Source organism: Pagrus major, chromosome 23 (assembly GCF_040436345.1).
Source record: "Pagrus major chromosome 23, Pma_NU_1.0".
Classification (NCBI taxonomy): domain Eukaryota; kingdom Metazoa; phylum Chordata; class Actinopteri; order Spariformes; family Sparidae; genus Pagrus; species Pagrus major.
In genome coordinates this window covers 6706094-6776507 of record NC_133237.1, presented here as the reverse complement: position 1 = coordinate 6776507, position 70414 = coordinate 6706094, and the positions used below count along the sequence as shown (strand labels likewise).

Here is a 70414-nt window from a genome sequence, read left to right as displayed (position 1 = left end):
GACGGACCTGTTGTCTCTGGGGTGAAACACAGATGACCCTGATGACATCACAGTGGACATCATCAGGGTTTTACTTGTTGGCGTTAAGAAAAGCTCCTCTACAGCCATAAAAATCATCATGGAACTGTATTCCCAGCCACAGCAGTACTCTCTCATGGTTAAAGTCATTCTAAAAAATAGAAGAAATAGACTCAAGACTCAACTACAAGGTGTGTGTGTGTGTGTGTGTGTGTGTGTGTGTGTGTGTGTGTGTGTGTGTGATGCCTCTGTTTACCCCCCCTCCCAAACATTTCACCTGCCAGTCAAGCTCCTGAGGCCCACCCTCCTCCTCCTCTCCCCTCCTTCTCTCCCTTGCAGCCCTCCTTCCTGTTGCCATCTAGGCTTGGGGACGTTTTCAGGGTCTTTTATTCCTCTCCTCGCCATCTCTCTCTCCACTCTGTCACACCATCCCACAGTCCCTCCCATTGCCCCTTTAATTGTGTCTTTACAGCTCCTCTCTCCTCCCACTCGCCGCGTAAAATGAATTTCCACTGAGAAGTATTTCCCAGAAAAGTCGCACCTCAGCTGGATGAAGACGCGCGGCTGAGAGCTCGGGTGTTTTTTGCGTGGTTGGAGAGGTGGAGGGTGTGTGCGACTGCGTGGTTGTGTGTGTTTAGGAAATGAGGGGGGCGTGTGTTGAGTTGTGAACACAGCGGTGCAACAGCTGGATCAGCAGACCGCCTGTCCCTCCGCGCAGCGCCGCAGGTGAGTTCAGCTCTAAACTTCACGGAGTCCTGACATGAAACAACAGATTTTAAGCTGGATTTAGGGAACAACACACACACATGTCACTATAATGTCATCAGCCCAGTGGAAACTTTATGGTAGGTGTTTGTAAAATGGTGTTTTCTGACTTTATGCACGATGTTAAGTTGTAATTCAGTGTTGTGTCATCGACTTGTGCAGTTTTAAACAATTGCACGTGTTTCTGCTCTGACATCAAACTAAATGTTTGAATTATTTAAGGATCGACTCAGTCAGATGAAGACTTTACATGTCTGATTTAATATGTTCTTCTTCTTAAAAGGTGATACGATATATGTGATGTGATGTGAAGAAAAAAAGCTATAAAACCTAAAACAAAGTGTCTTCATGCTCTCTACCAATCTATGGAAGACAAGTTCTGTAGATAAAATAAGATGATGATAAAATGAAACACTAAATCCAAAGTTTTTGTATCACCGTCACATCATTTTAGTTTACAGTCTCACAATTTGTACGTTTTAATTCAGTAGCTCTGACTACATATCTCAAAATGTTGATAATCATAATTTCAGCGACTTGTTTTCTATTATTTCCCATGAAGTCAAAATTACTTTATTATATCATAATTTTAAAAACTAAATATTTGTATCTAATAACCCTGACTTGCTGTCATAATTCTGACTAAATCAGTAAAGAATTTTAACTTGAGATTTTATTTTTTTAAATGTATCAGGAAAAACTTTTTTCCTTTTTTTTCCTTTTTCTTCTGGTATAACTGGGCTCCCATTTAAACCAGGATTGTTGGTTACAGGTGCTTTTTGTAAGAAAAGTTGATTTCTGAGTCTCATTCCCAGCTGATGCTTTGGGATGATTGCCAACCCGTCCTACGATCCCAAAGCATCAATTTCTGACGAATTGGAATGAGACCCAGAAATCATCTTTTCTTAAATAAAGCACCTTTAAAGAAAATATAATGAATAAGGATGTTAATAACTTTTCTTTATTTGTATCTTTTTTATTGAGCCTACGTCCTTTCATGTAGGTTTGTGTCTTTTTATTTTTAATCCTATGCTGCAAAACCATCTGCCCTTTGGGGACAAATAAAGTTGAACTTGTCAATTAATCTGCCATTTATTTTCTCGATTAATTGACCGATCAGCTTGTCTGTGAAATATCAGAAAACAATTTTTACTTTTTAATTTAATAGCTCTGACTTACTATCTAAACTACTTCTATACTAAATACTTACCTCATGATGTTGACATAAATGACAATAAATGTCATGGAACAAACGTGACTTGTTTTTCCACATTTATCATCTTATTATCTTTATCATCGTCATAAAATCAAAATATTTTCATCTAAAAATCCTGACTTGCTGTCAGAAATATCAGATTGTGAATTATCCTGAGCATGTTTTCATTAATCTACATTGAACTGCCTTGGCACATATTATCTTGCTGTGTGCGTCTCTCATTGACCTGCACTGAATGCACTAAAGCTTGTTTATTAGACGTGCTGTATGTCATAATGTGTGGTCTGATGTCTGTTCAGGATGTTGCCACAGGGGTCATCACATTAAGTCAGTCTAAGTAGTGGAACGTTCATGATGCCTTCACTGTCTGGGGCTGGATGGACTGTTTACTGTCTCCTTCTGCTCTGGAGGCAAACGTCTGGTAAGAACATTGTTAGGACTTTTGCAGCCCATTTATCTTTAACCATCAAACATGATTATGTGACTGTGTTTGAGGACATTAACAGTAACACATTTGAAACTTTCTCTGCTCAAGCAGCTACAAGTCAAAGGTCTTCATTTTCAAGTGTCAGAGCGAAACTGAAAATTGTTGCGTAGTTTTTTCTGGGAAATTCTCCAGTCCCCTCGGGCAGGGATTTTAGCTCAGTGTGCACATATCAGACTGTCTGTTGTGGGACCCACACAACAACATGGAGAGGAGGAGGGTGAAAGAAATCCATTTTTATTACACTTCATATTCATGCGTCTGCTGTTCCTCCTCAGCTCACAGTGTGGAGATGCGATGCTCTGCGGCTGCTCCAGTAGGGGAGCTGCACCCCGTTCAGGGTCTGCTGGAGAGGTTTGAGGCCGGCCCGGGCTGCGCTGCCAGAGAACGTGGGAACAAGGAAACTCACGTCATCGCAGTGGGGAGAGTGACAAACAGCCCTGAGAACAAGGTGATGAGCTTTCAGTTTCCAAAGATATTTTTCAGAAACAAGGTGAACAATGTCTTTAAGTATGTGACATTTCACAAGAGCCTAAACATTAGCTGCCTAATAAAACATAATAAACATAATAAAACATAAGCAGCTAGTTGTCAGGTAGGTCTTTGTTTCAGAACCTTGGATGAACTTGGACTTGACAATTTGTCAATGTGTGTTTTTTAATGTCTCCTTTCTCTCATAATGTCAAACAAACTAAATAAAAAACTTCAAGGTCGTGTTGTCTAGCTAACCTTGTTAGTGTTATTTAACTAACAATATCATTTACTGATGTGATCAGTTATATTTTTGACTTTTCAGGGCTCCATAGGAGTACAGTTGTCTTTCTTCTGTTATACACACTGACTATACCACATCTCACTCTTCTCCCTTCTGTCTGCAGGTGACGGTGCTGCTGAAGCCTTTGTCTTTGTCCCCCTCACCTCTCAGAGCTCTCCACATGCTGCTCAGCTCTAAGCTCCCAGTCACCTGGTGGCTGGAGGCTGAGAGGCTGCCCCCTAACCTCCCAGTGCTGGTGCAGGTCAGCCACAGTGTGATGTCACATCCTCATATATATAATGCATAAGGCGTTTTTGTTTTCCATTACTTTCATGAAATGAAGTTTACTTCTTTGTCTTTGTTCCTTATCTGCTAGATATCCTCAAACTCCAGCGTGCACTCCCACAGCCTGCATTTGCATGTCCAAATGGTGCATTCGCTGCCTTTTCATCCACGTGCGCTGCACCGCTGGGCTCTGAAGCATCACGGCAGCCTGTCCTCTCTGACACACACAACACAAGGCAATCGAGTCTACATCCCACTGGGAGAGGGTGAGGCACCAAGAAATCAGATATCATAGTGATGATAAATCATATTGTACCATCACGCTATCCTTGGTTGTTTGAAACTTTATTCACAATGTAATCACAATGTGCTGTATATCATTTTAAGTGGTATCAATCTTCTCATCTAACTCTCTACAAGAAAGCAAACAAAACTGTTCAATGATTGCTGTAACCTAAATATTTGTGTGCACTGGTACTCACTGGTGAAGAAAGGCTATTGTGAAACTTTCACTTCCCACTTCAGAAAAAAACTCCCTGTGTTCCCTTTTCTTGCAGATCCCACCCTGCCTGATGTGTGCCAGCTGCAGTCCATGTTCCTCTCTCACAACTACATGACCTCTGACCTGCAGCAACAGGAAGTGCAGGGCTGCGCCGACGCGCCAGCAGGCGGGAACAACCCTGAGGTCCACGTGATCAAGCTCCATTCAGCGGGCTCGGGGCTCTGTGGGTGAGAACATGAAGCCTCGGAAAAATCCTGGCTTGAGCTTACAGGATAAGGCTTGTGTACAGCCATGTAAAGTTAAGTCTTCTTCTCTCTCTCCGTCTTCTTCAGCTCTCTCCAGGTGGAGGTGATTGTCTCTCTTACGCCCCTGGTGGCCAACTCAAAGACCCAGAAGGTTGTGCTGATTCTCAGCAGCTCAGTGCCAGTCAACTGGGCCATAGTTGCTCATGGTGTCCGAGGTCATGTCTCTGTCCATGTAAGGGCCACGTCCCTTTCTGCTTTTCCAGATATCGCCTTAAGAGTTTAGTTTGTAAATTTGTTTGTCATCTGATTTACATTCTAACAACTGCTGGAGAGTTTGTTTATAAATACAGTCCAGTTACCATCTCTACAGAAACCACAAGGTTAGGTCATAAACGGATTATTGTCTCGTCTCTGTAGTCCTCCAACAGTGTCTCCCCACCCTTCCCGCCTGAGCCTGACCTCACCCTGTCCAGCACACTCAGCTCTGACCTGTCCACCATACCTGACCTTCTCATGTGGGCCAGAGAGAGCGGCTACACCAGGGTGACCTCATACACTGAGGCTGACCTGGCCAATCGCTTTGTGATCCAGCTGTCTGGGGGCGGGACAGGTCAGGACCCCTGTGTGTCTCTTGTTTCCATCACTGTGTGAGTGACCTGAGCGTTTCAGCTTTTATTTTATTATCCACCAAGGATATTTTTTCATTTCCTTCATGTACAGGAGAATTACTTGCTTGGAATGAGAATGAGAAATGAAAGCTGGACTATTTCCATCAGTGCATATAGGTTGAATGGAAGGTATTGAAGTGTAGGTGCGAGTATTTAATATCTCGGCGTGTCTCCTCTCTGTCTGTACCACAGACGTGGTTGCTGTGATGAATCCTCTGGTTGTGAGGCCTCTCTGGGCGGAGGAGCGCAGGCTGAGGCAGTGGCTGAACGGTGGAGGCAGAGCAGGAGGAGGCCGAGAGAGTTTCACAGTGCAGTGTGAGGACGGACGCCTCAGCGTGACCGTGGAGCAACACATCCTGCAGGTCTTCATACCTCAGTATTAGATGTAAACAATTCATAAAGAAAGAAGCTAGCTACCCCAACTGAATATCTCCAGTGGTTCCACAAAGGCCATAATGCCTACAGCCGCCTGTACTACTGTAGTGTCAACATCAGAGTTTGTTTATTTAGCTTGTTTTTTTGCATGCATTTTTAAAAAAGTCAATGAAGATCTTTCTCTTCTGATTAAAATTTCTTTCCCAAAACTACGTAGTGCACCTTTAACCTGCAGTTAATTTCATTAGGGATAAAACAATTTACCGTTGCTTTTCCCAATGTTATTGGACCAAATAGATACAAATCTGAGAGTGAAACAAGACATTTTCGAGGGATTGTGATGCTCATACAGCCACTTCTTTCACAATCGAAGCTGATGGGAAAAGTCTTTTGGGCCCCAGTGCATCAAGTGGTTACACGGCCTGGAGCTCTTCTTGGTGCCTTGGGTCCACCACTACACTCAAAATGTCTCAACAATTGTTGGACGGATTACCATGAAATGTGGTGCAGACAATCATGTCCCCCTCAGGATGAATTGTAATAATTGTGTAGCCCTTCAGACTTTTCATGTAACACAATACTTTTATGTTTTATGACCAAGTACCTGCAAAACTAAAATGCTCCAGTAAGATGTTAAACATGGTGAACATCATACCTCACAGAGCCACTAGCATAGCTGCAAACTCTCAGCCTTGCAGTAGTACTTATTGTTCATCCAACTACGTGTTCATCTTTCCAGTTATACAGAAAGATTGTTCAATTTGAAAGTCACGTGGTCTCACATCAGTTCTCTCCTTCAGAGCTTGTCCGTCCCAGTGGCTGCCGTGACTCTACGAGACTCCTCATGCCAGGCTCAGTCCAATGGGAGCCATTTCCTGTTGGTGTTCCCAGTCATTTCCTGTGGGACTGAGGGTCTGCTCCTTAGACAGCCCAGGAGAGTGCAGTACAAAAACATGGTGAGATGAGAAATTTGGACAGAGAGGGATTATATAGAGATATAGAAAATGATTGTACCATCAACTCTTTGCTGTCTATTATTCCACTTCCAGTCTGTGTTACTATTGTACTATCTCATTCTTACACAAACCAACAGAATGACACGGAGAAAAAGTGTGTTTTTATCACGGGTAAAAAGAGAAACACAAAGCACATAATGGATGCTTTAAATTGTGGTAAGTTGAAGTTGTTCCTGTAGCGACTCGTAACCCCGGTCATCATGACCAGAACATTGCCGGGTTAAAGCCTAAAATTATGACGCTGCACAGAGGCAAATTAAGTGAGACAAAATCTCAGTTCAGAGGCAGGAAATTGGAAGGGAGGAGGATGTGATGAGTGATTACAAACAACAGAGGCAGGAGCTGTACGTCTTGAAACACTAAATGAAAAATAGAAAAGATAGAAAAGATCTTATTTTCAGTATGCTTTGTTTTATATGACTGCAAAACCGTTCTTTCTCCCACCTCTCTGTCTCTCCAGGTGTTATTGTGGAGAGACAAGCCTCAGACAGTTCTGACACTCAATGAAACTGAACAGAAGTCCACAAGACCGCTCGGCATACGTGTAAGATATCTTGTGTGTGTTTCTACTTTCATAAATCTGCTCTGTTGTGCATTCAGTAATCTCTTGTTCCCCTCTCAGTTCACCTGTTTGGCTGCAGTCCCCGCCCTCCCCGGCCCTGCTGATGTTGATGATGTTAACATAAACCCTCCTCAGGCTGGGCCGGTCCCCTGGGCACCTGAAGGTCCAGGGCCTGATCCAGGACTGAGCCACCTACCGACACCCAGACACAGATCTGGGCCTGCTCTTGTTTTGAGGCTTTTTGTCACTGAGAACTACGAGCAGAGACGGATCGGCCCCTGTGTAGTAACTGCAGACCACCGTGTCTATGTTGAGGTCAGAGTGCGTGTGTGTCGTATACTTCCTGTGCTTGTTTCCCATCTTGATGAACACCATCAACACCACATTCATACTCTAAACAAACAGCAGGCAGCTAATCACCAGAGTAACTGCTAGCTGCTGCTCACTATAGCTGCTAGTTAGCTCAGTTAGCGGTCTGGACTGGGAGTTTTGGTGTTTACACCACTTACAGTGGCTTTTGAGTGGGACAGGACAGGGCTACCTGGTTAGCATGCTAACTTCAGCAGATATCCCTGCAACAGTATACACTGACATCATAATGCCAGAACTGTTATTCACATTCTGTTGATAATTTATTCTCACAAACTTCATTGTTGTTGTTTTCTTTTATTATTCTAAACTCAAACAAACATGGCTGGCATGACATAGCATGATGTGATATAACATGGTCAAGTAAACTTCTTTTAGGTTTATTGATGGCTGGTAAACAACTGTTTTTGTTTCTGGTGTGTGACCTCTACTTCTTCTACTCTGTTTCTTACAGCCATGAGTAACATAAGCTATATTGCCAACTTCTGACAAAACTTCACAAAACACAGCTAACAGAGTAAAGCCTGACGAACTAACTTCACGGTGCAACATCTTGTCCAAACATTTAACTTCAATGTATCTCCTTCGTCACTGCAGATTTCAGCCAAAGGGCCCTTCATAGATGTCGCGGAGGTGAACTCCTGTGTGGTGTCTCCTCTGTCAGACCCAAAAAAGTCTCGTTTCTGGACTGTCATAAGTGGCGGCTGCTCCGCAGACCCCTCGCTGACCCTCGAACCAAAAGATGAGGAGGAGGAAGAAGAGGCCGAAAGTGACGGCGAACTTGAAGAGGAAAAGGAAGAGATGGAGGAGTTGGAAAAAGTCTCATTCCGACACAGTGTCGACAGAAGAGGTGGAGAAGCACCAGCAAGGAGCAGCACACATATGAGAGCAGAGCAGGAGACACAGCCCTTGAGATTTAGTTTCATCATGCGGCCAGTTTACAATGACTCCATGCAGTTCCTCCACTGCAGCCTTCGCCTGTGCGTCTCCAACTGGACAAGAGGGGAACCCATTAAGGATACAGTAAAGACTTACTGTGAGGACGGGATACGTATTCCTCCACTTGTATCTAGATCACCCAGACATCAGGTACAGAAAGAGTTAACACACTGGAGCCACATCTTTCATCGCCCTAATCAGTCAAAGAGTAAAGCATCCTGTCAGACACAATAACATGGAGCATTAACAGAAAATATAGCTGTTTTCCTATCAGGAGTAAGATGAGATGATTGTGAAACCACTTTCATTTGTGATGCTAAATATAAACCTCATCCCACAGCCAGTTAGCTTAGCTTAGCATAAAGACTGGAAGCAAGGGTTAAACAGCCTGGCTCTGTGCTAAGGGACAACCAGTAGCTCTAAATCTAGTTTGACTTACAGGTTGTACACTGTGGGTATGAGACCGCCATTAACAGACTATTTCAGTCGGCAGTTCTCCTTCCCTGCTGAAACGAGAACAACAACCTCCTAGCTAGCTACCTACACGTTGAAAAAGTTCAAGTTACCCTTATTCAAACCTGTTTGCTAATGGTACGAACCTAAACGAGCTAGCTGTTGTGTATTTCTGTACAAATAAAAATGTATAAATGACATATTGTTGTTTTACCAGTGGTTATGTGCCAGATTATTTCCCATTCTCACGTTTTGCCAGGATAATCCTTCCAAGGTCTTTCATTATTTTTCATGCATGGAGCCGCTTGAAAAAAGTTCCCCTGAAAAGAAATGTTTTACTCGGTTTCAAGAAAATTCTCCCTTTTCCCTCAGGGCTTCCGTAGTTATGTAAAAACTGAAAGTAAGGCTGTATGAAGAAGCTACAGCATGTAGATCACTATTTATTCTGTCTACTGACAGTATTGAATCACAGTCTGTGCTTTTTAACACCCTCATGTTCACCTGCTGGTGTCAGAGCGCTGTAACTGACACATCGGCCTCCTCTTGTGTTCCCCTCTCAGTGTGAGATCAGAAACCTCTCCAGGCCCATGGTGGTCACCCAGCCTCTTAGTTCACTGCTACCCAAACTACTGATGCCCCCTGCTGGCCAAAGAACCAAGAGACTGAGCGTCACCCCGGTGGCAAGTTCACACCCAGAGCAGAGCAGTGAGTCTCATTTAAGTAGTCATTTTCCAATGTTACTGTTAAAGTGTTTAACCTCTCGACACACACTCTGTCTCCAGGCTCTGTGGTGCAGACAGGACCACTGATGGGAGTTGTCTTTGCTGCCTTTGTGATGGGGGTCAGTCTGATGGCGGGGCTGTGGTGCATCTATCATTATACAGGTAATGAGATCAGCTTCCTCCTGTCACTTAAAAGTTATGGTGGAAAAATTAAAAGTTATTATCCATTAATTTATATTTGGCTACTGTAGATCACTAAATATTGTAACACAAGTAGTTTAATATCCAGCCAGTTCACAAAAGCTTTTTGCATTCACTATTTTGAAAGGAAATTTTGGTTTTGAGGGGATTGTAACTGAATTTGATGAAATTTTAATTTGTTCTGTCAGCCTCAGCTAAGTGGCACTTTGCAAATGTGAGCATGCTGAACATAGTAAACCTTTTACATGCTTAACATTACAACAGTACGTGACAGCGCTGCCCACTCTGATTCACTGAAGTCTGGTCTTGAAAACACTTTAGAAAGGAAAGAAAATGTTGACCCTGCAGGTTACTACATTAAACATGAACTATTCTTTAAAGCTGACAGTTTTATCTAATCTAAATGTGTTTTCAAAGCGGCACACCCAGCATCACTTGGAGAAAGTGGTTTAACGGACCAGACTCGTGAGGTCCAAAACATCTGGAGTCCACTTTCACCGTCTGATCAGTCGTCCAGCTCGGTGTAGAGGTAAGTTCTGGTGAGGTCGGACAGTTAAAGAGGAAATCCAACAATTTAACACATTAAAGTCTGTTTGTAGGACTTGGCAAATAATGCTGCATATGTGAAAAGTTCTAGTGGTCTCCAGAGGAAGCTCTGTTAAGTCAGATAAATTGCCTCACATGTCACTTGAGTCATCATTGACTGGGTCTGAAGAAACTAAAATAATCTTTCGGTGCAGAGTTAGAAAAGAGACCTCGGTAACGCACTCGGTAACACCGCTGCTAGCATTTCACACATAAATCTCTGTGAAATGAAACAACACAATGAAACAGCGTCGGCACCATCAGATGTACCACAGGTCCAACAGAATTGCCTTGTGGTTTGTGTTGGCTGATTGCAGAGGAGTTATCAGAAAAACCCAAAGACTCCTGTCTCCTCTCGGGAGGAAAATGTGAACGATGACTAATCAGACCACATATAAATGACACAGATTACATGATTCTTACACATCGGATTGTATTTTACGTTTTCCATTCATGTGTATGGTACATTGAAGTTTGCACATCGTTTGTAGAGGCTTGAAGCTTTAATTCTGCAGCTATACTTGCGTAGTTTATAATTTAATATATGATATATAATATAATTTCAGTTCTATAAAACACAAGTTTTGGGCTGACAAGTACTCATTGGGCTGACGGAAAACACTGACTTTTGGCAGCTAAATATCAGTTTTATATGTATTAACTCGCTTTTTATAATGACACAAAGTACCATCCAAATGATGCAACACAGTCAACACATTGCATCATGTTACATAAACAAGTGCATGTAACGCTGCTGTCATTGCCAGTCAGTCAGCAGTATATCTGTCACGATCCCCTTTGTTCAAATTAAACACATTTTTACAAGCTTTGAGTAAAAGTGTTGCTCCAGCTGGGTGGCACAAAGTGAGCCTAATGTCAGTGTGGTGTATTTAAAATAAACTGTAGTGGTTAAAAGCAGCAGCAGTTCCAGAAAATATATCAGCAGCATTAGAGCACCTGCAGATTTGAACTCTGATATACCAGATATGTCTGAACGGTTTTATTCTTTTATCTCTTTCTCAGGATTTCCTCCCTGCAAATCAGAGAAAGGAGAACTGGGACAAAGGTTTTAACAACTTTGTGTGTGTGTGTGTGTGTGTGTGTGTGTGTGTGTGTGTGTGTGTGTGTGTGTGTGTGTGTGTGTGTGTGTGTGCGCCCGTGTGTGTGCGTGCAGAGCCTGTTTGTGCAGCTCTCCTCGCGAGTATCGCTGTGCAGCAGAAATGCTAGCAGACTGAAACCTCTTGAGTACAGTAGCACCTACTCATCGCTGCATTGTGACAAGTCAGATGTTTGATTCAAAGCGAAACGTTGCCTGTTTGATGCTGCACGCTATCCTACATCAAGTCATTTTATGGTTGGAGTGACTCAAACAGAAACCACATGAGCGTCACTTTCAGAGACAGAGCTCAAGGTCAAAGATGAATTGAGAGGTGACTGTGTGCCCGTTTGAAGAGTTGATGTTTTACAAAGTCATTTTCTCTATTTGTGTTGTGTAACTGTGAATCAGCTGGATGTCAAAACTGCATTTATCTGTCTGTGAATTATTTTGTGTTCATGCAGTAAACAAGGTGTATTAAAAGATCTCAAAGCCATGTTGACTTGCGATGTCACTCTCAAGTCACATGCGACCCAAATAAAACAAAGGACGTTGATGATGTGTTGTCAATAAGTAGGTCATACAGTACTGTAAAATATATTTGTTTAAAGCACTGATGAATGAATTTTTGCATGTTAGTGGCAGTGGAGCAAGATGCTAACACAACACTGATATACATGCACTTTCGCCTGGTAACATGGGTGTGGCTAACTTGTTAGCAAACAGTCAGCTGTTCACAGAGACGGAGCAGCATGGAGTCATGTCAACTATCAAGTAAACAGACTGCACGGTGTAATGGCTGTAAAAGAAAAATGACACATTGATTGGTTCCCTTTAAACCAAAGTAAAAGTCTCATTATTCCACAACTGAAGCACGTCTGCCATTAAGCAACCAAAACAGGAAGTAGAACTGTTTTCCCCGGTCACTATCCCCAGGTAACGGTGGAACAACTGGAAAAAATGTGGAACCTCTACACTGCAAAAGAAAACGAACCCTGGCCAAAAAAAAAAGGTGAAGAGGGAGAGTGATAGAAACCCAAGGTAAAACAAGAGTGAAAGGATTTGCATTCACTCAATGGAGAGCGTTCCTCTGTTGTGTCAAAGTCTGTTCCCTTGCTGATATGTGCTTCCAATTACCAGTGGCCTTTGTGACGGTTCAAAACTGTCTTTTTACTGGATCAGTAAGTAACAATACCTGCCTCCTTCTAATATATCCAGGTGTTTACTCTGCCTTGTCAGAGCACTGAGATGGGTGTTTCAAAGTAACATTCTTTACTTTGTTTTTTGGGGAAATGCTAGGAATAGGAGAATTCAAAGTCCAGTACTCAAAATTTGGCTTAAAAACCAAACATTTCTGCATTAAAAATTTCTTAAAACGACTAGACCTATGTTTGACATTGTCGTCATGTTTCCAACACTGTTCAAACCAAGAGAAATCCAAAAGTTTATTCAAAGTAATGGTGCATGGTTGTCTGTTGCTAAGGGACTTTCACTTCCAGGAAAGAGAGTGAGGAAGGAAGTAGGTGCATGAGACTGCAAAAGTCTGCAGTAATGGTGACTGTTTAATGGTGTGTGCAACAAGGTGAATTTTTTTTCTCTCTTTTGTCACGTGAGCCTTTATCTGCTCCAAACAGCCAGATTTATTTACTGCACAGTGGCATTTGCTAGCTAGCAACAGCAGGCACCGAGGGTGTGTCTGTCTGTTTGAAGTCAATACAAAAACTAAAAGGACTCTTTGTTTTAGAATAACACATATTACATTAGTGAATTATAATTATCGATGCATTAAAGTGTACATCACTTTAAAGTTGCAGCCAGTAACATGTGGGGCTAATTTTAATTCTGTTAGCCTCGGTTTTACCGGTAGCTACCACAAGATCAATAAAGCCTTATCTTGATCCATAATAGTACATAATGTATATAATATATGTATATATTTTATGTGTATGTATATATATTTATGTAATAGATTTTACATTATACATCTGAATCTGCAAGTAACTTTCAACTTAGGTTATAAAATAAATATAGTTCAGTATAAAGTCACATAAAATGCCTAAAAAATGTACTTAAATACATTACTTACATGTACTTAGTTACTTTCCACAGTTAGCTCGATACTTAATATAAGCTGTTTGGTACTGGGCAGGAAGTGCACTGTGGCTTTTTAGAGCTGTTTTGCATAAAGGAAGAACCCAGTGAAATCAGTGAGAGTAAACCAGGACATCAAAGTTATGTCCACAAAACCAAAACAGTTGAAGATAGTTAAATGCTCTGTAGAGCTGAGGGGAAGGGAGTGTATGGTCAACCCCTTGCACATTACACACAGTCTTTCAATCCATTGTTTATTTAAAAGAAATGTTAGTTAATGCAGCTTTAAATCTGACTATTTTGATGTAACATACTGAAAGTGCTATAGAAATGGGACTGAAAGTCCATGTGTCTGGTTGTTTTTTTAACTTTCATTTTTAGAAAGTCATTTCAAAATAGACCTCGTGTACACGCAGTAGTCCTACATCCTGAACGATGAGTCAGGAGCACAGCTGGAGTTTATAATGGGTGACTGCTTCTTTCAGTCACACACACATGCACACAAACTACAATCACAATAGCACAGCTAATGGAGGAAGTAGTTCCTGAAAATAAGACAGTTAGTGTTAATGAAGGAACCTTACACATCCTGGGAAAAATACCCCCATCATCATTTGTGAACGAGTTGTGGTGGTCAGTTTCTGAAAGGAGCCTCATCGTATGGATGATTTTTTGTGTGTGTTTAACACACAATTTCACAAACATTAGAGTTTTTCTAACTTGAAAAAACACAAACCAAGATGATGAAACTATTTTTTATACACAATGAATCAAGTTTTATTGCTATTTAACTTCGCATTTCAATATTTCTCCGACCTTCACAGTTACAAATGATTGAAAGTTATTTACAAATGCCACTTCACTTCGCAGGTTTACCATCACTTTTATTGCTTCACGCACTCAGTTTTGAGTGCACACGTCTCCATAGCCGCACTGCGTCTCTTGGTGGCGCTGTAGGTCCACCCTGCGCTGGAAGCTGCGCTGACAGCAGGGGCAGCTGAAGGGCCTGTAGCTGCTGTGCTTTCGGGTGTGGGTGATGAGGTTGGAGCTTTGGCTGAACCCTTTGCCGCACACCTTGCACACGTGTGGTTTCTCACCTGAGAGCAGACGAGAAGGACAACGTAGGACAGGATGTTTTAAAGGAGCACGGTTTATTTTCTGATGTGCTCGCTCACCTGTGTGTATGAAGGTGTGTTTCTTCATGTCTGACTTCTGGTGGAACCTCTTGCCGCAGTACTGGCAGGGGTAGGGCCGCGTGTCTGAGTGGATGAGGAGGTGTGTGGACAGGGTGGACGAGCGCTTGAACACCTTTCCGCACACCTTGCAGCCAAAGCTCCGCTCCTGGACACAGGTACAGTACATGAGACAACGTGCCCACACACAAAGACATGAAGACAAACAAGTGTTTCTTTCAGAGCTCACAATGAGTCATGTGTTTGTACGAAAATATTGCTCGTGAAAACATTGTCACTGTGTACCGTACCTTCCCTCTGGCATAGCTGCCTATTGCTCTGAAGCCGAAGGGCATGTGTGGCATGTCTGTGGCTGAGGGCGATCTTATCAACGGGAGGGAGAGGCTGTCGTGAACGTGAGGCTGCAGGCCACCTCCTGATATTTGCAAGTCTGAAAGAGACTGAGGGGGACGGGGAAAGAGTGCCAAAGAAAATGGTGAGAAGTTTGATTCCACTGTCCTGCAAATGTGAAGCTGCAGCAAGCGGCCTGTTAGCTTAGCTTAGCATAAAGGCTGGAAACAAGGGAGGGTGCAGCTCGCATGGCTCCCAACGGTTACAAAGTCTGCCTACCATCACTTCTAAAGGTCACTGTTTCTAGGCTGCGGTCAATAACTTCCTGGAGTCACCGCTGGTTTCTGACCAACTACGCAGAGCCAGGTTTGAGGTAATTTAACAATGTGTTAATGGTAACAATGTCCTTGCTGTTTTATTTTTTGTGAAGTAAAAATGATCTTTAAATATGTAGAATCCCTCATTCATTTATAATCTGAGCAAGGGTTTGGTAAGGAAGTCAGTCAATTAAGGGAACTTGGGATCCTTGTACCGTCTTGCATCACAACAATACATTGCAATAGGTGTTTGCTCATGGCCTGTGATCCACCACTAAGTTTCAGTTTAGGCCCCCCCAAGGGAAAACGTTTGGGCACCCCTGCTGTAGTTAAGAGATCGGAGACACTTCAATTCATTTGATATTTTGAGTGGAAACATTCCTGACAAAGGTTTCAGTGTTGATGGGACGCGATTTGTTTGAATAATCCGTAAAGATACACTGCAAATGTAATGATCCCAGACAAATATCTCTCAACTTCTGGTAAATCAGGTTAGCAAATGTATGCAGTGACTCACATGATCACAGTTTTTCTATACACAGTTGCAGATTTTGAGATTAACTGAATTTTTTTTTTTGTACATTTTTAAACAAAAAGCTGTTCTATGGGGGGAACTAGAGCGTATATAATGCAATTTATACGCACTGTTTTGCCTCCATAGTTCTCACAGGCAGAAGTAAAGAAGTGCAGACCACTTATCTTTTTAGATTTTTACCTCTTACAGTTATTCTCCTGCACAGACTGCACTCAGGTTCTCTGTCATGCTTTTATTGTTATTCACTCTGGCTTCCTTTTTTGATTATAATAGCAGATAAATACAGAGATAATGAGGACATGTGTCAGTTCTCACAATCCAGAGGCCTCCTACCTTCTCACAGAGCGGACACTCGCTGACGGGGGATTTTAGATCAGTGTGCGACGTGTGGTTGAGTAACATGAAGACCAGTCTCTCCAGTTCTCTCTCTCGCTCAGATGCCTGGTGTCTGGTCGACGACCAAGATGAGACCGGCAGAGGAGCGTCTCTGTTCTCCACAGGGGCTTTTGTCAGAAGATGAAAGCATGATGAGGATGGGGATGTACAGTTAAGAATGAAAATCATTTCTAGATCATTTTTAGTATTTGCTCAAATTTTGGAGCCTTGAGTTTCCAAAAACGAATCCTGAATATCAACTTTAAGTTTCAACTTCACCTCCCCTTTATGTCTGACTCCAGTGGTGGAATGTAACTAAGTACATCTACTCAAGTATTATACTTAAGTTGTACTTATTTCCGCCTTATGCTACTTTATAGTTTTACTCCACTACATTTGTCTGACAGCTCTAGTTACTTTTCAAGATTTATGCACAAAACATGGTAACAATGCAATATATCAATCATATGTTGGTGTGTAAAATGCACAACAGCATATACAATGCTTCAAATCAGCTCCACCGTAACCTACTTCAGCAGTAAAATGTTTTTTTTCCAGATGAAAACATCAGAAATAATATCCCAATAATAAGATTAATAATAGTGAAACACTCACATGGGTCATTTTTCTTTATTAAGAGTACTTTTGATACTTTAAGTAATACTTCTACCACTGAGTCAAAAATCAGTGGGACCAACAATACTTTGACATGCCATCCAAAGAGTACATACTGTATACTTCATGTAATCTTATAACAAATTCAAAGCCACAAAAAAACAGAAATCATTGCAAAGGAATTATTGAGTACCCGAATGCCAAGGATCCCACGGTGAGCAGGCTTTAGCCAGAAGGTCTTTGACCCCCACTGCCGGGGACAAATGCACAGCATCTTCAGGATACCTCCTGTCCTGTCCAACTGCATGCTCCTTAGGCTGGTCGGTGTCTGTTCGGGGCCAGGAGCGCTTGCTAAAGGAGTCCTTGCATGGACCTGGTGGATGAGTCCTTTTAATCGACTTGACGAGGAACGACCGTGGCATGGCAGAATGGTGACTGAGGGAGCTGGTGGCAGACGGGGTAAAAAATCCAGCCGTATAAACCTGCAGAAGTGTGAAAAGTCAACTCTTTCATGTCACTCACACACTCAGATGTTGCACACCTGTTGGTACATGTTCAGTTACAATGCCAAAGCTTGAGGTTTCCTTAACAAATAGCGCCTGCCACCTGCACACGAGTTTCAGGGCTTTCACTGAGGATAACCCTGCTGTGGTGTTGTCAGACAAAAACTGACGCTGTGATACACTTTTTATACTTACATTAAACTGCATTTGCCCTATTTAGACATTTAGAAGAACGGCAGAATTATATTAAATTCAGGAATCTTATATCGGAGTGCACAAACTTAAACAAATCAATAAAGTGCTACATTTATTATTTTATCACAAGATATTTGGCAAATAATTTCTTAAAAACTGCTCTGGTATAAGCTGATTTTAGCATGATATCAGATCATAAGGTAAACAAGAAAGAGGAAAGCCTGAAAGAAAAAGAAAAAAAAAACAGAAACTCAAAGGAACTACGCTGCAGACGAGTAACTCAATCGTCCAAAAATTGTTTCAGTTTTTTGCCAGTCAATCTTCACAGATTTTGTATGAGCCTCTGTTATAAAGATTATTTATATAGTAACTTCCTAATCCTGTAATTTGATAAATTAATGTCCTTCACAATCTAAATTTTGACAGAAGTTGTAGTGTCTGGGTAGATTTTGTAGAAATTGAATGTGCCATGTTTAGAAAATGTCCAACAAGTATAAAATAAGAATAACTTTGATACTAAAACAGTGAGTTGCCAGTCTTACCTCTGTACTGCGCAGCTGAACGTCGAGAGTTCCTTGTGTCTCAGTTGTAGCCAACGTCCTCTTCTCTCTCTCTCACACCCAATGACTGATGACATGACTCAAAGAGATTTGATTTGATTTTGAAAGGCTGCTGAGGATTGTGGGAATGGAGGTATGTGAGGGAAAAATGCCCCAAACTTTCAATAGAATAACAAACTATTATTTGAAAATAAATACATTTCAAAATTGTTTAACTAATTTCTTGGGTTTTTACCTCCGTTGCTACACTTATTTTGGCAAGCAGAAACACGACAACAGCTCTGTCTTCGCCAAACTTGATCAACTGAACACTTTAGGTTCAGGACCCACTTTGTATAAAGTGTAATTTACCAAGTAGTCAGGGTGAAAGTCAAGACGAAACCTTATTTACTGTGGGGATTAAATGCTTGTGTCATGGCTGGATTTACCCCTTTAGTGAGTGTTCATGTGGGCGGGCTCATAAATAGACTGAGCATCCTTTGGAAAGTTTGAATATCTCATCGCTCTCATGCGAACATGTAGACCTTTACTACTGAGGTGCCAGTCACACTTTACATTCTTTCTTTTTTTACCTGTCTGTTTGAGTGTGTGTGTGTGCGTGTGTGTGTGTGAGTGTGTGTGAGTGTGTGGTATGTGTTATGTGGTACCTAGCCATCCCACACAGTTTCATCAGTAAGAGGAGGGAGATTTTTTTCTTTATCACCAACTTCATCTGAAGTACTGAACTAGTGAACTATTGCCTTAGTAACCTTTATGTCAGGAAGACAATGAAAATAATTGCCTCAATGATATTTTAGTCAGAACGACAGCTTGGAGAGAAGGCAGATCTGGAAATCAGGGTAACACTGTGAAAAGCCATTTATAAGCTCTTAATTAAATTAATAATAAAATATATTATAAAATATATTATTAATATAAAATAATTGATAGACCTTTGTAAAATGACAAATAAATTATTTGTAATTTTGAATCTGTTATATTATGTGTAAACCATTTCGAATACCAAGATATTCTCGGTACGATAACCATCTCCAAAAATATCACAGTTTCATAGTATCGAGGTATATGTTATTACTTAATTATTATTTTTATTGTCAGTTACTATGACCATTGAAGAAATGAAAACAGAGGTAGGTTTGTTTTTGGTTGAACAAACACTTTATTATAATTTAACAAAATATTATGTCCTGACAGACGTGAAACTTGATATTAACTTTAAATATATATTTATATTTTATAGTAACACTTACATCATAGAATGTATTTCAATACCATAAAAAGGCAAATGTTCATGGTATGACAAGTCAAGGTATACCTTGAAACCGTTATATTGCTGCAACCCTAATAACAAGTAATGAATAATTGACAAATATCTAAAATTAACGAGTGCACTATGAAAACATTAAGAGGGCTGTAACTACAATGACTGCACATTAAATTGCTAATGAATAGTCAAATGTTTTAAATATTTTAAGAGTAGACAAAAAGATTGATGTATACTTTGATCATTTAAGAACATAATGTAGTTTGACACTCAAAGTGCCAAATTGTAAAATAAAAAAAGACATGCTGAGTCATTCTGTTGCATGTAGGCTGGTCAATAAAACTTGCAAAGTTCCTTCTTCTTCTTCCGAAGAAGACATGAAGCATCCGCTCCCCTGAGCACATTTACCAGAACATAGCATTAGCAGCAGCTAACTTCATTAGCAAGCATGTCCAACAGAAAACACTGACTCATACTACTACTACGCAACTATGATAACACAACTGAACCTGACATGAAGGGGTTTAGGAAGAACTGGATAATTAACCAAAACAGAGCACAGAAAATACTATAACCACTCATACTGAAGACACAGATGGAGACAGATCAGAAATGAACAAACTTCTCAGCTTCACCTAAACACAATGCAAAAAAGAAATCTGTTGAATAGCCAAAATATTGATATTCTTTATCAAGTCTCTACTCTTCATATAAAACATTAAAATGCCAGAAAAGAAAGCTGAAAGTTCAAAAAGACCTCTAAAATTTTGTAATTCTTTTCTTCAATTTAACTTTAAGCATGTGAAACCTATCCAGTCTGCCAAATGATGGATTTATACAATCTCAAACAGCTACACTTAATATATCATACCACTTGCAGGGTTGTTCATCAACAGGAAAGCATATATGGTTTAAACAAATTTTACGCACAAAGTACAAAAAAATTAGTCCATATGCAGACAACATACTCTTTTACCTAATGCCGTGTTCAGACCAAACAAGACGCAAATTATTCGTGCAACTAAATTACATACAAAGTCAACAACACGTGCAACACAATTGAAGCGATGGTGCCAAGCGACCATTCGCGTGAGTTGAACATATTAAACTCAAGCAAAATTTTCATGTGACGCTGTGTCGTGAAAGCCTATTGGCGTTGACGTTCACACTGACGTGATGACGTTCACGCCACTGATGTCCGGACATTCATGAACAACAATGGAGGAGAGGATTATAATCACTAATTGTGGCTGTTTGTGGACACCCAGAGCTGTACGATAACACATCTACTCGGACCAAGACAGGATAAATAAGGAGCTGCCGTGGAGGGAAGTGAGCGAGAATGTCAGGCTACCTGGTAAGTTTTGGAAATATGTCTCAGCACTGCACAGCATAGCTCTTATCGATCCAAACTCCACTCAGGACAAGCATTTTAAAAGTTGTTTGGTTGTTGTCTGGCCGACAGACCTGATAAAGCATGAGTTCAGGCTTTTTACAAGGCGGCATTATGATGTTGTTATTTTGCCGTCTTTTTGATCTATTAATTGCAGTCAGCTTACAGAGAAATCCCCTCATTTTGGGTTCATACTGATGTGGTTCGTGGTTATTTTTATTCACATTACTCGCGAGTAACGCAATACGGCATAACAAATCCACAAAGTCACAGGGTTCAAATCTGAAATACTACCAATTTTAAACCGTATGGGCCTTGTTGTTGTCGCTCAGAAAAAGTACTAAGCATTTCACATCATATAAATTCTAGATGACATTCAGTTTTCAACTCTCTTTCAATTTCACGCTATTGCTGAAAGTCATGCAGACCTGACACTTAGCCTAATTGGAGGTTACACTTATAATAATCATAGTACATAACAATAAAATTAATATGAAACTGGTCACATCAGTAGCCGTTTTTATACTGGACAGCAACCCGCCAATTTGGCTGTCCTTTTTGTGGCTAGGTCCGTGAATTTAGACAGACAGCGCATATTGGGGGTCTGTTTTGGTCCGCCAATATGACGCCTCGGAGGGTACACTTTTTGTCGCCTCCATTGCTATGTAAATCCAAGGCGTCGATGTGCCGGCAATTGCGTGACATGGGCGGAGGTGTGGATGACATGCACTGTTGTGCGACCCACAGCCGGGAGTTTTAAAAGCAGGAAACAGCTGATCACAGCAGTCAGTTCATCACTTCATCTGCGGACGTCAAGATGAGCAACTGGAAAGCCGCTGAGATCCGGGAGATGCTAACCATCACAGCCGAGAGAATCGTCAATAACCAGATCACTCGTCACTGTTCACGCCCAACTTCGTGCTTCATGTCACGTCACATGTTTATGCCTACTCCAGTGGCGGCTTTTTTGCAAAGGAGGAATATTACACTTCCGTTTCACATAGACAAGGCGGCAGATTGCGGCCTTTACCTGGCTGCAAATGTGCCGCATTTTCTAACTAAAAGGGGCTACTGTTTGAGCTTATGAGTGTGTGACAGTCCGTCACACTATTCTACTGCAAGAAAAACTATAGAAAAAAACTAAAAATAAACCAAACTGAAGAATATAATCCTCTTAGGTAATTTCTAAATAAATACTTTACTTACCCATTTAAAGACACTGAACTGCAGTAGAATAACACTATAGTTAAATAAAATAGCCTTTAATTAAACAAACATTTCTTGACAAGACAATGATAAAACACCTGGCTTCAACAACCACTAAAAAAGTATTATTTTTTACTCATAAATTTAAAAAATGATTTTATAATTCATAAAAAATGTACTTCGTAAGTATCTGTTGTCAGGAAATGAGGTCTGAATCTGACATGAGATTAAAATCAAATCATCAAGAGCCACATATAAACCAAAACCATGGTATTTTTCAGTGTGGCTGTAATTTTGCAAATGTCTCACTTGACTACTGGTGTGAGGAGCATTCTGTAAAATGGAGCTGTGTTCGCCTTGATGTGCATGAAGACAGGCATGTCAGAGCACTGTGGTTGATGTGGTGGGGGGCTCGCAACCTTCTCCCAGGGGCTGACAGGGAGAGCAGACGAGAGGAGTGCAGGGAGCTGAGACGGCTGGTGGGTACGGTGGGTTTCTGCTTCATTTGGTTTCAGGGGTTCGGGGGCTTCTTGTACCCCTGATGGTGGTAAAACAACTGCCTTTCTAGGAACCTGAAACTGGGGGAGGAGGAGGGGATGAAGGGAGTGAAAAGTTCATGTTCCTATTGCTTTGTTTCTGATGTTCTCTTTCCATGTTAGGAGCTCTATATGGTGATTACGTGGGAGAAATGTGTAATATGAGTTTACTGATATATCTAATATATACATTCATATGCTACTTGTAATTGACAATATTTCTTTAAAAAAAAAAAATCCAAGAAAACGCCAAAAAATGTTTCCAAGTGTTGAGGAAACCTGTCAGCCGCCCTCCAAACTTCCATCAACTGCGTTCTCTTCACAGCTTTTTATAACACTTTCACCTACATGTTGAGGTGCAAGGTTTCTGGCTTGTGAAGTGACTACAAGGAACTTTTAAGTGTTTATGAAACAGTCTCGTTATTCCTCTGATGATTATAAATGACCTGTAACAGCAAACGAGACCATCAGAGAAAAGACTGCAGTTTTTACATGGTTATTATTAATGCCTGTGCATGAGTCCGAATCCCAAATTAATCTTACATAGTCACATATAGCTACATTACCTCATCGCGATCCATCCTGCAGTCTCTCTGTCACTCGCTTCCAAAACAAATGCCGCCAGCACGCGCTAGCAGAGATCTTTACAACAGCAGCCGCTAGTGTTGTACCGCTTTTGTCCAAAGGGGCCGCTAGAATCAACAAAAACCGAAAGCTCCTCGTAGTCACTTTAAGTGCAAACTAAAATAACAAATACTAGTGTGTGAATTCTATTAACTTTTGCTATTATACCAGTGATCAAAGTGGTGGTGTCTTACAAGCCTACAGGAAGATACTGTAAGGGGAACTCCACAAATCTTACACATTAAATGAAGACAGTGTAACTTTTGAGAGAAGAAACAAAACATTCTTATTCTTAAAAATTAAAAGTTTCTCTGTGTTACACTTATGGGCTTTGCTGCTACAGTCATACTTGGTTATGATTAGGTGTTGACTAGGTTGCTAAATTTAGCAGATACAGAATCACTGAGTCAACTGACTGACTTGATTAGTCTCCTTTTACTTGTGTTGTAATATTTACAACCACCCTATAATTATCACTTGTGGTCACAACGGCTACTGTTGAGCGAAGGTTGTATATTTGCAACCAAGAGAATACCCCTCACCTCATCCTTCCATAAGCGTTATTATAGACCCCACTGGTTTTCTTACAAGGCATCAGATTGGCTTGCTTTTATCGTTGTCGTATGATGAAAGCCTCAACAGCTTTGTGGTCCAACTGATAGGGTCCTCCTTCCCGTAGAAACAAAAAACTGAATAAATTTGACAGATTTTCATGGTCCTGGTAGACTGATGAACAACAAGAGGGATGGAGATTGGTGGGGCCCATGCCTACGGCTGAGAGCCTGTTCTCGGCTGTCCTCCTGTGTCCACACACCCCTGGGTGCCCTCTCTGCAGCCCACTGCAGAGAGGGCACCAAAGAGTCAGTGGGCTACAAGGAATTTACTGTTTAATCACACCACAAATGAGACAAGAATCAGTTAGCTGGTGTGCTATTTCGGGTAGCTGATACAACACATTGTGAGCTGTAGTTTCCGCTGTAAACACACAACCTCTTTGGCTGTCACAGTTGCAATGTCTCTGGGCTAGTTAGCAGATCAGTGACAGGGCAGCCCAGTGGCAGCCCACCCTGCAGACACCCAGTCTGTCCGATCTGCCTATCCCAAAGACACTATTGCAGCGAAGGGCTCCCCTGGAGAATAAGTGACCCAGAGAGGAGCAGGAGAAGACCAGGAAGGAGGCCGAAGAGGTTGGTGTGTTTACTGGGGAAACTACAGCTCATAAACCATTGTATCAGACCCAAAAGATTTTTAAAAAACACAACCTACAAAGGCAACCAAGCAGAGGCAGAGTAGGGCAGTTCTTGTAAGAAAACCAGTGGGATCCATTATAACACCTCCCCTACAGTGACTGCTAAAAACACCCAAACTGCAAAAGGCCAGGAGGACTGTGTTGTTGTTCTTCTGTGGGAGCTATCCAAAGTCTGAGAAAATAATCCTGATGATGTCATCAGGTGAAACTAAGTGAAATACAGTATGTCATTGCTGGATTAACCCTTTAAATTGAGCTGCAATGTAAGGTAAAATGTGATGAAAAATTTAAACCTTACATATACATGCCGTTACTTGTTAGCTTTATGCTCAGCAGAGCAGGTTTCTGAAGTGACTACAAGGAACTTTTAAGTGTTTATGAAACAGTCTCGTTATTCCTCTGATGATTATAAATGACCTGTAACAGCAAACGAGACCATCAGAGAAAAGACTGCCGTTTTTACATAGTTATTATTAATGCCTGTGCATGAGTCCAAATCCTGAATTAATCTTACATAGTCACATATAACTACATTACCTCATCGCGATCCATCCTGCAGTCTCTCTGTCACTCACTTCCAAAACAAATGCCGCTGGCATGCGCTAGCAGAGATCTTTACAACAGCAGCCGCTGGTGTCGTACCGCTTTTGTCCAAAGTGGCCGCTAGAATCAACAAAAACTGAAAATTTATTTAAAAAATTAAATGAAATAAATGTGACTGCAGTATAAAGATGAGAACACAACAGGGGAGGATACAGATCTCTATGCATCCATACATGTATGCTGGGAAGAGTTTTAATGCTAGATGACACACAGGTCCAAGCCCAGTAATAGAGAACCATATGCATACATGTATACAGCTACCATTACAGTATAGCAGCATACGAGTTATCTACTAAATTGCTGTTTTATTTATTTTAATTCAGACAATTTTAGAGATAACCAATAGTCCTAACAGTAACACATTTTAGATGTTGTTAACATCTCACAGTAATGACACACACACACACGCAACACTGCAAATATGTCATTAGTGGAGAATGAATGGATAAATTAACAGATATCGATATTTTTATTTACTTCTTACTTTAAGCAAACAAAATTAAAAACATTTTCATCAAATCATTTATCTATTTGTCAATCCCACTCATGTACTTTCTCAATATGCCTCTCGTGACAACAATGTAGGTACTTTGTAGTGCATTGGATTACATCATTATATCAAGTGAATTGTCTTCAGTGATCACAGAAACAGAAACATCGCATTATCAGGCAGCCTCGGGGTCAGGCCGCAGTCTCAGCTTTTTGGTGTTTATCTGTGTAGCTGCTGTGGCTGGTGGCTTACTGTGGTTTCAGTCAGGGGAGTTGACACATGAAGTGCTGTGCCACTTTCTCACGGCCAACAACTTCTCTATCTCTCTGTCACCAGTTTGCCCCCACCCACCCATTTTACATTCATTTCCTCAGCGCTTTTCAACTTTCTCTCACTTTGGTTAGCAAAAGATCGAAGGTTATGGACAGTGCAGGACTTTCTTTTACTTGTTAGGCGAGGGAAAGGAAATCAGAAAAAGTCTGAGAATTGCCCTTACAGTACATGATGCATAAACACCAAAACTGTATTTACCAGAGCCATGGGAACTGTGGACTCTACCAGCTCTCAATATCACACTATATCACAGAGTCATAAACTAGAGTAAAGCCACAACACTGTCAACTCGGCCTGTGCCTCCCACTGAACAGGAAACAAGTATTTTGCGGAGGTATTTTTCTTTCTATGTTACGGCTTATCACATCCTCCTACTCTTTTCAATCAATTGCTTTCAGATTGAAAACCTCACAGATTCACATTAGGGTCATTCGAAGAGTTTTCCATCAAAGGAGTTACTGACGACAAGCATGTGTTTGTAGTGGGATGAAGAGCTCTCCCAGAGTGTTTGTGCTTATTTGCATTAATATGTTCCACTCTTGCTAAACAACTGTCACAATGCTATTTAAGGAAAGATGATGATACGTCTGATGGGCAGATGAACAGATGGGCATCCCCACTCCCACACATGCAGCCAGTTCTCTCCGAGATTTGTATCGCTGATGATGCAGGGTTACAGAAAGGTAAGGGGGTGTGAGAACTCTAAAATGACTTGGTACCCAAGACAGCCACTGCCTACATCTGCAAAACTGGTGGTGGTATATGGAGAGAGCCTAAATATATATAACCACATGCCTAAATAGTAAATAAATGTATGATTGTATATATGTTATATAATTGTGATTGCATGTTGTCACCTTGATGTCAACATTAATGCCCTAATTTAGAATGACAATAGCATTGTATCAAAAAGGACTTCAGAGTTTACAGCTATGCTCGCAGCTCTGTGTGATGTGGCACAGTGGCGCTTGAGCTAAATGCTAACGTCAGCATGCTAACATGACAAAATGACAACACAAACGTACCAGTGTTTAACAGATATACATGATGTTTACCATGTTTGTCATAGTTAATTTATTATATTAGCATGCTAACCGTTGCTAATTGTCACCAAACACAAAGTATACCCGAGGCTGATGGGAAAGAGATTAGTTTTATACAGGTATAAAGTGCTGCAGGGATGACGTATTTTTCTAGGATAAGGTTTTGGATCATTGCAGAAAATATGCCCTGTGGCAAACAAACGTTTAAGATACCTACATGTTTTGTAAATCTTTACAGAGGTACACCACTTTTATGATTTCCACACTTTTATGTCACCACCACTAAGCCTCCTACCACACTAAACAAACTTTACTAGAAATTGATCAATATATAAGTTGTAAAGTTTGAATAAGAAAAGTACTACTAGTGTGTAAATGGTGATGGTGATGATAATGTTTAATGTCCTCGATAACCTCTGTAGTCTTATCTAGCAGCCTGTAAGCGACTGCCATTTTTAAGACATGTACATGCTGTATAATTCAAATGTGGTGTATAAAGTGATGTGTTTCATGTCGTAGAACAAAACATAAACATCTCTTAAACTTGTGTTAACTGCATGTCTCATTGTAGGCATTTCAGCAAAAACCCATTGACTTTGAGAACCACAGAACCAGACGTTCTAAAATTCGTACTTATTTCCAGGTTTCATTCCTGCCCCATTCTATTTGATCATAAACTAAAGTACTGGACAAATCAAAATTTGATGCTATGATGGCGCTGGATGGAAAGTCATTACAAATCATCCTGAAGGGGCCGTGCATGTCTGTACCCAGCTGAGTCCATCCAATAATTGTTGAGACATATGTCAGAATAATTTGGGAACCATGAGTTGTTGAGAAATTGCAGTGTATTCTGAATGGAATGAAATCGAATGAATGTATAAAATGCACATTCATCTAGAAACACAGTTGGCCAACACAAGAACTCATTAAATGTAACTGTACATTACATTTAAGGCTACAGCCAGCAGACGGTTAGCTTAGCTTACATAGCATAGACACATTTTGTCTCGTTTGTTTAATATGTGTACTGGGGTATATTGTCTTATCATCTTATTCTTATTTGTGTTCATGTTGTATGTTGGCCGTTTTTTTGAATTTATAAAGTTATTCTAGATCCTTATCCTCATACGAGTTTCTTATGTAACTTCCGCCTCCAAAATCCTTCAACATAGCAGAACCAACTATTAGGTACCGTGCTTCATGACCTTTTTTCGTCTCTTCAGTCAGTGTATCAATCACCTTTCTACTAAATGTTACAGATTGTTTAGCACAAACCAGAGCAACATAATGTGTGTGTAAATGTCTTAAAGTCAAGTTTAAAAATATACGCTGCTATTTGATGTGCTGATGTCTGTGGCCCTTCTTGTGATGTTCTTTCATGTCATGGTCGTGTGATTTCTGTCACATAACACAACCCCACCCAAAAACATCCCTGGGCACGGCTGTGTGAGTGCATCAGTGTGTGTGTGTGTGTGTATTGCAGATGAAGAGGTGTGAAGCCGCACGCCTTTTTCGCAGCAGAACTCTGAAACCGAGGGTGTTGATAGGATATCGGCCCCTAGTTCTGTTGGGCTTGCCACACCACAGGCCTGCAGTCTAATTATATATCAAACGTCCCTGACAGCAATACCAAAAGCTTGATCAGTTTCTGTTGCTGTGAGAATGTGGGACCTTAAACTAACAAAAACGAAATTGGTGACCGGGGGGCATAGATTACATTTATATTTAAGTTGTATATGATGACTTTTTAGTATAAAAAAAATATATATCCTGTTTACTAGTGTTAGGACAGGACGTAATGACGCATCTATTTTAAAGAAATAGTTACACAGTTTTGGAAAGTCATTTACATTTGCTCACTTTCTTGAAGAGAGTATTTTTTCATTAAAGTCATTAATATATAAAACAAAGTCATTAATACATATGAAGACAAGTTAAGAACAGAGCCAGGGGGAGAGCTCACACAAAAACAAGGAGCACAGATAAAAAAAATTGTATATGTATATGTAACTCCCCAAATAATCAATACTAGAGATTTTTACATGTGTGTACCAATTAAACAAACAAGATGTGTCATGTTAATTCTGGTTTGAAGTTCTCGGAGTTGGAGATGAGTTGCTAAAGTGAATCTAAGATGTCATTGTTTGTTTGGTTAGATTCAACTTTGTACAGATGTTTCTGGTCCCCAGATGATGACATGTAATGACTTTGGTTTCCACTGACCTTTCTTAAAGGTGCACTATGTAGTTTTGGTGAAGAAACTTCATTCAGTATAGAAAGATCTTCTCTTTACTGATTTTTTTATGACTAAGCAAACTAAACAAACAAACTCTCTTCGTTTTCCTGACTGAATAAACAAACTGACCTTAAAGGACAACACAATTTATACTGTTTTACTTTGTGTACATGTGGCGGACCCTGCCACCTTTCTAGCTTCAAACAGTGTTCTGGGGACCTTATTTTCCTCTGATAACAGCTTGTTCATTCAGTTATGGAAAAAATAAATATTTCTGAGTTTTTATTATTACCCCATTAATATTGTAAATATTTAAATCCTGAGTTTGAATTTTATCTCCCAAACTACATAGTGCTCCTTTCAGGCACCATGAGCTTTTAATGAAAGGACCTGACAACTATTGGATGGATTGCCATGAAGTTTGGTTCAGACATCATGTTCCCCTCAGGATGAATTGTAATAACACTGATGATCCCTTAACTTTCATGAAGCCCCATCGATAGGTCAACATTTTCATTTTTCCACCTGCTAAAAATGACATTCTCCTCAGTCTCAGATGAAGTAGGTGCTAATCAGCAGATGTTAGCATGCTAACATGCTAAACCAAGATGGTGATTAAGGTAAACAGTATATCTGCTTAACATAGCATTGTCATTGTGGGCATGTAAGCATAATGACATTAGCATTTAGTTAGCGTAGCTGTGCCTTATTACAGTGTCACAGAGCTGTTAGCATGGCTGTAGACTCTCTGTCTTGTTATTTAACATATGGTGAGATGTGCACAGAAATGTTAGGAGGACTGGATGAGTTCTAGTTCATTTAAGCCAAAGTATTATTTACAGTAGCACTACATTCCTCCAGTTTGAAGTCATTAGGGAAGTTGGAACAACAGGCTACATTGGTCCCGTCAGGACACTTGTGAAGGCCATGTGAATAATTTTATACACACACTTAAAGATTCAGCGAGCAACACATCTGTACATAAAGCCCGTAAAACCTGCTCACAACATAAGTGAATGCAGTCAGTACGGCGCTGCACTGTGATTGCTCCTGCTGTTTATCAGATAGTGAAGATTGTACTTGGTTAAAGTACGTGTCAAGTTTCAAATTGACATTGGCCGTGGGAAAGAATATAGCGAACTTGATTTTGTATGTAGCAGTAGATGGTTATGATCTGTTATCAGAGGAATTGTCTCTGTCCTTCACAGTTACACCTTCACACTTGGTCTTGAGATTTTTTTCTGTGGCAGCAGTAACAGTCAATCTCCCTCACACATTTGCCACCGCTGCTGCAACTACCACACCACTATTCTTTCTTTGCTCTTTAAAACCCCATACTCCACACACACACACACACAAACACCCAAACTCACACAGTCACACATACAAACACATTTTCATGCTCGTGCATATAGTGCAGACACAAAGAAAATACACACACCAGCTGTGTCGAGTAGATCACGTTGTGGTTCATTGTCAGTTTGAGACTTTGCTCCAGATTCTTCTTGGCCCAAATACAAAGGAAAGAAAAAGTCAGATGTGACCCTTCCACGCGCGCACACACACACACACACACACACACACACACACATGCAAGATCTTAATCACTTTAATAACTCTCCTCGGTCGTCAGGCCTCTGCGACCTTTAACCTGTCGGGAAACAAACCTGGTTTCTCTACGACAGCACGAATACGCACATCCATTATGAGGTGAGAGTAGCGTGACTGAGAGCAGCAGCTTTAACTGGATAAGGACTAGAGAGTCAAATGCTGCTGTGTAACTCACATTACAGTGACTTCAGCAGCCTCTGCTGGATAATCCTGGTCACAAAGCTCTCATTTTAAACTTCCTTGAAAAAAGGTTGTGGGAAATTTAGAAGCAAAAGCTATGAACAGTTTAATTACACAGGAAAACATTTAATGTCGATTTACAGTATTTTATCAGAGTAACTGATTTCAGTTTCAGTGGTACTTTCCACTTCTACAGCACAATATCTCAGATGGTAATAATGTACTTTTTACTTTCCCTCAGTTGTCTGACCACCGTAGTACTATCTACTTTGATGCGTTTTATGATTTTTATGTACAAATGCTATCATGAGCTAAACAATATGATAAGAAATCACAGCTTCTAAAATCCAGCTGCAGTACTGAAACTCTTAAAGGAGCCCAAAATTATTTTACATTTCTTATACATGTATACAACTCTTCTTTTCTTGTGACCATGATTGTTGTCCAATATTCCTCCGATGTTTCCCTCAGTCCAAAAGGAGTTAAAGGTACGTAATCAAAAGATATGTAGTGGAGGCAGGACATTTTACAGTTTGAAAATAAACTTTATTGTCCAAAATGACATCAGTTCACTGAAACAGTAAACTTCACATCATTATAAATGACTCCAAACATGTTTTTCCTGCATTATGTTCTGTAAAAAACGGTTTTCATCTCCAGTAATACCAATTTATTTGTTATAGGCCAACATCGGTCGATAAAATCAAACAACTGATAGTTTATAAGTATTTTACATTTGATATACATGTGTATATACATTTTTCTAATAATATTTTTTCTCTTGCGGCTGTGATTCTTGTCTAATATTCCTCTGAGTTGGTCCTGAAGGAGTTAACGGGTGCATGTGTGCCCCCACTGGGTCTTGAACGGGCTTCTGGTGTTGAATTAGATTTTTTAGCCACACATCCTACACTGCCATGGCAACCGTTGAAAAGCTGTGTGTCGCCCAGCTGAGGAGGAGTTTGTGGTAAGTTTCAGGAGTTTTTCAGGGCAGAACCAGACAGCGCCGGTATGAAGTTTCTGTGAGGCGGCTGTGAGCTGGATCAGAGGAGGGAAAGAAAAGCAGGAGAACAAGCTGTTTACTCTGGTAGGTGAAAGTTAATCCTGGGCTGTAAAAATAACATCAATTGTTCTGTTCTGATTTGTATTTATTTGGCCAAGAAGTAGACTTAAGAGATGTTGCCTACAGTGGAAACGTTTGTACTATTTTATTTAGTTTACTTTTAATGTGCAACCACTGGTTTAAAGACTTTTAAAGGTCCAGGTTCGGTTTTTTACGGGACTTTAAGACAGGATCTCTGCTGGATACTTCTTATTGTGTGATCTGATCAGGTTGTTACTGGATCAGGCAGTGGTTACCAAAATTAGTGACCCCTTAATATTAAGATCAGGTCATTGTAATATTTTACGATGGCAGAAACTGGTGACAATAATACTATAGATGCTAATATTTGGTTGGTGTGCCAGTATTTTTTCCATCATCGAGTCACAGATTTTAATTTTAACACGTTAGACTCAACTTTGTAAATCACTACATCGGACAATGTGCATTGCCCAATAATTCACAATTATTTTAACAGTCATCCTTGTGAGGCCCAGACGTCGCCATGTTTTCCCTGTCGGAGCTGGCACCTTTGAACCAGCATCAGAGCCGTTCTAAGCTGCTGAAGCCCTGGTGGGAGGTGTTCATGGACTACCTGGTGGTCCTCATGCTGATGGCATCCGTCCTGGCTTGTACTGAGCAGCTGTCCAGGGACAGAGTGGTGTGCATTCCCTTGAATCAACTTGTCACTGCAAATAGTAGTGAGCGGAATCCATCAGCTGGTGAGGATGTGGCACTGACACCATCTTCAAAGCCTCCAACCCATGTGCCACCCAACATCCAGAATCTACAGTCTACAGCCCGGGGTCGACGCACGCATCTGGTCTACCAGCAATATGTTTACATCAGCCAGGTATGTCATACTAGCCTGAGTTATTAGTGTGTTAAGTCCTTTAAAGCAGCTTTAATCAATATGCACTTCCCCTCAGCTTTATGGAGCGTTATAGCGACTTTTATCTGATTATTTTGGTTTGTTTTCCTTCAACTTTACTGTTTTGGTTCACTCTTGCGGTTCTCATAGTGTTATGTAGGCCACAGAAGGCATCTGTTTTCTGCAAGCTCTAAAAATCCGCTGCATGCTACCAACACTAAATGGCAGACAGCCAAAGTTAGCAGCCAACTAGAGGAGCATTTAACAGCTACAGATCCAAATATTTCCCTCAGGGGTTGGTAGAGACCAAAGACAGAGCTAAAAGGAGAGCGGAGATTGGACTTAAATTCATCAGGTGGATAGAAACACGACTCCAAATGAATGCTAATGTTGCTTGCTGCTGGATGAGAAAACAAGCTGTCTGCTAACAAGTTTGCCTATAGGGTGATAATATGTCATATATAATATATTTCTGCTGCTAAAAAAATCAGTTATTGCAGGTTGAAGTGACTATGTGACAATCTGTCTGTCTAGGTGTGCTACCATGAGGCTTTGCCTTTGTGCTCCCGCTTCTTCCCCTACATGGCCTTGCTACAGACTCTAGTGCTGGTAGCCAGCGGCTCCTTCTGGCTCCACTTCCCCCACACCTCTGCCCGCATAGAGCACTTCCTGGCCATCTTGGCGAAGTGTTGCGAGTCACCCTGGACATCTCAGGCCCTGTCCCATGCTGCCCGGCAGGAGAACATCCAAGACAAGGAGGTGATGGAGGAGAGACGACCACCCCAACCTCATCCCTCTGTGAGGTCATATTCACCCCCAGAGACCCGTACAAGACAATCAAGCATAGACTCGGGTGCAGACAGTCCACTTTTGAAGTGGTCAGATAGGGCGTCCACAACTGCCCCTCCATCCCCGTGCCCTTCCACACTCTCCTGTAGCTCCACCCTGTCGTCTATATCCCACGGCTCCCAGGATCACTTTCTGTCTTCCAAGCCAATAATGGTTGACAGTCCCAGGCAGGTCATCAGTCTGGATAAGAGTGACGGAGAACAGGCCAGGGCGCTGTTCGAAAGGGTCAGAAAATTTCGGTCCCACTGTGAAAGCTCAGATGTCATCTACAAGGTGAGAGACCCTCTTGTGTAGACGATGTGCATGTATCATTTACATTGCCTGTTACCTTTATTTATTTCATTGTTCAAACACGTAAATGTTTGTAAATGGAGCACAGAAGGTTGTTTCATCTCACAACACAAGTTAATGTCTTAATGTATTCATTATACCCTTTTTCCATCTATTCAGGTCTACTTGGCTCAAACAATATTCAAACTGCTGATGGTAACCCTGATCATGAGTTACACCATCCCTGTTCTCAGCTCCTTCTCCTTCACCCACACCTGTCACCCTGAGGAGTGGGCCATGGTGGGCTACACTACCTTCCAGTGTATCCACGTGCTCTCCTCCCTTATACGCAAACTACTGGTGGCTTACCTGACCATACTGGGGCTGTACGGCCTGCTGAACTTTTACACCCTCAGTTGGATTTTACACAGGTTAGTGCATTTGTGTACAGTATATAAAGTTACATTTATTTGCTAAATTAATACTGAAAAACCCAAAACAATCGCCAGAACAAATGATTAATAGTCTGTTGAGACTTCAGTAGACCACACAGGCTGTAATTGTTCAAGGAGTCAGAAAAATGCCAATGAGGTGGACCATGCTAGAGGCATGATGATCCGATTAGATTAGTTTTGGATTTGTTTTGGGCTACAGCATATTCTGAGTAATACATTTCTTATTCTGTTTTTCCGTCTGTGCCCTGCTTACTGTAGCTCTCTACGCCAGTATTCCTTCCACTCTCTGAAGGAGTTGTGCTCCCTGGCAGACGTCCCTGACCTGAGAAATGACCTGGCCTTTCTGTTACACATGTTGGACCAGTATGACCCTCTGCTGGCCCAGCGTCTGTCTGTTTTTCTGTCCCCTGTCAGTGAGAGCAGGCTGCTGGAGGAAAACCTGGAGCGGCGCTGGGGGGAGGAGAAGCTGCGTGCCATAACTAGTGTGGATGCAGAAGGCTGCTCCAGACTGCAGCTGGTGGCCCTGCCTCGCCTCCCTCCGGCCCTCTTCACTCTCAGCCAGCTTCAGGTCCTCAAACTGGAGCTCATCACAGAGGCCAGGTTTACTGCACAAGTGGCCAACATGACCTCACTCAGGTATCATGTCTCATGATTTACACATTTTGACCAATGCAAATCAAATAAAAAACTATATGTGACACCTACCACTGAAAACTGAGATGTACAAACACTTGTTTCTTGTTTTTCTACGCATTTAATTAAGTCTTTTATTGTGAATTCCTACGGCAGAGAGCTCCACCTCTATCACTGCACAGCAGCGGTGGATCCCGGTGCTCTCGGAGTCCTCCAAGAGCGTCTGGAGGTCCTCCACCTCACCTTTACTCAGGCCTCAGAGATCCCCAGCTGGGTCTTCTCCCTCCGCAGCCTGCATGAGCTCCACCTCTCTGGCCGCCTGAGTAGTGATGGTGGAGTGGGCCGCAGCTGGGCATTGGGGAGTCTCCGGCACTTACGTCACCTCCGTGTGCTGGTGATTCGAGGCATGTTGCAGCGGATCCCTGGGGAGCTGTGTGAGGTGGCTGGCAGCCTGGTGAGGCTGGAGATCTACAACGAGGGGACCAGGTTGCTCGTCCTGACAGGCTTGAAGCGGATGGTGGACCTGACAGAGCTGCTGCTGCAGGACTGCCAGCTAGAGCGTCTGCCCTCTGCCCTGCTGGCTCTCACCAACCTGCGCACACTTGACCTGCAGCATAACAACTTGAGAACTCTGGAGGAGCTGCTCAGCCTGGCTCATCTGCGACGCCTCTCTTGCCTCAGACTTGCCTTTAACCGTGTTCTGGCACTGCCGGCCAGTGTTGGTGTGCTGCGAGGCCTAGAGCTCCTAGATCTATCCAACAACCAGCTCCAGAGCCTTCCCCCAGCACTCTTTACTCTACGCCGCCTTCGTAGGCTCCTGCTGGCTGGTAACCTGCTGGAAGGGCTGCCTGCAGAGGTGAAGTCACTGCAGCTGCTAACAGAGCTGGACCTCAGTGGGAACAGGATAGAGATCCTTCCACCTGGGCTATTTAACAGCTGTTTGGAGCTGCGCATCCTTAATGTGGCTCACAACTCTCTCAGTTCATTACCCAGAGGCATTGCAGCTTTAAGTCAGTTGAACAGGTTGGACTTGCGCAGCAACAGCCTGGAGGAACTGCCTGCTGAGTTGGGCTGCTGCTCAGGGCTGCATGGAGGTGGCCTCCTGGTGGAAGACTGGTTGTTTCTATCTTTGCCTCCCCATGTAAGGGACTTCCTGAGCCGGTCTTGCCCCACCTCTGGTACATACTCAGAGGGTCATTCCAGGCCCGAGTCCGACAGTTTCCCTTACTTCTCTCCTACACAGTGGAGCTTCTCTTCTGCTCTGGAATCACAGATATAAGACTGATCACAGAACAGTATCCAGACACTGATAGTATTCCCTCCTTTTTGTATACTGTTTTTTATACTTTTTTAAATGGGATTTTAATTTTGCAATGCTTTATTAACTACTCTTTTAAAATGTAGTTCCTGTTACTCCTTTTAAAGTGAAGCTTAAACAACTATTAAAATTGCATTTACGTTTTAGCCCACATACTACACATTTTCCACACAGATTTTTATACGACACTGAAATTAGTGTTAACTAAACTCATGTGGGAAAAAAAATCTTTCTCAAATGTAGTATTTGTTGTAGGGCTGTTTATAAAATATGTAAACTATGAATGATAAAATTAATACTGAAATTAATACTGTTAAAATTAGTAATAGCATGAGTGTGAAACCCATTTCAATACCTCTAAGGAATATTTCTAATCAGTATCAATATCTGTGTCATTCCCACTGAAGAACATGCAGTTCTAGTTTCTAACTGTGACCACTAGAGAACAATAAACATCATTATTTCTTGATTATTTCTGTCTCAGTGTTTGTTTCTGGTCATTCCTGTTTGGTCACTTTCACCAAGTGTTTATATGCTATCCAGTCTAACCTGATGCTAGTATGAGCTTTTCTAGCAGGTTACACTGGTCTCTACACCAGAGAAATTAAAATCAGCTCTTTATTAACACAAGTATTATCAATACCGGTGTTCTTGCTGCTGTTAGTAATGATTAGTGTTTAATTTTGTGCTGCAGTTCCTCATTGTGACCACTGGAAGACAGTGAAGACCCATGATTCTGAATACACTGATGTCAACACTAATACAAAGGAATGTGGTTGAATTATTTATACTTTTTTCTTTTTTTACATAAAAATGCATGCAAATATTTATATATTAGTTAACTGGATTTGTATCAAACTCTTTGGTATAACAGGTTAGGAAGAATTTGAAAAGGAATGAATGAATGAATGAATGAATGAATGAATGAACTGAAAAGAAGAAATCAAAAACCTATGTGTATAAAACTAAAACCAACTATTGCAACGCTAAAATGAAAGGAAGGGAAGTGGCTTCTTGTCATCTGTACAGTAAATACAAGTCACAATTCCATTCAAGTTTCATGTAAATATAGTTGCAAGTTTCCCCAGTAACATCAAAAATTGTGGTTTCTACAGTTCAAAGTATTTTTCCAGGCCAGATGCTTCATCCTGTAAATCAGTATCTGCTCATGCAGTCTCAGCACAGGCCTCAGACTTTATAAAATAATGTTTCACATTAATATAACAACACAAACACAAGACAGGTGCTGATATCCAAAGGCTTTTGCAGGCACAACTGTTCCCAGTTATTTATTGATTTCTTTAAAACTATAATAAGACAGTTATTTATTGTGCGCATTTATTTTATGACATATTTCTATATGGGCTTCCATACATCGAGTCCGTCACTGCCGTATCCCGCTTTTTTAAGCTGCGGTGGACTGCGGCACACTTTTCGTCCAATCGCTGGCTGCCTGGACCCAAATCCACCAATCATGTCAACGCTCTTCGGCGGAGGAGGAACTTCCGGTTAGTCGTATACCTACTGAGGCCTCCCCATGCGGTGTTGATCTGTAGTTGGACGCACAGCTAACACCGGAACGGTAAGAACATAATATTGCTTTCATTGTAGCATCTAGAGAGTTTTCAAAACTTTGTCCAAGAGGTTGCAAATAAGATTATGTTTACTTAAGTCACAGATAAACGCAGTTACTCTGAAATTAAATAGCTTCATTCATTGTTTGCTTTGCGGCGATACTGAGCTAGCTAGCTAGCGCGTTGAAGTAGATTGCTCGGCCAACCCACCCATTTTCCCAATACATGTAAATATCCAGTAAATGCGTAGCATTTTTATATTTTGCGTTAAGCGTTCTTTATAATCATTTACGTTTTATCTTCCCACGTATTTCGTATAGATTAGATGGACAGGTAGCACAATAGTCGGTGCCGTTTAGCTCCTTAGCTTGCCACGTTAGCAACGGTTATGCAACACAATAGCTTTCCAGTGTTGTAAACGGCTCAGAAGATAGCTAACCGGTTGGTTAATCCGGCACTTTCGGCTAAACTTAAAGGCTACGTTTGACCAGGACTGTATGTGATATTGGGTGCGTTTTTCAGAGTACAATTTCGGTTCAGAAGCATCACAAGAATTAAAATGTAGACCTTGTTTAATATACCCGTACTCTCAAATGTAGCTAAGTTAGCTAGCATTTCTCTCTCACTGGCCTCTCATTTTAGAATGGAGTTGTGGGAAACACACAACACAGCTAATGTTCACTGTCCGTCTTAAACAGATTGATGCAAGTATCACGAAAACCAGTTTTGTCTTGTTATGAAAATATGTAGATGTTTATATACGTTTCCACCCATGAAAAACATGTTAAATAAACGTACTTAAAAGCCTGTGGTGTAACCTGGCACAAAGAGTGGCACCAACAGGTGGGTTTAATTAACAGCCCCCCTGTAAACCCAACAAAGGGGTGAAGGTATTTAAAACAGTTTGGTGTTTTCCCTACTTTAGACAGACACAATGGCTGAGAACGATGTTGACAATGAGCTGCTCGATTATGAAGAGGATGAAGAGCCTCAAGGAGCCCCTGAGAGCGCAGCCCCTGCAGGCAAGAAGGAGGTGAAGGGCTCCTACGTCTCCATCCACAGCTCTGGCTTCAGAGATTTTCTGCTTAAACCAGAGCTGCTCCGTGCCATCATCGACTGTGGTTTTGAGCATCCGTCTGAAGGTAAGGGGCATTTGATCATCCCCACTCGTTGTCTGCACTTGTCCGCCTGAGGTTATGTTGTTTTTTATCACCATGCCCTCAACTGTGCACAAGTTCCTAGCTAGTTTGGGCACTTAGTATCGCTGCATCAGTCTAGATGTTATGTGGCTACTCTTAGAAAGATTTCTTACTTGTTGCATCTGTGCATTAACTATGAAATCAGCAGAGAAGAAAATTAAACTTTCAGGTGCACAGACAAGCAAAGGTGAAATCTTTGTAAGTGAAGCTTTATCTACCACCACTATTCCTCAGCTGAGACCTCTGAAGTTGCTGTGAATAATGCCATGCTACCTAGCTGCATTAAGCGGTTTTGCAAGAGCTCGACCTGCTTTACATGTTCTGTAAAGGTTTTAACATACTAGGCTGCCACACGTCAGGGTGCTTTGTTCAATAGCTTGAAATAATTGTGATACAGACCATCATATAAATGCACAAGTCCAAATCCTTTTTTGTGTGTTTCTTTCTGCAGTCCAGCATGAATGCATCCCACAAGCTATCCTGGGCATGGACATCCTGTGCCAGGCCAAATCTGGTATGGGCAAGACGGCGGTGTTTGTGCTGGCCACACTGCAGCAGATTGAACCCATTGATGGACAGGTTAGTACACATGTTGAACACCTAAGGTATATGTGTTAAAGGAAAGAGCATTGTCAAAGATGGTCCTCAACAGAAGCTTTTTTTTACATCCTCAAATCTTGGGTTTGAGGATCGGTTCATTTAGATTTATTGGTCTCCTTCCAGCTAGAAGTTAGTAATTGAAAGCACTGAGCAAAAGGTATGAAAGGCATTAACAATATTAAAATGTTCAACCAGTGTAAAGTGCTGCGTACTAACCCTTTCTCTGTGCTGCGGACAACAAACGTGTGCGCAGATAATAATTATGTCAGAATAGCTGCTATTAATAGTTGCACGTTAATAAATCATTTTTAAAAGTGTTACAAGAACTTTTTCAAGTCTACATGTCTATACTCTGAATTGTGTACTTTTAATAATTTTTCCTACCTTCATAGCTGTTACATACTTACCATACTACTTGTAAATCCTGCATTAGGTAGACCTCAGATGTCTTGTTCCACTGGGGAAAGGGATGTATTAAAAGATTTTGTTCTTGCTGCTTAAAAATGTGCCAGGGAGCTTTAAATTGTGCAAATGCAAAGTGTCTGAGTCTCTGTGTGTCTGCTCCTTAGGTGTCTGTATTAGTCATGTGCCACACGCGAGAGCTGGCCTTCCAGATCAGCAAAGAGTACGAGCGTTTCTCCAAGTACATGCCCACAGTCAAGGCAGCAGTATTCTTCGGTGGCCTGGCCATCAAGAAGGACGAGGAAGTCTTGAAGAAGAACTGCCCTCACATCGTTGTCGGAACACCAGGCCGTATCACCGCTCTCACCCGTAACAAGACCCTCAGTCTGAAGAACGTCAAGCATTTTGTCCTGGATGAGTGTGACAAAATGTTGGAGCAGCTAGGTGTGTTCGGTTGTGGAAATATTGGCTGACATTTCTTCTCAGTTCTCACTGGTTCCTGAATATATCTGATGAGGTCACTCACACCTCCAGACCTAATGTTTAATCAGAGCCGTTATTCATTTCTGTCTTTTTGTGTAACAGACATGAGGCGTGACGTACAGGAAATCTTCAGGATCACACCTCATGAGAAGCAGGTCATGATGTTCAGCGCAACACTGAGTAAAGACATCCGACCAGTCTGCCGCAAATTCATGCAGGATGTAAGTAATCGGTGAACAGAATTCCCTTGAACACTGTTTTATCAGCAGGGAAACTTTTTATGCATTAAAGCTGCTGCACATTTGAATTTCATATGATGTTATTGTAACCAGAAACTCAACAACTGACCCTCTGTCGCTTCCTCTGCAGCCCATGGAAGTATTTGTGGACGACGAGACCAAACTTACACTCCACGGCCTGCAACAGTACTACTCCAAACTGAAGGACAGCGAGAAGAACCGCAAGCTCTTTGACCTGCTTGATGTCTTGGAGTTCAACCAGGTAAAGTGGGTGGCAGGGGTTAGAAAATGGTTTAAAGGATTGTTAGACATTTCGAGAAATGCGCTCATTCACTTTTTGCCAAGGTGTGAGGAGGTCGATGCCACTTTCATGTTGTTTTGGTAAATCTGGCTTTGTTCAGACTGCATGCGAATTAGTTTAAAGTTTCTCAAACCAGATCTTTATGACAGATAGTTAATGTTGTCACAATACTGGGATTACTAACATTAATACAATATGTTAAAAATATCAATATTCGATATGATGAGGCAAAATTGACACAACATTGAGGGTATAACATTTTAAAACATAAATACAACCAGGCTTGTGTACTTTGTGTCAAGCAAAACAGCATCTCAGTTAACTTACTTCTGACCATAGTCTATCAACTGAAACTCATCTGTAAATGTGGCTTGGATGTAGTTTGCGAAAATTGCAGTTCATGTGTTTTTTTACTGCCATACCTCCTAAAATCAATCTGGCTACAGTCTGGACATAAAAAAAAACTGAATTTGGAGTTTGAACAAAGTCTTTGACATCACAGTAATGTTAGCCAGTTAGCTGAGCATAAAAAGGTAACAAAATCCACCTACCAGAACCACTACACTTGCCATTTAACACTTTGTATTTTTTTTAATCTGTACAAAAAGGGTATTGATGCATGGTATTGTGGGGTTTTGTGCCAGACTATTTCTTGGCTCTGAGCAGCTATCAGGCATCCAGTTGAGACAGGAAGTTACATGTTCCAACCAAGACATAGTCTGATGCATACACGCCTATAAGTGAACTGAAGTGTTGTTGTTTTTTGTTTGTTTACATAAATTTGGTAAGTGTATTACTCCTCTTTCCGGTCTTTTTTGCTAAGCTAACTGGGTGCTGCCTACAGTGTGGCTTTGAGCATACAGACATGAAAGTGGCATCAAACTCACAATCTAGCTCTTGGCAAGGAAGTTAATAATCCTATCACCCAAAATGCTAAACTATACCTTTAATGCTGGACAGTCACTGAGAAGTTCCACTCAATTTGATATCCCTAATTCAGGATCTGAATACCATCAGAAATCCAAATAGTGATTTAGGTTGCAGGCCTCAGCAGCTGTGTTTCACTGCCTTTGCTTTGCCTCTAGGTGGTGATCTTTGTCAAGTCAGTCCAGCGCTGCATCGCTCTGTCCCAGCTTCTGGTGGAACAAAATTTCCCTGCAATTTCCATCCACAGGGGAATGGCTCAGGAAGAGAGGTGAGACGTGAACATATACACACACACACACCTTCCTCTTACATACCCACTCTCATAAACATATGCTCTATTGAGCTCTGAATGCTAAGTATGTTTATGGAGCATGAGGCCTCATCAGTTAACTCAACACATCATTGCCTTCAAAGAGGGATACAGTCCAGTAATGCCTACAGCAGCTGTGTTGATAATTCTCCCTCCTCCTCCTCCTTACTCCACAGGCTGTCTCGCTATCAGCAATTCAAGGACTTCCAAAGGCGGATCCTGGTCGCCACTAATCTCTTTGGCCGAGGGATGGACATCGAGCGGGTCAATATCGTCTTCAACTACGACATGCCAGAAGATTCTGACACCTATTTACACAGGGTGAGAACTGGTGGCAGAGATACCTGCACATTTTTTCCCCCGTTATATTTCTTGTTTAAAATGTCTCTCTGCAACATTCTGGAAATAAGGAAAGTGGCGTGCCATAATGGCTGCATGGTTCTGTGAGTTGCTCATTGTATAACGTATTACCAGGGTTTCCTGTAGTTACTTTTAATTGTTTTTAATGTTAGGAAATGCTTGAATTCTCTTAAATACTCTTAATGCTTCATTTTCAACATAATCTGGTGTCTCATCCACACAATCACTCATGTACACCAAAAATCTAATACTGTAAATGAAATGAAACAATCACGTCCTTATATTTATTTCAGAATTTCTAAGAATTAATTATTATAAGTAAAACATACAAAGTTAGTATGAACAGCTGTTGGGGGGAAAAAGTGACGATATACATTGAATTCTGTGGGTACAAAAAATTCTGTAAACTTTTTCCCCACAATTGTGTTTATAATAACATTATAATGTGACATAGGCCTTGAGGGTCTGGACATTTTTGCTTTAGGAACCTTAAAGGTGGTTAGATTTTACCCTGTAATAGATGTAATAACCAGTATTGGATTTTCTTCACATGTTTTTGTGATGTAACTCACTCTGGCCTTCGCTGTGCCCATCAGGTTGCCCGTGCTGGTAGGTTTGGGACCAAAGGCCTGGCTATAACCTTTGTGTCTGATGAGACCGACGCCAAGACTCTGAACGATGTGCAGGACCGTTTTGAGGTCAACGTGGCCGAGCTGCCAGATGAGATTGACATCTCCTCTTACAGTAAGTGTTTCCATTTCCGAATGCCTGCTGTGGTGACCCGTTGGAATGATTGTAATTTGTAGATTAATGGGTTGAAAGCACTTTGATTTAAACAACCTATCACTGTAACATGTTGATGTTTCTGTGATTTGCTGGGTTGTTTTTAATCTGGTAAGATTTTGCCTATTGGACATAGCCCCACAGATACTCGACCGGTGTTACAAACCTTTTAGACATCTTGGCAACTACAGGCAGCAGTTGGTGCTGCCACGTAACTGTGGTGCTCTCATCAAATGGAAACTGCCCCTACATGTTTAACCTGTTGGTGAAAAGTTGGTATGCTCAGCTGTTGCTCATTGCGCTGGTCTTTCACATGCCCGACTCATGTCTCTTCTCTTCTGTCCCTCTTTAGTCGAGCAGTCCAGATGAGTCCTCCAGCCAAGCAGAAGTCTCCTCTTCATGGATCTTGTGTCTTGTATTTGGAAGTAGATGTACTTCACTGTTGTTTTGAAAGCTCTGCTCTGTTCCGTGTTCACCAAACATTTATTTTTATTGTCAGTTTTTGGGGATGGGACGGTATGGTCGGTTTTAATTTGTCTTTTACTATTTTTTGCTTTGTTTTACTTTAATGAAATTAAAACTTTTTATAAAATGCCATTTTTACTGTTGTGGTCTCTTGTAGGGCTATTATTGTCTCTACGCCATTATCATCGATTTCCATCTCAAGCAGAGCTCCACAGAGACGTATAGGGAAGTAGTTCTGAGGAACATGTAAAAGTGATTTTTAGCCCCTTTTTAAATGTTTGAACTAGTTTGTATAGGAAGTTTTGTGTTTTTTTTTCCCCCACTGCAAGAGTTAATCATTACAAAGAAATCAAGTAGACATGTAGTGACCATCAAGTAAAACAATTTTGGCTTATATGGCAGCTCTTTCTTTGAATATCCAACTGAATGCCTCCAATAAAAGAAGTCACAAAGTGGAGTCCTAGTGGTGAATTTACCCATTTTTATTTTAAGTATAGGCACACTGTAATGTGAAATATGTCTGTTGGTACCTTGATTTGTTTGTTTTTTTTATTTTAAATATTTGACACAACTACAATCACAATGTGTCAAATTGTTTGTTCAACAATGAATACTGATCCACAAGCAGTCAGATAACAGTTTGGCACTAATGGGCTTTTAGCCACACGCACAGCATAGTGGTTCCATTGATGGTGCGGTCCGTCTGTCCACTTTGGTCCAAACTGGGGCGCAATTTGGTAACATGCAATTACCATATTGTTTTTGATGAATTGAAATCATGTTAGTGAGGCACTGTGGTGCTACAAATCATAGACTCCAGACATAAAAGAACATGCCTGTTTTGTACAGACCCAAAAATCATGTAATCAAATGTTTGAAATACAAAAATTACTATTTTCAATAAAATAGTGAGTCAGGAATTACATTAAGTCAAAATATCCTATATCCTGCTATATCATAGAAGATGAATCTTGATTAGGTTGACATTTCCTGTAGTTCCACCATCAGGTCAAATTTTTAGTTATCGTCCATTACTCAAGTTAATGACCCCCTTATGTACTTTTTGTTAGGTGCTAATTAGCAAATGTTAGCATACTAACTTGCTGTTATTGTAATTGATCTTGGTATTTGGCTCAAAGTAGTGCCCCCAAAGCTGTCGTTGAGAATAATTTGATGATCAACATGGGTAATTTTATTCACACGATGAAGACTAATTATCATTTTGCTAAATGCTGAACACAAAGTGTAGGAGTGAAAATGTCTTTATTGAAAAATGCAAAATGATGAACCCATTCCAATTCTAACATCAAACATGTGTTAGGCAGCCACTTTCCAAGATAAGTAGTTGTGAGGAACATTGAAAATTTACTGTTCACCTCTTTGTGAAGTTTTTTAAATGTGTAATTCTAAAAAGCATGACTATCTTTACAGATGGTAATAATGTACACTAGCAGGCACATAATCATCATGCTTCCAAATTTGCACTCAATGCTCGTAGAGGATCTGAACCCTGCTAAACTATACATGGACTACTTCAGTATAACTCGGAAAAGGATGGCCCTTATACAGCAGATAGAACTACATAGAAGGTAACGATGCATCTGTACATAGCTGCTCTATAGTGTCCTTTAACAAAACTAGACATACATTACCAAAACCACAGCATCTACATAGGCAAATAGTAATGGCAACATGAAGAACAATTACCAAACACAATTTGTTTTAACCACCAATTTAAAACCCCATCGGCTTAGAGGCAGCAGTCTCTCCACTAAGAAAGTGTACTGATGTAGAAGATGTAGAAAATGTAAATATCTTCCAGTTTCACAGAAAGCCGAAATCATGTCTAAGCCGCCATTACCTTATGGCACAAGAGAAAACAAATCTTTGAAATGATAAAATGGTGCTTCAAATAATTTAGAATCACCTGTTTTAAATGTGTATTCAGCAAAGTTATAAAAATCTGTTTAAACTGACCTTTTAAATTACCTTTGCATGAGATAAAAGGTCATAAATCAAGGCTGGTGTAAGGTGCGTGAACTTTAACCCAAGTCCAAGTCAAATAAGATGCTTGGGTCCTTGAGTCAGTCAAAGATTTTGGCCACGAATACGGTAGAAGAATACAGAATTTCTCTCCCTCAAAATGTCCTTTAAAAATAGGTTTTTATTGTCCTCTGCACGGTCGTCAAGCTCTTCTCTGCCCCTGACAGTGCTGTTGACTGACAGCAGCGCTCACAAACAGACACCACTAAGACACGAAGAAGTATGAGTTATTGTTTCGTTTCAGTGAGCTGGCATGCTGCTCGATTACAGGCCAGATCGGGCACCAGAGCGGTTCCACCCGCCACACACAAATTACATGTTTACCTCAGCACCCGCAGTTTTCAAATTGTATTTTTATAGCAAACGAGAGTGGCTGATTTTCTCTCACTGCCCGTCAGAGTCAGGATTGTAATTTGCACGGAATTAGGTGGTCGACTTCTTGGCGCCAGAATCCCAGGCTTGTTCTTCTGGTGCTTGCTAAATGTCTCAGTTTCTTGTGGAGGCAAGGCAGGGGATGAGTCCAGCTGTGTAAACAACCTTTGACATATTCCCTGCTAATGCGCACAAAGCCTCAACCCATCAGGCTCAACTCTTGTCTTTTTCCAGTACATAACTCCTCTTCTCCTGCAGCCTTCATCATCCATCATTAGATATGGCTTTCTGACTGCCGTGACCTCCGATGCGACCCAGGGGTCGAGCTCCTGATCTGTGGGAGTCCTCCTCTCCCTGTCATGGCTGACAGCTCTCAGCTGTTTTGTCCCTCTCAGATCCCTGTTCAGCCACGGCAATGCTCCAAACATAGCAGCACCGCCTTCCCTGGTGGCAGGCCACTGTGTCATCATGTCTGTCTCAACAATAAATACCAGTGAATAAATACCATAAAAAGACACAAGCCACACTCCTGTAAGAGCATCTGAGATGCTCCTCCATCTTCTTCAGAGTCTTTGCTGTCAGGTCTTCATTTGGTTTATCAATACTAAGTTATTGGAGTGTACAGACATATGATTCCAGCTGGTTTCATATTTTGCTCCAATGCAACGTTGGACCAGCTTTCTATTGTCTAGTCAGACCTGTTGATGTGAATCCACACCATCAACAAAGGCAACACCAGCGTCCCCGACAAAAGTCTCAGAGTTCAGGGGACGTTCGGTGCATGGCAGCAACATGGCGGCTGGTCACATCCATGTTAAAAATTTTGTCACAGTCTGTTGAAGTCTGGCCAGGCCAGAAACAACTTTTTACTACACTAAAGCAGGGGCTGGTCACTTCGCTCTTTCAAAGTTGGAGATTGGCCCATCTGATTAATTCTTTTTCTCCCCATTCCTCCCCAAATAATCTTCCAGAAGAGATGTTGTTGATGTGTGCACCTCGCTTGCGTCTACTCATAGATACACTAAGGACAGCTATTCTATAATGGGGATCACTATGGGGGAGTTAATGTCTTTTTTTGTGAGGGAATGTAGGTTGGGGGGATGGTACCACTAGTCGATGAACTTGTGTGTGTCTCCATAGAGCCATCGCTGTGGAGGCATGGCGGCCTCGTTGAGATGGTTGCACTCGTCGCTGCACTTGCAGGACTGGATGAACATCACAGACCTGTTGAAGCGTTCGCCGTCAGGGCAGGAAAAGGTCACGCTGGCGGTGCGTGTGCGACGGGGTGAGCAGCAACGACCATCCCTACACACACCGCAGTAGTTAGGCCTGTACAGGCGAGTGCTCCTGCAGCCGGCGTAGGACAGGCGGTGCGGCTCAGGGGCCTTATGGGTACGAGAGCACTTCCTTCCTTTCTGTGGAGGGAGAAAGAAGAAAGAAACAGTGAATTTAATATGACTCTACAGCCATGCTAGCAGCTCTGGATCAAAGTTGTGGATCAACTGAGTAACCACCATCACCATCCCAAGGGCCTCTATGATAGCAAGCCCACATTTTCTTTGGTTCAGCTGCAATGCTACACACTACAGAAATGTAGAGCAAACTTAACACTGATATCCAGTGAAAGCTTTGTAGGATCACATTGCCATTTGCCTGGAATCAGAACTGCCATACCGCTCAGCAAAATAAAATAAGTCATACACAAGCTCTGAGACACGAATATCAGAGCTAATCCAGTTAAGTACATAGACAGGGAAAAACAAAATAAAGGTCAGAACAACAGATGAGTGCCAGAGAGAGGAGCATGCCAACAATAGTCAAGGATTGACACTGATACACATTAACACCCACAGCAGCTCTACAAACATTGGGAGAGCGCAGAGAAACAGGTGCATAACAAGCCATCAGCCTCCTGAGTGGCTCACAGCGGGAGGCAGAATGTTTCTGATGAAATATGGAGAGCAATAGAGTGGGCGAACAGAGTGCTCTTTAAATCACAAAGCAAAGAGACAATGAGTGCAGCTGAGTGTCGCAGGTCCAGTGTGGGAGGGAGATGCAAACCCAAACCCACAGACAAACAAGGGAGAGTTTTTCCTTTGTCAAGTCTCTGAAAAGTTTTATGTAAAACTATTATTTGCTGTGTAAGTTGTACACTTTAACTTTCAAGACCTTTTATATGCACAAGAACCTATAAAACCCTAGAGGAAAGGAAAAAAAAGAAAAAGCATAATAGGCCTCCTTTAAATGGAAATTTGGGAACGTGGTGACAAAGTAAAGTGAAGTCTTTTTCTGACGTCATATGTAATTGTGATAAAAGTATTGTATGTGCCGCTCTACTTCTCTGCTCTGAGCAGTTGCCAGACAGTCAACGGAGACTCCAGGAAGTCACTGCTGCCAGCCAAGAAACTGTCTGGTCCATAAACACACTGGTACAATGTCACAGACAAGATATAACAAGTTAATTAATGAGCTTTAGAGTTGATGCTAGGCAGATTTTATTACCTTCAGACAGTGCCAGCCTAGCTGTTTCCCCTTGTTTCCAGTCTTTGTGCTGACATTAGTTTCATATTTGTCCTTTTATTTGACTCTCTGTGACCTCCAAAATGTTGAACTACTGGTTTAAGCTTTAAATCACCTTAATTCACAGTGGGACAACCGTCAACTGAGCATGAAGAAGCGTGAACGTGGTCTAAATCAACTCTGGCGTCATCCTGCGAGGGATGTTCCCCACACAGCAACAGAACCATGAATAGACAGAATTTACCAGAAAGGGCTCCAGGAACAGAGAGATTCAGGGGCGGGGGCTGTAAACATGCCATGATATTAATACCAATCTGGGCCCTTGAAAGCAATCCTTTCCTGAATCTATTTAGCATGGTAGCTGGACTGCATGGTTGAAGGACTGTAATGTATCCCCTTATGAGAATCTTAAAAGCACCAAAGACATTCCTCACCTTGACAGGGATAGACATGGAGCTACAGGGCCGAATGTTGCACAGGCGCGTCTCCTTGATCAGCTTACACCGGGCATTGTCATTGGTAACACGAGAGGAGACGCCCATCCCACAGGTCCGAGAACACTGGGACCAGGAAGTAGTCTGAACCACGCACTGATCTCCCACCTGCCTCCAGGCTAGGAGAGATCAAAGAGAGGTGGTGTGAGGGACAACGACAATGCACGATGCAAAATATGGAGGGTCAGAGAAAGAGAAGCGAGATCAGCAAAAGTGAAGTTTGGGGGGAAAAGGGCCAGTGGGAGAGAGAGGGCGAAGGAAAGGACCAGAGATGCAAAGCACACTAGCCTCATTCACTGAACAGGCAACACTGACGCATAGAGAGGGTGATTACAGAGAGGGGAAAGCTGGGTGACAGAGGTATGTGCTGTGTGAGAGCAGTGTGTGTGTGTGAGCACACAGAGAGAGAGCACCTCTGGTGTGCAAGGAGCCAGTGGAAAACAAGCCTCACATAAATGCTGACACACACACGCAGATGCAGAGGGAAAAGGCTCACAGTGAGGCCGTTTGTGCGTCAGGAGGCTAAAATGGCTAAAACATAAACATGATGCTTTACTGCGTAGAGGAAACAGACGGCACTCTGAGCGAGGCGACACTGCGGCACCCTCTCTTACCCGCCAGGTGCTTGTTTCCACGCGGCTTGTCCCACTTGCGCCCCACATCCACCAGCTCGTTGCCAAGGGTGTCCTTCTCCTTCTTGGGTTTGTAGGGGTACAGCTTCCGGTACGGTTTCGGATAAGGCTTCGGGTAAGGGTAGGATGGGTAGGGAATGAAGGGGTAAGGCGGGTAAGCTGGAGGTTGGGGTCTGCGGTGCACTGGGGGCACGACGGTGCTTCCCTTGTGGCAGTCAATGCTGAGGCAGCACTGGCCTGGCACCTTGACCAGCTGTGGAGCAGGACAGGAAGGGGACGCCAGGGGTACGTGGCTGGGGCAGAGGGGGACGCAGCCCACCGCTCCATCGATGCAGGTGCACTGGTGCTTGCAACCAGCGCGGAAATTCTCGCCGTTTTGATAGATCCGCCCGTTGTATTCGCAGGAGCGGCCCTCTGCCTTCGCTGAGGGGAAGGAAGCAGACAGACAGGTTGAGGAACAAAACCATAGAGTTCAGATATCAAATATTCTTGACCTGAAGAGAGTGACAGGAGGAAAGGACAAACAGGAAGTGGCTCTTATGTAAGCCTATCTTTGATATGCATGGAAGGTAGACAAGAAGAGTGAGGGAGAGAAACACTATCTCCAGATATATGAAGCAAGCTCTATTCTTAGACCTGAGAGGAATTTTTGACTTGTTTACAATGTCCTTCCCCTTTGCTCCCTCAGAGGGACTCCCCACAGAACACCCCGGATACCCCCCTTTATATAGAAACACCCCCAAATAAACACACATATAAAAATACCACTGTGTGTGTGTGTGTGCGTTTCATGGGGCTGTTTGTGTACACACTGAACTACTTATATAAATCCCAGAGTTGGCCAGGTTTCAGTCACAGCTCATGAAGGTGCTCTGTTTTTGAAACGTGGCACGGGCTTCAAACCTGAAGCCCCTATCAAAGAGAGACTCCAGCCGCTTGGCTCGGAAGCCAGAATCCCCACCCTGAAGTTACACATTCCCTTGCTCAACCCCAACCTCTGCCCAATCTAAACCCAAAAACTCCTCCTGCATCTGACCCTCCAACCCTCCAGCCCTACCCCTCCTCTCTCTCAGCCTCCCCACCACCACCTCCTCTGTGATACGTACCCCTGCAGATGCCATGGGTACGGCCCACATCATTGCCATAGTTGCACTCCAGGCCTTTATGGTGGTCACAGGGCCGTCCTTCGTGGCAATCCTGGTTGAGCTGAGCCGCACACACCTTGCAGCATCCGCAGCCGTCTGGGACTGAGCTCACTCCTGGGGGACAGGATGGAGGCCCGGCCGGACAGTCACACACCACCGGACAGCCAGCACTGACCTACAGTGACGGACATAGAGTACACTTTAGTTGGCCTGAATATTAGCAAAACAACTTCATACAGTACAGTTTCCATGCAAGGCACACTGAGCCCACCAGGACAATAGTGTGACTCATGTTACACAGATCACAGAAATTCCTCAAAGTGTGTGAGGCTTAAACATTAGCTGAATACCCAGCACTGTCCCAGGCCCCACAGGGATATCTGTAACCCTCTGTCGCCTTCCGCTTGGCATTCGCCAGGCAAGCGGGGATGAAAGGTACGCTCCCTGACCCAAACCCCCCCACCCCCACCTCCCACCTCCCACTCACCTTCCTGCTCCTACATCTTTTGTTCCCCACACACCAGAGCCAATCCAACAACTCCCAGCAGGCACTGAGATCACAGAGAGCTGCCCATCTGACTGTCCACAGTCAGATCATCTTAAGGGATCCCTTCCTGACTCTGTCACTGTCTAAACCCAGGCCAGGTCCTGGTGTTTCACTTTCACCGGTCCAAGTCACTCTTGTGGGTCTCAGAAAGTTGGACATTACACAATGCAGTGACAATAGCCTTAAATTTTTAGCATTATCACTCGTACTTGAAACATCCCCCAAATACAAGTCCCTTAATATTCCTGTAGGTATTTATAGCGTGCAGTGGGTTCATATTGACCTTAAGTGTATTTTTGTCATCATTTGTATAACTGTTGGATAATATTACTGTAGGGTAATTTTGGACCTACACAGATATAGAAGCGAAGGCACATATAATTTGTAAAAGGGTGAAGAAACCTTTTAAACACTTAAAAATACCCCAATCAAACAAAAGTACAGAAGCCCAAAAATATTTTTCCTTAGTTTTCCAGTGATAATGATGACAACTTTATTTGTTTTCTCAAAGTTATTTGTGTCATTATCATGGAATAACAAGTGTTTTCAAGAGACAATGGGTTCCTTTTCTAATTTTGTTATCTCGAGATAAAGTAATGATTAAAATATTATTAACCAATGGCCGTTAAGGGCTTCTATACACGCGTTTGCTCCATGTTTCATCGGCGTATTCTGACTGAAATGTCTCTAAACTGTGGATATATTTGTAGAAGTAGTGGTGAAATAAGGACTATACTCAGGTACAAATTTGAGCTGTTTGGCTCAAGTATTTCAATTTCATGCTACTTCATTACATTTCAGAGGAAAATATTCTTCGTCATTTATTAAACGGCTCTTATGACAATGTAATGTAAACTAACCAACTGTATATGACAAAGGGACGAATTGGCTCCCATTTGACCAGCAACAAAAGTAAAATGCTACTTACACATTAATGCATCAGTGATCCAATAATAAACTACAGTGTAACACACATACATACACACACTGTGCACTCTCATCCTTAACCAGCCTGATACTAATTTTGCTTAGGACCCCCTGACGCATCCCTCATGGACTTATGGTGGTCCCCGAACCACATGTAGGAAGCCAGAAAATATTACTACAAATTCTCCAAACATTATCAAAAACATTGAGTCATGTTGTGGGGCGTAAGCGTATAGTTTCGACATTATGATCCACGTGTGTGGAGATGAATAGTGGGTAAGATTTCACCAGACCATTACTTTGTCATGTAATACAGCAGGGACATGGATGGTAGATTAGGCTGTAAATGTAACCAGACGACTGCAGCTCAAATCCGCTCGAGCCGTTGTTACAGTAGAGTACAGGCACGTGAGTGTTATATTCCTCAGTGTTTACATGGAGCAGTGACAGAGAGCAGACTTACCAAGCCGACTGTCAACACTTGCAAGACAGCACATAATAGCAGAATCCCCATGCTGTCAGCTGATTCACATCAAAGAGGAGAAAAGGTTTTTAAAAATATATAAAAAATTAAAAATAAATCCTCCACCGGCTTAGAAACAATAGCTTTTGTCCACAGAGGTTAAATCCGACATGCGCACTGCTCCTCAAATGTCTCCCATCACTTGTAAATTTTCATCGATCAAAGTTTGAGCCTTGTTTTTATATCAGCCCCGTGCTTTTTATGGCAGCCACGCCCACCCCGGACCTCCTTCAACCAATTAGGAGGCAGGCGCGCGGCCAAGGTATCCCTACAGGGAGGGGAGGAGGGCGGGGCTTGGAGCTCCAACACGGAGAGCTGAGGTTTGGAGGCGGGGGCGTGGCCAAGCATGAATGCAGTCATTCATAAAAATTCAGAATTACTACATTCCAAAGAGGACCTGGCTTCTGGGTGTTTATTTATTTATGTTCGAGCGAAAATAATATTTTTGATGCTTTAAAGTTCTTTTCACACGCATACCTCTGTCCGGCTGCTGCTTTGTGAAAAGTAAAATAAATATACTCAGCTGCTAGTCTGTGCTACATTAATACTGGGGGCAGCCATGGAAAACAGCGAGGAATTTCCTTCCCCCACTTTATAAAAATACTTTTAGACAAGAGCTGGACAGATAAAGTGCATGTACAAGGAGAGCAGAGTGTTCCTTGGAGCGGGGTACAGCTACATGATTGAGTGATAGTGATGTTGAAAATGATTATGATAATCTCCCGTGCAATTCATCACTCTCTTTTCCTCCCTCCGTATCCTGTCTTTAGCCCCTACATCCCTTTTACCTACTCAGAGGTTCCCAGGCCTGCACACACACACACACACACACACACATGCACAAACAGCTACCCATGCAAACAGACAAGAATTCAGTTCAATTGGTTTAAGGTTTTCATTGAGCGGAGGTGAGGACCGCCTGGATAATCTTCCTGTCACTCCTGCAGACACGCACACAGGAAACCAGCCATCTGCTCTACCTGAGCTGGTGGCTAATGTACACACTGATACTCTATGTGAGAGGCTTAAATACATATTCCACATTTATGGGCCCTCAAACACACCAACGTTGCATCAAAGTGTTCACCAGTGGCACAGGCAGCCGCAGTGGGCTGCTTGCTGAGATTCAGTGAGAGGGATTGTGGGTGGCTAAATTGTTGTTTTCCCTTGCAGGTTCCCTAAAATGTATCATTAGGCAGAGGGATGTCTGCAGTCATTTGTGTCAGCGGGGAAGATATCAACCCTCCCTCATCCTCTATAAACCACCCCTGCACTTAGCCAAATGGTCACTTATAGAGAGGTGTATTTAGTAATGTTGTGCTGCACACACTTGCATACACCTCTTGCAGGCATACTCACATTTGCATAACATCAGCTCACTCCAATAGCACTCAAAAGCACAAAAGCACGTACAGCTCCATTTTGTGCCCTTCATGTGGTATCATTACTAAGCATGTGAAAAATGAACACATAAAGTCACTCTAGAGCTCTCCACACTTTTCTGAAAGTCTTTCTAAAAACCTCAAGGACTCGTCTAAACACCTTGATGAAAAAATATTCTGTCTGTTGCACAATGGAACCGATTTTTTTTAACCTCATATTCATTGCTTTTTCAAACAAATTTAATCTTGTACAACAAGACTAATGTCATGCCAGCAGCTCTGTGAGGCTGTCACAGCAGTGCTTTGAGCTAAATGCTAACTCTAACATGCTAACATGCCCATAATGTTTAGTTAGCAGGTACAATGTTTATCATGCACAATCATAGTTACGCATTTGTTAGCATGATAACATTTGCTTATTAGAACTTATTTTGCACTTATATGGTGCCAGAATAGCCAAAAAAATGTGTTTCCAATAGGGAAAATTAACGCAAACACCCCTTCAAGGCGGAAAAACAACTTTGACAGTCAGCCAAAATGTTTGGTACACCACTTTCCGACTTTGCTGTCATATTCGCAGAAACATAGCAGACAAGAGTAAATGTTTGGTTGATGGTGAGATTTTTTTCATTACATCTCTCACAGCATATCATTTTTTTGCTCTTTATTAGAGGGGGGAATTCTTTTTCACAGCACTGTACCTGTCAGACAGACACTACATATAACAGACAGTATGCATACAACAACGCACCGTAAAAACACACAGTACCGAACAGTAATTACAAGCCACACTAGGGTCAGTTCAGCGAGGCCTTTTAATATAGTATAACGTTGTAACTAAGCGGCAAACTCGGGGCTAGGAAATGAAGCCATTGCGAAAGTACCAACAACTGCATTTCCTTGAATAGCCACTCCAGGCTATTGACAAGTGAGTCAATCCCCATTAGAGTTCATGTTAAAATGCTCAACATTACACCATAAATACAACCTGTTTAAATACAGTTTACAGCCTGGTACAAGAAATGGTCTTAGTCTCTAATTTATCCCTTCATGACCACTGAGAGATGAATATTTATACAACTCACTTGTTTAAATTATATGAAGGCTTCAAGTTACGGATAATTAGGCGCGTGGGCTCTTTGAGTGAGAGCTAGTTGCAAGCTGCCTGCTTGGCTTCACTCAACTTTATCTCTCTGCCATATTTGTGGTGTTGCTGCCTTCTGGAGAATGTTTAATGCAGATATTAGAGAAAATAATATGGCTTTCTGTGCAGTTAATTGGACTAAAAGACCGGAGCAGAGGGACAGACAGCCAGTAGAATCTATGTTGGGCTTCAAAGTGATTAAAGGTGCACTATGCTGTTTGGGGAAGAAATTTCCATTGACTGAATTTTATGCCCAAACAAACCAAATAAACAAACTCTCTTTGTTTTCATGACTTAATAAAACAAATAAGCAAACTGACCTTAAAGGACAACACAATTTCATACTGTTATATTTTGTTTACATGTGGCAGACCCTGCCACCTTTCTAGTTTCAAACAGTGTTCTGGGACCTTATTTTCATCTGAGAACAGCTTGTTTATTCAGTTATGGAAAAAATAAATATTTACCTTATAAATGTTGTAAATACAAAAATACAAACATTTTGAGTTTGAATTTCTTCTTTAAAACTACATAGTGCCCCTTTAATTCTATCAAATGGTTGTTGAGAAATTTAATTCAAACCACAAATGTGAACCTGATGGTTGATTGTCCCAGACGTAAAATCAGTGGCATACATCCTCTGGGAACCTTGAATGTCTGTACCAAATTGCATAGCAATCTATTTAATAGTTATTGAGATATTTCGGAGTGGACCAAAATGGTGGACCAGCTACTTAGATAGGACATACAGTCACAACCTGAAACTGGTTTAAACATTTTCTTTTTTTTGTGCAATAGACTAAATATATTTTATCCAGATGATCAGAACCTTCAGAATAAGTCTTGTTATAAACGACCACTTGGATTTTTTTAAAGCTTGCATGGTGTGTATTCAGAAAAACAGCTGCTGTGACTTTTAACGGTGATACTTGAAGCACAACCTGTGGCCAACACACCCTCATACGTACAGTACAATGCATACAGAATGTTCTCACACACACAGAGGCCTACACAGAGAGCAAAATTATGTATTCACCAAACTTCCATCCTCTTCCCACACAATCCGTCTCTCTCTGTCAGAGCGCGGAGGTGATGTAACAGGGCCGTGTAAACAAACCCAACACGAAGAGAGAAAATGAAGAAAAAAACGCTGGATTCTCTGAAGCTTGTGTGTGTGTGTGTTTGCACACACTCGTACAGGAGGAGAAATATGTTGTTGTTGTATTCATATTTCAGTTCCATTGACTCATCAAAGAATGTGTCTCCTCCACTTTGGTCCTGGTGGCTTCCATCCCAGACATAATAAACAAACATGCAGAGTTTCCAACACACCAAAGTAGAGGCATTCATTAGCTCTTGGGGATACGAGACACTGCTACTGGGAAGTTGCCCCACACCGTGACCTTTACATTCTGAGCTGACAGCGAACGTCAGCTCGTAATGGTTAAAGTGACACAAGTCTGCTTTAAGAGTTCACTGGAAAACCTCCCTGTCACTACTATTAAAAAGTCAAAGGAATGGTCGGAGGAGGGAGAGGGTGATGGGGGAAAAAAGGCGAGCAGCGGCAGGTGAGAAACAGATCAAACCTTCGAAAAACAAGTCAGTGGAAATAAAAGACAGACAGTCAGACTGGGGGTGAGGGTGGGAGAGAGGGAGAGGTGTGAGGCACATGCACGGAGCCATGGAAATATTAGAAAGTAGATAGAACAGGATAGTAGAGTGAGGTCAGTGGAACAAAAGCAGCTCTGATTCTTTGCCCTGAGCTTTGTGTGTGTGTGTGTGTGTGTGTGTGTGTGTGTGTGTGTGTGTGTGTGTGTGTGTGTGTGTGTGTGTGTGTGTGAAAGAGTGTGTTTGTACATGAGGAGGAATGGAGGTGGAGAGGAGAGGCAGAGGGAGACAGGTGTGGAGTGTTTGTTTAGGAGAGCCCCTGCCACACCTGCTGCGACACTCCTCTCACTCTTCATACAGCACGGCCTACAAACACACACATTAATACGGGTGTACACGGGTACACACAGGCTGTACGTGAGGCACTTTTCCTTCCAGGATTGAAGATCTTTATCATTAGACTGAGTTCTCGTCGTGTCAGGAAACTAAAGCTGCATATGGAATTCCAGCAAGTCATTATTAAAATGTCTTTAGCTGCAAAGCTGCATTATGTCAAAGCCTGAAGCTCCCTCCTCTGTCCACTCTAGATAATATCACTCCAGACGACTCTTTTTATATAAACACTTTGTACTGTATCAAAGTGGGAAGTGGCTCGCAAAAAAAGAGGGAAGTTATTATCATTTTTCATAGTCTGACTTGTTTGGAAGAGCATCAGATGGTTTCCTGTCTGTATTTTCATTGACTGTTGAATAACAACAAAAATGCCAAAATAACAATCTTTAAAAAAAAATCTATTTCATTTCAGACTTGCTTTTTTGATATATTGTGTAATATGTTGCATAAATAGTTACCTAAAGTGAACAGCTTTGTTTTGCGGCATGACTCGTAAAGAAGTTCTGTCTTACTATCAAGATTTTATTATTTTGTGGGTGGTGCACATTACAAGCTCCATTTGAGGTCCAGTGTGAAGGATTTTTGGGGGATTTAGGGGCAGAAATGAAATATAATATTTATAATTATGTTTTCATTAATATATAATCACTTGAAACTAAGATTTGTTGTGTTTTTGTGACCTAAGAATGAGTGGGAGCAGGTCCTCCTCTACAGAGGCTGCCATGCTGCCTCAACATGTTTCTACACTGCCTATAGACTGGGCCTTTGGCGTTTGAAGCAGCTGAGAAGGAGAGGGCGAGGCGAGGGGTGTTCAGTTGGTTGCAATCTGCAATTTCACCACTAGATGCCACAAAACTCTGCAACTTGTACAGACAAGTTGAATTATCTTAACTTTTATGTGTATTCAAAAGCCACTAGAAAAATGTGACGCAACAGAGGAGTGCACACCAGGAGCACGGCATCATAGGAACACAATGGTTTTGACGGCAGAGCGTCTCGGTGTGATGAGCCTCTAAAAAAAGGTTCTCAGCAAATGTTAGCATGCAAATATGCTAAAGTAAGTTTGAGAACAACTGTGCTTAACATGAGCATGTTAGCGAGCTGGTGTTAGACACGGTGGTGCCTCCCAGCCCAGTTTTATTTTTCACCCTAATTTTGCTGTTTTTTGTGTACTTTTACCACTGTTGTTGTCATCATCATGGATTTTATTCACTTTTTCTCTATTTGTCTTATTGTTCTCCATGCTTGTGTCTTGTGTCTGAAAATGGCGATCAACTATGTTACATAAAAAGCACAATCAAATTTTTTTCTGAATTTTCTGTGTATGTTCACGTGTGTTTTTGCAGCATGGACAGACACGAGCTGATTGAAAGAAAAAAAAGAAAGACGCAGACTGCACAGCCTGTTCCAAAACAGAAGGGAACGGGGAAAGAAAAACAAGCAAAGGGAGAGGTTAGGAGAGTGCCAGTAAGAAAGGATGAGAAGAGGAGGGGGGACAAGGAATTTAAGTCCCAAAGTTATTTTTAAACCAAGAACAGGAACTCTACTGTTGACTTCCCAAACACTGAAACATAGATCGGTATATGAGTCGAGCTGGGGAAAGGAGACGGGGAGGGAACACACACTCGTACAGCTGCCAGGTGTGTCATCCACATCCAAACACATTCCATATTACAGGCTCACAAATTCGAACTCTCATCAGGACGTGAGGCTGCGTGCTCATCGTAACGTACACACATTACACAGCCCTGTGTTTTAAGATCCTCACATCCTCAATCCATTAAGGACACGTGTGACAGGCTTTCATCTGAACTTCTATTTGTACAATTCCGGTTGTCCCCATATATATATATACAGTGTATATATGTGCTGCATTTGGCTTGTGTGACTATAATCAGGACGTGGTGTACATAAAGAACTGACGGTCAGAACACCCGAATTACAGGCCAGTGGTGAGCGCAGACAGAAAGAGAGGAGTCATTTAAAAAAAGATGGCGACAAAGGGGGACATGTGAGGAGAGTAAAAAATCATGGAGGATACAGTTTCACACTAATTGAAGTAAATACAAGGTCATCTACTGTAATCATCCACTTGGCACAATCTGCTCAACAGGCTCTATGCTGTGTGCTTTTCCACCAGTTATGCCACCAATCTGTTATTATCAAATAAAGACGTCTGGATTTACGGGGAGCGAGCCGGGACAAAACTCACGCACAAAGGCGGGAGGGGGTGGTGGTGTTCTGTGTACGCAAAGAGCACACGCCCAGCCATTCATGCGAGCTTTGTCAGTGTGCTGTTATGAAACCTCAGCCTCATCAATGGCTGTTGTATTCACAACTCGTGCAGCCGGGATGGGAGTGGATATAAACAGCCTCAAGAGGAGGTCGGTCAGGTGCAGGGTTTACAGCGATCCCAGGAAGTCGTTATCTGTCAGGAGACACGCAGTACAGTCTGCTCTGCGTCACAGAGTATCATTTCCTCCTGACCTTTGGCCTGGGTCAGCCCCTTCTGTGATGAGGGAGGTCAGCCTTAGCACGCACTCCAGGCCCTGGCGCTCCTGATGGGGTCAAAGGAAACTGGGTCACCTGTACCTGTTTGTCAGTGTATATATGCATCTTACTGATGCTGCCCACCCCATCAACCACCCAAGGCAAGGTCACACCCTCCCCTCTGGACCTCCCCCCCCTTCCTTCTGCGTCTTCGCCCTCCCCTCACCTCCAAGGTGTCACAGAGAGCACCCTTGTTCTAGCCCTCGCCTCCTTTCCACCGGGACCTCTCAAAAATCCCAGATATCCCTGCAATTTCCGGTGCAATGTTTATTTGGCGGAAAGAGGGCTGGGGGGCGAGCAACGATGAAAAAAGAGCCTCACTCACAAACAGTTTGGGCTGCGTTTGAGGGTAAACATGTGCAGGAGGGGTACGTGAGGCGAGCGGTAAGAAAGACTGAGGCTCGTGTGTTCTGGTCCTGACACACAGATCCCACCTCAGCAGGGACACAGAGTACGGCTCTGTTCAGGCCCCAACCGCCACAGTCTAATAAACATCCACCCCGCCACCTCCTGTCTGTTCCATGGACAGCGCCCTCTGATGGAGAGCTGAGGACATGACACAGAAAAACAACAGACCAGACACACTGAGCCTGAAGTAAACATCTGTCTCAACTCTGTAACAACTTCAGTTGTTTCATGCACCATAGTCAATAAACAGGATGGATGCATTACCATAAACATTTCTACAAAAGTGGTTCCTAACCTTTGTCGACTGTTTCCCACAGTACCCCACCCCTTTGTCCACACCACCCATCACGTTCTGAATGTGTTCATTTAAACTGATTTTTAAACTGAATACTATTAAACAGTTAGTCATTTTAAAGTGGCTACTGTTACACTTATGTTTCCATACAGATGAACTGTCACTGTTGAGGTTTGTTTGGTTACGTTTGCATAAGAAGCTAATGCTAGGCCTAGGCCTGCTAGCCCAGCTAACACAACTTGGCAGAATGGGATGTTTTAACCATATAGCCTACCTTTAGCTAACTTTTTAAAACTGTTTATGTTCAGTTATCTCAGCCATTTAATCATACATTTTAGCCTTTTCACAAATATATCCATTAGCTACTTTTAAGATAGCTACTTCAAACATTTATTAATTACTTTTAGCTATATACTTTTACCATTTATCTGTTACTTTTAGCTATCTAAATGTTTAGCATTAAAGTTTTGTTTTTTTATTTATTTGTTATTTGTGACTTTTAGCTGTCTAACTGAACTAATTATTCATTACTTTTAGTCTTTCCAAAAGGTATCCATCAAAGTTAGGCTACTTTTAAGCAGGCTAACTATTTCTGTTAGCTTTCTATTTTAACCATTTATGTGTTACTTTTAGCGACTAAAAATATGTATCCATTAATTTGTGATATCTAGCCTATTGCAATTGTTTATCTGTTATTTGTACTTTTTATTTATTTATTTGAAGTGTTTAGTTATGAGGCTAGCCTACTTGTAGCTAATTGTTTCAACTGCTCTGCTCACTTGCCAACCATCTGTAACACCACAACATGTGATGTTCAGGTGTCACAGCAGACTAAATATGTCAATTTTGAATTTTAAATTAAATTATTGCTCCCTTTTATATTTTTGTGCTACTGTACAACCTTTCCTCGTACCCCCTGGCAACTGCAGAAGTTCACCTTGTGGTACATTCACCCCAGGCTGGGAATCACTGCTCTATAACATATTGCAAGGTGTTTATGTTATTTGTTCCCCTGTAGGTCTATGAAAAATGTTAGGAGAAAAAGACATGACATAATAATGCAAAGTGTTTGTGTTAGTGTGTCCACCTGTTGATTAATCTAATCAAAAAGAGATTAAGTGAATGTATAAGGGATCAATCAAGATGAAATTAAGAATAACATACAAAGATCCTTTATCCATAATGCTTTTAATATGCTCAAAGAAATCACTCAAGAGCCAGTGAGAACATCACAAGACATAAATCTGAAACTCTAATGTTAGCACACAGCCACAGTCTGTAGACCTGAGCAAGTCAGCGCTCTCCCTTCTTTGGCTGACCGACAGCATTAGACTTCCTTCTTGATGAGAACGGCCGCAGCAGCGGTATAGGTAGCGAAAGGGTTGGGGCGTCTGGGTAGGAGCAGGGTGAGGGTGGGGGGGAGTTTTCAGGGAGCAGGAGGGGCACATGTAGGAGGGAGTTCGACTGACGGATGGGAGGGAGGAAATGGGGCCGTCTGTCTCTCCTGTGGCTTGCCGCTGTCTCTTGCTCCCCCGTTACCCTCCTGCACCTGGATACAAACAGCCGCTGTTGGTTGTTTGTGGTGATGGAGTCCTTGTCACGGCTATCTGCAATACCCAGACTTTGTAACCACTCACAGAGCCTGGCATCCTCCTCTCTCTCAGTGTGTGATGGCACTACATATTTCTGTTTCCCTGTGCAGTCCACCTTATAGCTCCGCTTTCTCCTTTTCTGCTGCTTTTCTTTGATCGCTGCTGGATCCTCTGATGTCTGTAGTGGAGTCACCAGTCTGCCCTGTCTGCCTCTGTTTTTCCCACTGGACCGTGCAGATGGACAGATGTGAGAAAACAGCCGTCTGTCCTGCTGACCACATTGCACCTGAAGGCTTTCTTGCTCTGTAAACCGTGTGTCTGCAAACAAACCTGACCTAAACACAGCTCTCCTGTGCAGATCTGAGTCCACTCCCGGCTGAAGTTCATTCAACACTGTCATATCCTCTGAGAGTGCATCACTGCACCTCAGTGGGCACATAATTGTACGAGGATGGTTGTCAGTCTGTATATTCGTAAAAATGTGCGTATCTGAAACCTCAGTGGGGTGTGTGTTTGCCGGCAGCACAGCTCTGGACCTGCTGAATAAAGAGCGCAGTCGTCGGTGTGGGGGCAGGCTGGCAGACGACCCAGGCGGTCCGATGCCGCGAAACAGAGGAGGAGGTCGAAGACTGGATGTAGAGGGTCTCCCAATTCCAGCTTTACTCTCAATGCTTTTATGCATCCTGTTCAAAAGTGTTCAGATACTTCCTGTACGCACATCCACAACAGTCCAAAGTGAGGGTGATCAAAAAGACTGTGCACTGAATTAATCAAAGCAATCTGTTTCAGTGCTCCACCTCTATAAGAACTGCATATGGAGGTAGTTTAACATTAGCAGAGGTGTGATATCAGCCACACAAGAGCATGTTTGTGGTTGTCATGATGATGCCTCTCAGTAGATGTGACCACAAAAACATCCTCCATACGGCTTCATCATCTGGTCCTGATTTACCAGACTGCTTTAGTAATCCAGTCTCGAAAAAATGATCCCTGTCTGACAGCTCATCTGCAGTCCTCTATGTCCACTGTGTGATTCAGTCTTCTTTGAGTCTGACTTTTTGCACCGAGCCTTGGCTGACACCCATCTCCAGTCCAAACAACCCACCCACCTTTTCTCTCCCTTTCATCCTGTTGCCCTCCTGGACATGAAAGGTACGAGTCCATCAACGATTCCTTCTCAATAATTTATGAATTAAACCTGAGCAGAAAGCAGGTGATGTTACGCATTTACAAAAAAGAAAAAATCCACTCACCACTTATTATTTGTTTATTATGTACATTGTTTATAACACAAATGAAAATGTGAAAACCCTGAGTGCCTCTTCTGGTCATGTTATCACAGATAGTGGCAGACTGTCTTACAACAACATGTCTGTTGTCTAAATTTTACATTAAGTACTGTTATTTGCTTTCTTACCTAGATTCAGATGAGAAGATTGTTAGTCTACCACTTGCGTTAAAGCTGCTGTAAGCTAACTTCCTGTCTGTTTTGCATTTAGCAATCACCTCCCTCCTCTCTTACAACTGACCAAAAACTCTATAACAGTGATTACTGTTGGAATATAAAGCAATTTGATACTTATCTTAATTTTAAAAAAAAATCACTTACAGCAGCTTTAATGCCTGCGTTGGAGCGAGAGGCAGGAGACAATTAGCTTAGCGAGGCATAAAGCTAACCTTTCATCAAGATATTTATCACAATACATTAAATACCTGTAAAGATACAGCTTGAAGTTTTACATTACTTTCTGTAAAAGTATCATACAGACAACTTACAACGTGTTTTTTTATATAGGTTTAGATTTGTTTGTTGTACATGAAGCTACTGTCAGCAGCTGGCAAGGTTAGCTTAGCTTAGTGTAAAGACTGCTAACCTGGCTCTGTCCAAACATAATACCTACCAGCACCTCTTCAGCTCACTACATAACATAATGAATTCATTTGAAAATTGCATTGTAAAAACCACAAGTTTTGACTTTACAGGACTGTATGCCTCTGTACTATTTATTGCTCTATCTATCTCATTAGAAGGGTTCAAACAAAAGAAATATAACATGTTTTATAAAATTTGAGGTGCTTATAGGATGTTTTAAAGGGGATATGTTTCTAAGATATCTAGTGATGAGGATTACGAGCTAATTGGACTTGCATTTCTATAGCGCTTTTTCCAGTCTCCTGACCGCTCAAAGCGCTTTACAACACTTGTCACATTCACACACTGATGGCAGAGGCTTCCATGCAAGGTGCCAACTGCTCATCAGGAGCAATTTCAGGTTCGGTATCTTGCTCGAGGACACTTCGACATGCACCTGGGGGAGCCAGGGATATGAACCAGTAATCTTCTGATTACTAGACAACCTGCTCTACCTCCTGAGCTACTGGTATAATTTGTCATTTACTGTGTTTTATAAAATTCTTCATCTGTACAGTACTAACTCAATCTATCAGATAGATGTAGTGGAGTAAAGAAAAGTAGGCTACAAACATTTAACTCTAAATTATTGTGGAGCAGAAGAATAAACTACATAAAAACTGCATTTATACAGTAGTTGAATAAATGCAGTTAATTACTATTCACCCCTGACAACAAATACTACATAAATAATACATGTATTCCTTGTTTTCAAAGATGAATTTCTCCCTTGTGCATGGCTTTTAGTAAGCAGGCCACCGTGTGCTTCCCAGCCTGGCCAGGAGATGGCGCTACTCATGAGACGTCATAAAACCTCGTCGGTCTGTTTTCTATCTGCGGCACCAAAGCGGAAGCACTTCATTGGTGCGCGAGGCCAAGATCAACGCTAGCTAAACACCAAGGTAAACATGGACAATACTGTTTTAACTACTTTGTGCTTTGTGTGACATTTCGGGAATGTGATGCGAAACTGTCCGGTTTGAGGGTTTGTGTGTTTCACAACGAGAAAAGGCGACGGCGGGGAAGGTTAGGAGGAGGAGGAGGAGGACGAAGAGGGCAAAGTCATACGTAACGTAGGTTAATGGAGGAGACGAGCCGCCGGTAGATACGCAGCAAGCATAAGGAGCTGTGGTGATACCTCCGACCAAGTTTAGGTGTTATCAAGGACATGTTCATGAAGACAAATGTGACTGTTTTAAAGCGTGGTTGTTTTTTTAATCTTTGTTGCGTGAGTGTGTTATAACCGCAGAGCAACATGGCTGTGATAAGAGAGAAACAGTCTTAATGATGCTAACCTCGATTACATCAGCTCCTGAAGACTGTCAGCACGAAGGTTCAGCAGCTGCTGATTATGTTGTTTTGCTGCTAAAGTGTTTGAGGAGTCAACTAGCTAACTCACCAGTCACAGAAAGGTCCCCAAAATACAAAACTAACGCTTCAAAGTGCAAGTTAGCTGTTGGAGTGATGAGTAACGTTATTGTAACAGAAGCAGAAAAAAAAGTGTAACGTGTTAACTTAACTTTTTTCATCCAGCTCCAGTGGGTGAGCTACTGATCCAATTTAACGGTCCCCAGGGCTGCAAAACTATTTTAATTTCCAGGCAGTGATAGTGTCTCAGTCAGGGCTGCAACAAGAAGTGATTTAAAACAGTCTCAATTGTGTTTTAATGAAATTACCTAGTTATGCTGCAACCAGTGGATTTCTGGCATTTTTGCTGAAGAAATAACCCAAATCAAGCTATTATTAAAACTCTTTACTGCACAGTAATGTTCTGTCTAATCCTAGTCCTTGCATATAACTGGTGCCAACTGAATTCAGGCTCTTTATATTAAATCAGATGAGACCTGTTTTTCATAGATATGTTAGTTCTGGCTATGCTCACCCAATTCTGGCTACCATGACGTAACGTTCATGCAAGGATGTAGTTGAACCTTGGTTGTACTTCAGAAAAACACACATAAATCCTACAGGAAAACACAACCACCCAATGTACACCCTCCATATACAGAATAACTGTAAACATGCCCTCCTTACATAAGTGTCCTCTTTTGTGGTACAGTAAAAGCATTGAGCAGTCTCTCTGCTTTTACCTCAACTAGTGTCAAACTGACCTGAAATCACAATGAACTCTATTAATCCACCCTCTTCTTCTGTCCTTTTATTTTAATGTCTTTGACACAGATGGCTCACAGGCTGCTAGTACGCAGAATTTGGTCGCTCTCAGCGAAAGATATCCGCTGCCTCCCAACATCCACTGTCGCCACAGCGTCCTCTTCATTTTCCACCTCCCTGCAGTCCGCCACACCTCGGGTCTCCTTCCTTTCTCCCTCGCGCACTCTGCCTCGCTCCCTTCCCCTCACCTCCCGCCGGGAAGTTTCCTTCAATGTTCAGGACCACGAGGACTTCACGGAGCGGGTCATCAACAGCGAGCTGCCTGTACTAATTGATTTCCATGCACAGTGAGTACCCCAGGGAGACCATCAAATGTAATGTGGGATTCGATTATTTTTTGTGTTTCTAAAATTTATTTTAAAAAATATGATCAAATTAAGAATTCAAGCACAACAAGCAATATATTATTTTGCATTTTACTTGAATTACTCAAGCAGTTAATCACAAATAACAATTAGAATCTACACATTTCCTATTGATTGAATAACGGGGTGACTGATTAACTGATGGCAGTGCTACAATCCTGTAGATGAGGTAAAGAAGCAGTTAAAGAGACAGCTAATGAAGAATGTGCAAATAGCAACATAAAAACCCATGTAGATGGTCTTTAGGTTGGATTTCAAAGATGACAAATTGAAGCGTGAATGTTAATAATTGCTAAGTTTAAAATCATTCTTTGAGTTAGCTCGAGAATCTGTCTTCCATCATGGATCTTTTCTAATCTCAGAAAAAATTTCATGCTGCTCATCTCTCTCGGCTGTTATATACTTTTTTTATTTAATTATGTATCTGTATTAAAAATGTTATGTGACTTTTGTTTGGAGGTTTATGTGCTGACCTTGGAAAAGACCTCATTTAACAGCTGTCCTGTCTCTTTAAATGGCTGTAAGTGTTGCACGTGTGTGTCTTGCTGTTAAAAATAAATACACATGTACAAGACTGGCCGTGGGGATTCCTCTCACAAGTCATGTGAGGTTGCACAACAGCTACTGAAAGACAGGCACTGTAAATACTGTGTCTTATAGAGAGGTCTTCATCTCCCAAGATTTTCAATTATACGACACAAATTCTGTTTAAGATGCATTCTGACGTGAGTGTGTGTAAACTGCAGTACATCTCATCTGGATCTAGAGAGTTGGGATCCATGCCACATGCGTCCCATTACAAACGGTCAGGTAGATGAAGTGCATCAAATAAAAAACCAACGACATTAATGGTTTTAATTTAATCTGGTCACCATTACTTCCTATCTAGTGTTAGCTCAAAGGTCTCTGAGAAATTAGTGAGAAAGTTACAATTTAAAGTTAACAAAGAACAGTTACAATTTCAGTCACACAACCTGTTGTACAGGTCCTGTTTCAGTTTTAGACTGTAGTATTTCAAAATTGAACCAAAAGGTTGAATAAGTAGCTAATTGCTCTGTGCATTAAGCCAACTTTAACCTTTCTAATTTGTTTTATTTTTTGTTGAGCCTTTTTTTATACAAGATGTTTTGACATTTCATAGCAAGATAGAGGAATTGTATTTACCAAACAGGCCATCCTCACACACTCCAACGTCATTTTGATGAGACGACAATTACTCATGATACACATTATGTGAAGAGACAATGTAGTAACTGTTTAAATAAACACCTGATGACTATTGCTATAATCTGTCATCATTATGATATCATCAGTGAATGAGACTGGTACAAATAACCAATAGACGATTCAATTTAGTTTATTACTGGAAGAACAAAAAGATAAATAAAGTGATTTTAAAAAATGCTCTAAATAAACTCTATATTTAGTTTAGGAGACAGTACAGGTACAGCAAGTCTGTCATGTTCAGGCTCAGGATGGTGTTTAGCTGAGTACAAGGAATGTTTGGGTTGCTTTTTCTTGAATGAGCCAAGATGCATTTGGAAAGCAAGAAAAGAAGAAGAAGAAGAAAAAAGTTAAGCCTTTAGGCTGATGAAGAAAAAGTAGAAAAGGATTTGTTTTTATGATTAATTCATGATCCAGATTAAACACTGTAATTCCTGTTCTCACAGATAGCTGGCCAAATCTCCAGCATTACAGTCATGCTGTAGACTAACTCCTCCAAAACACAATAAAGGGATTAGAACATTCTCAGGACGAAGCATAATTAGCTGAGTGGAAAGCACCTCTGGAATTGTGCATGCTGGCTCACTGTCATGGCAGACTGGGACCTTTGAATCAAACAAACTCATCATTAATTTTATTAGTAACACCTGTTCCATTATTCTGCTTTATTAAAGATTAATTGAATTGCGACAGGCATTCGAACTGATTTGCGCCGTGTTTTAAAATCTTCAGGAGCAGATGTTCACATACTTCTCATAATTGGGTACTTCTGTCGTTTAAAGAACACATTGACGTTGGTTGTGTTTGTGTCTTTTTAGTTGGTGTGGTCCCTGTAAGATCCTCGGGCCAAGGTTGGAGAAGGCTGTTGCAAAACAGAAAGGCCGTGTTGCCATGGCAAAAGTTGACATTGACGATCACACAGACCTGGCTATTGAATATGGGGTGAGACACACTGCATTTGATTTGCCATTTTAACTTTGAGTTTTGTTGTTTGTATATAATGCAGTTTTAAAAATTTTGATAGAACTTTGCTCAAGTGGCATAATTTGCAGTGACAGATCTTGATGTATTGCATGTTGTTAAGTCATGATATTATCAGTCTTGTCTTACAAGTTGCAACTTGGTCTCTCTCCAGGTGTCTGCCGTTCCGACAGTAATCGCCATGCGAGGAGGTGACGTCGTCGACCATTTTGTGGGGATCAAAGATGATGATGAGCTGGACTCATTTGTCAGCAAAATCATTGGACAATAAACCAGCTGTCCCCGCCCTACTGTTCACCACCATTACGGTGCTGTTTTCTATGATTCTGGCACGGTAGGCAGCCCTTAGCCGCCACAGCCTGTTTAGCAACAGCTAACCGACAAATGAAACCATGCCACAATTCCAGCTGGCAAACTCAACTGCTCACACCCATCCCAAGACACACCACTTCAGCTTTGCATTATTGCATCTGTCTCTCTGTCTCCCGCTGTTTCTTTTGTCTAGTGATGGGTGTGTGCCTCCATTAACCATTTTAGTTTATGCTGAGCTCCATTTGGCAGAAGTTCAATTTCTCTTTTATAACGTGACGGCTCCATGACTGAGCCGGTGTGTAACAGTTTGCTGTAAACGTCTGTAGAATGGAAAATACACCGCTGTACTGCACTTATACTGTATAACATGAGGGATGAACATTTTTAGCTTTAGTGCTGAAGAGGATTTAACTTTAAACCTGACAATACTGAATGAGGTTTGTGACAGTGTTACCTGTAGTTCCTGCTTCTGTCCACATGATGGTGGCATTTCTTTAACAGCGCAAAGCCACTCATGGTCATTTTACACCATTATGCCTAATAATGTGAGAAAGGAAGATGTGTGTGTGTGTGTTTCTGTCTGTTCGTGGTGTGTCTGGTTCCTGACTGTGAAACTCAAGTCAAGTGGGAATTGCAAAATTGAGTTTGATTTAGTTTATTACTGAAATGAACTCTATGTACCGGAAACATGACCAAGTGAAGTAATAAAGGAGTCTAAAGATGTTCTGGATATGAATTGTGTTTTTGCCTGTGGTTAAAAAGAAGACAACAGTCCTAGCTTTATCACCCCTAATGACACTGATGTAATACTTAAGTTATGTACTTTCCCTGGGTTTGTGGTTTGACTGCACTGGAAGGATGCAGATATGAGCTGCTGGTGGGACTTGAAGGGGAGGAGAAGGGAGTTTTAAGTCCACAAAGTGAAGTTTCTCTAACCAGGGAAATAAATGGGAGGTTTTCACAGTGTAAAGACATTGTGAAAATGATAAACT

The 70414-nt window shown here is 41.8% G+C and overlaps 6 protein-coding genes across 7 annotated transcripts; 4 read left to right on the top strand and 2 right to left on the bottom strand.

Annotated features, from left to right (window-relative positions):
- Positions 1-2775: 2775 nt before the first annotated feature.
- Positions 2776-11240, top strand: engl (endoglin, like). The gene is made up of 15 exons (XM_073494079.1): positions 2776-2934; positions 3362-3499; positions 3614-3788; positions 4080-4251; positions 4357-4501; positions 4687-4891; positions 5130-5299; positions 6113-6268; positions 6789-6872; positions 6951-7205; positions 7857-8348; positions 9212-9356; positions 9434-9535; positions 9992-10103; positions 11183-11240. Exons 1-14 carry the CDS (start codon positions 2776-2778, stop codon positions 10099-10101), a joined length of 2508 nt encoding a protein of 835 aa, XP_073350180.1. The 3' UTR covers positions 10102-10103; positions 11183-11240.
- A 2969-nt stretch (positions 11241-14209) lies between these two features.
- LOC141020045 (uncharacterized) lies at positions 14210-18008 on the bottom strand. The gene is made up of 6 exons (XM_073495084.1): positions 17952-18008; positions 16905-17193; positions 16055-16224; positions 14830-14979; positions 14522-14687; positions 14210-14443 (listed from the first exon to the last, which is right to left on the bottom strand). The coding sequence occupies exons 2-6, from the start codon at positions 17131-17133 to the stop codon at positions 14247-14249; spliced, it is 912 nt and encodes a 303-aa protein (XP_073351185.1). The 5' UTR covers positions 17134-17193; positions 17952-18008; the 3' UTR covers positions 14210-14246.
- Positions 18009-32347: 14339 nt separating this feature from the next.
- LOC141018972 (volume-regulated anion channel subunit LRRC8D) lies at positions 32348-36199 on the top strand. Its single transcript, XM_073493728.1, has 5 exons — positions 32348-32695; positions 33248-33835; positions 34013-34263; positions 34546-34923; positions 35077-36199. Exons 1-5 carry the CDS (start codon positions 32348-32350, stop codon positions 36197-36199), a joined length of 2688 nt encoding a protein of 895 aa, XP_073349829.1.
- A 1541-nt stretch (positions 36200-37740) lies between these two features.
- ddx39ab (DEAD (Asp-Glu-Ala-Asp) box polypeptide 39Ab) lies at positions 37741-44338 on the top strand. The gene is made up of 10 exons (XM_073494855.1): positions 37741-37820; positions 38738-38954; positions 39463-39590; positions 40181-40457; positions 40599-40717; positions 40866-40997; positions 42122-42231; positions 42450-42594; positions 43230-43377; positions 43769-44338. The coding sequence occupies exons 2-10, from the start codon at positions 38747-38749 to the stop codon at positions 43783-43785; spliced, it is 1284 nt and encodes a 427-aa protein (XP_073350956.1). The 5' UTR covers positions 37741-37820; positions 38738-38746; the 3' UTR covers positions 43786-44338.
- Positions 44339-45127: 789 nt separating this feature from the next.
- On the bottom strand, positions 45128-53141 carry LOC141019570 (CCN family member 1). The gene is made up of 5 exons (XM_073494527.1): positions 53025-53141; positions 51049-51262; positions 49925-50365; positions 49251-49429; positions 45128-47711 (listed from the first exon to the last, which is right to left on the bottom strand). The coding sequence occupies exons 1-5, from the start codon at positions 53073-53075 to the stop codon at positions 47406-47408; spliced, it is 1191 nt and encodes a 396-aa protein (XP_073350628.1). The 5' UTR covers positions 53076-53141; the 3' UTR covers positions 45128-47405.
- Positions 53142-65185: 12044 nt separating this feature from the next.
- On the top strand, positions 65186-70152 carry txn2 (thioredoxin 2). 2 transcript variants are annotated; one of them, XM_073494171.1, is made up of 4 exons: positions 65186-65270; positions 66550-66827; positions 68948-69071; positions 69265-70152. In XM_073494171.1, the coding sequence occupies exons 2-4, from the start codon at positions 66550-66552 to the stop codon at positions 69379-69381; spliced, it is 519 nt and encodes a 172-aa protein (XP_073350272.1). In that variant the 5' UTR covers positions 65186-65270; the 3' UTR covers positions 69382-70152. The 2 variants fall into 2 exon arrangements, with proteins under 2 accessions (XP_073350272.1, XP_073350271.1); XM_073494170.1 differs by lacking the exon at positions 65186-65270 and having other exon boundaries at positions 66535-66827; positions 69265-69470.
- Positions 70153-70414: the final 262 nt, after the last annotated feature.

Bases quoted from the DNA above. Each gene is read 5' to 3' on its own strand.
- engl (XM_073494079.1), top strand. From the start codon at position 2,776: ATGCGATGCTCTGCGGCTGCTCCAGTAGGGGAGCTGCACCCCGTTCAG. The intron at 4,892-5,129 runs GTGTGTCTCTTG...TCTGTACCACAG, and splicing joins CGGGACAGGTCAGGACCCCT to ACGTGGTTGCTGTGATGAAT. The intron at 7,206-7,856 runs GTCAGAGTGCGT...TCGTCACTGCAG, and splicing joins ACCACCGTGTCTATGTTGAG to ATTTCAGCCAAAGGGCCCTT.
- LOC141020045 (XM_073495084.1), bottom strand. From the start codon at position 17,133: ATGCCACGGTCGTTCCTCGTCAAGTCGATTAAAAGGACTCATCCACCA. The intron at 14,980-16,054 runs GTAGGAGGCCTC...CGTCCCCCTCAG, and splicing joins AGTGTCCGCTCTGTGAGAAG to TCTCTTTCAGACTTGCAAAT. The intron at 14,444-14,521 runs GTGAGCGAGCAC...GTCTGCTCTCAG, and splicing joins ACACACCTTCATACACACAG to GTGAGAAACCACACGTGTGC.
- LOC141018972 (XM_073493728.1), top strand. From the start codon at position 32,348: ATGTTTTCCCTGTCGGAGCTGGCACCTTTGAACCAGCATCAGAGCCGT. The intron at 32,696-33,247 runs GTATGTCATACT...CTGTCTGTCTAG, and splicing joins AATATGTTTACATCAGCCAG to GTGTGCTACCATGAGGCTTT. The intron at 34,924-35,076 runs GTATCATGTCTC...TTCCTACGGCAG, and splicing joins GCCAACATGACCTCACTCAG to AGAGCTCCACCTCTATCACT.
- ddx39ab (XM_073494855.1), top strand. From the start codon at position 38,747: ATGGCTGAGAACGATGTTGACAATGAGCTGCTCGATTATGAAGAGGAT. The intron at 40,718-40,865 runs GTAAGTAATCGG...CTTCCTCTGCAG, and splicing joins GCCGCAAATTCATGCAGGAT to CCCATGGAAGTATTTGTGGA. The intron at 40,998-42,121 runs GTAAAGTGGGTG...CTTTGCCTCTAG, and splicing joins ATGTCTTGGAGTTCAACCAG to GTGGTGATCTTTGTCAAGTC.
- LOC141019570 (XM_073494527.1), bottom strand. From the start codon at position 53,075: ATGGGGATTCTGCTATTATGTGCTGTCTTGCAAGTGTTGACAGTCGGC. The intron at 51,263-53,024 runs GTAAGTCTGCTC...CCGTCACTGTAG, and splicing joins AAGTGTTGACAGTCGGCTTG to GTCAGTGCTGGCTGTCCGGT. The intron at 50,366-51,048 runs GTACGTATCACA...CCTTCCCCTCAG, and splicing joins TACCCATGGCATCTGCAGGG to CGAAGGCAGAGGGCCGCTCC.
- txn2 (XM_073494170.1), top strand. From the start codon at position 66,535: ATGTCTTTGACACAGATGGCTCACAGGCTGCTAGTACGCAGAATTTGG. The intron at 66,828-68,947 runs GTGAGTACCCCA...GTGTCTTTTTAG, and splicing joins CTAATTGATTTCCATGCACA to TTGGTGTGGTCCCTGTAAGA. The intron at 69,072-69,264 runs GTGAGACACACT...GTCTCTCTCCAG, and splicing joins ACCTGGCTATTGAATATGGG to GTGTCTGCCGTTCCGACAGT.